Below are 65,219 nucleotides of genomic sequence, written 5' to 3' on the forward strand. Positions count from 1 at the left end.
TTTTGCTTCTTGCTTTATCTCAAGTAGACAATCACATTCTTATTTCTTTATTGCCCACAAGGGGCTAAACATAGAGTAGACAAACAAGGACAGACAAAGAGGTTAAGTCAATTACATCGAACCCAGTGCGTAACTGGTGCTTAATTTATCGACCCCGAAAGGATGAAAGGCAAAGTCGACCTCCGCAGAATTTGAACTCAGAATGTAGCAGCAGACGAAATACCGCTAAGCATTTCGCCCGGTGTGCTAACATTTCTGCCAGCTCGCCACCTTCTACTTGTTACCCTTTGCTCAAGGATATAATGCACTACCTTGTCCAGGAACTGAGCTGACAACCTTACGATCATGATCCTAACACCCTCACTACTAGGCCACACACACGTCTTCACATCCAGCATTATCATTAGCAAAGAGAATTTTTTTGTTTTTGATTTGTTAATGTCACTGCTAGCTCCACCCAACCATCTATCAATAACTTCCACAAAAGTATCAATAATGTATTTTTGACAAGCCAATTCTAAATAGTCTTTTTCACTAGTTTCAGTCATTGGACAGCAGCCATGATGGGGCACCAACTTGAAGGGTTGTAGTCAAACAGATCCACCTCCTCCCCAGGATTTAATTTTAAGTTTGGCACTTATTCTATCAGTTTCCTTTGCTGAACCACTAAGTTACAAGGACATAAACAAACCAACACCAGTTGTAAGGTGGTGGGGACACAAAGTCACACACAAACATTTATATAATTAAATGAATAGCTGTTAATGCTTATTTTATCATGGTGACACATAAAAAGCACCATCTGATCATGGCCGTTTGCCAGCCTCGTCTGGTCTCCATGCTGGTGGCACGTAAAAAGCACCATCCGATCGTGGCCATTTGCCAGCCTCGTCTGGCACCTGTGCCTGTGGCACATAAAAAGCACCCACTACACTCACGGAGTGATTGGCGTTAGGAAGGGCATCAAGCTGTAGAAACACTGCCAGATCAGACTGGGCCTGGTGCAGCTTTCGGGCTTCCCATACCCCAGTTGAACAGTCCAACCCATGCTAGCATGGAAAGCAGACATTAAACGATGATGATGATGATGACAACTGTAATGATACTACACATACAAAATATTGAGAATTCATGGATCAATAAGAAAATCTTAAATAATCAATAGAAGATACAGAACACCAACTTGTGTTTCTATACAACAAAACAATGAAGAATTTTGGACATTTGTTCATAAACAGGGCCTCATGAAAGTATTTACCTAGTCAAAAGTGGGTGTTTTCCAACACAAAATCATTAACCCTGCTAAATATAGTGCTTATTTAGTCATATTGTTTGTATTAGTTATGCATAGGCACAGGAGTGGCTGTGTGGTAAGTAGCTTGCTTACCAACCACATGGTTCCGGATTCAGTCCCACTGCATGGCATCTTGGACAAGTGTCTTCTACTATAGCCTCGGGCCGACCAAAGCCTTGCAAGTGGATTTGGTAGACGGAAACTGAAAGATATGTATATATGTGTGTGTGTGTGTCCGCCAACATCGCTTGACAACCGATGCTGCTGTGTTCACGTCCCGTAACTTAGCAGTTCAGCAAAAGAGACCGATAGAATAAGTACCATGCTTACAAAGAATAAGTCCCAGGGTCAATTTGCTCAACTAAAGGCGGTGTTCCAGCATGGCCGCAGTCAAATGACTGAAACAAGTAAAAGAGTATCTCATAGCTTTGATAAGGCAGTGAGCTGGCAGAATTGTTAGCATGCTGGACGAAACAGCGGTATTTTGTCCGTCGCTATGTTCTGAGTTCAAATTCCGCCGAGGTCAACTTTGCCTTTCATCCTTTTGGGGTCAATAAATTAAGTACCACCTGCATATTTTGGGGGGGAGGGGGGATAAAATCGACTAGCCCCCTCCCTAAAAGTTTCAGGCCTTGTGTCTATAGAAGAAAGGATTATCTCATAGCTTTGAGGTTTCAGTGAGGTGATTGTTTATTTTTAGAATGACATTGTAGGGTAGGTGTGAGAGGCTACACATGGCCATTTTAAATGCTAATGGGTTAAAAACCTAAAGTAAAACGGTGGAGCATAGCGGGTAGCTGGACCCACCAAATTAGATACCTAATTTACATGAGCAAAGCACACTATAAATTTATTTAATAGCAATAAGATGAAATTAGAATTAAAACTGGCACTCTGTCAATTACTATGATGAGGGATCCGGTTGATCCAAACCACAGAACAACCTCCTTGTGAAATTAATGTGCAAGTGACTGAACACTCCACAGACACACACACTCTTCATGTGACACAGAATGTGACAAGGCTGGCCCTTTGAAATACAGTATGACTCATTATTGCCAGCTGAGAAAACAGGAGCAATGTTAAATAAAGTAATGTTTTTTCAAGGGCACAATACACCACCTGGAATTGAACTCTTGACCTTGCGATTGTGAGCCAAATATCCTAACTGCTAAGCCACATACCTTCACAGAACTATTAAATGCATGAAACAATAACGTTTTTGCAAAATAAAAGCCTCTTTCATGACATGATTGTCCTGGTGCGAAGACCTGTTGAGGCAAGTGAAATCAAATTTGATGACTGGCATCTGTGCTAGTGGAGTGCTAAGAGTACCTTACGAGCGTGATCATTGCCAGAACAACAAGCTGGCCTCTGTGCCGATGGCACATAAAAGACACCATTCGAGCATGATCATTACCTGCGTCACCTTACTGGCACTTGTGCTGGTGGCACGTGAAAAAACATTCGAGCGAGGTCGTTGCCAGTGCCTCTGGACTGGCTCCTGTGCAGGTGGCACATAAAAAGCACCATTTGAGGATGGCTGTTGCCAGTACCGCCTGACTGGCCCTCGTGCCGGTGGCACATAAAAGCATCCACTACACTCTCGGAGTGGTTGGTGTTAAGAAGGGCAACCAGCTGTAGAAACTCTGCCAGATCAGATTGGAGTCTGGTGCAGCCATCTGGTTCGCCAGACCTCAGTCAAATCGTCCAACCCATGCTAGCATGGAAAGTGGACGTTAAACGATGATGATGATGAAGACTTGCATTGTACAAGTGGATGCTGATGGAGGTGTACCAAAGGAATCTGCTGCAAGAAAAGGAATTGCGAAAATTTTACAAAAAAACTATCTTTAGTGCAAGTCATCAATCTCAAGAATTACTTGGCCCCTATATATGACATGATGAATATGAAAGTAACAGCATTTGAGGCTCAGCTAATATCGCGTTAAAACATTATGTAATTGTGCGAAAACAAGACATAACACTCGTTGCTCATAACCAAGCTTATCTGGTGTTAAGCCTTGCCTAATAATGGATTTGCATAATTACTGAAAGTCTAAGACCTAGTCATATTAACGAAAATTCATACTGTTTTCACTTTTTGCCCTTAAAAATACCTATTTCTGACAAAATAGATACTTTCACTTTGATGGAGTCCTGGAAATGAAAATTTTGGTTAAAAAATATTGAGGAGTGGCTGTGTGGTAAGTAGCTTGCTAACCAACCACGTGGTTCCGGGTTCAGTTCCACTGCGTGGCACCTTGGGCAAATGTCTTCTACTATAGCCTCGGGCCGACCAAAGCCTTGTGAGTGGATTTGGTAGACGGAAACTGAAAGAAGCCCGTCGTATATATGTATGTGCGTGTGTTTGTGTCCCCCCTAGCATTGCTTGACAACCGATGCTGGTGTGTTTATGTCCCCGTCACTTAGCGGTTCGGCAAAAGAGACCGATAAAATAAGTACTGGGCTTACAAAAGAATAAGTCCCGGGGTCGAGTTGCTCGATTAAAGGCGGTGCTCCAGCATGGCCGCAGTCAAATGACTGAAACAAGTAAAAGAGTAAGTCATATGTGTAACACATCAAAGTGTCACTCGTTTAGATGATTTTTAAAAAAATTTACAGTTAAGCCTTATCTGTTTATGCCACCTCACGAACTTGCTGGCCATCATTTTACATTATTTTCTCTTTAAACCTTTATGTCTGCATGCACATGTGTTTATTATATCTGACAGTCTACTTAGATATATGTGTGTGACTGGATAGATAAACAACATAACCGCGCCATCATGAACTGCACAAATTAAATACCGTATACACCAGTGGTACTCAACCACATTTTTTTTTTACCCATGGACCCTTTAATTACTATTTTAGTCTAGTGAACCCCCATAGTCATTCGATGTTTAAAAACTAGTTTTAGAGAAAGTCCTTGCAAAATTCCTACTTTGTTTTTTCACACATTGTGTAAGTTGAACTACGTAAAATGTTAGAGAAAGAAACCAAGTTGTTTCTTGCAATACATACATCTAAAGCAAAAGTTTTTCAGGGGCCCTTAAAATATTATTGTGGATCCCCCTACCCAATTTACTATTCCGTTACGTTGACCCCACTCCTCAATCTTCGGTGGCCATATGGACCCCGGTTGAGAACTACTGGTATACACTGTATCTAGAAATAAAAAAAATAAAAAATTGGTGTTATTTCCTGTTTCAGCGGGTTATTGATTGAATGCAAGTAAACTTTTTAAAGTTGTGTTCTCTTACATTTAAGTCTAAATTTAACAATCTCAGACTTTTATTTTACAGAAACACGAAAAATCAAAATCGTAACGACGAAATTTATTTTTGTACATACGCTGTTACAAGAACTATCTACGTATATATGAAAATTGAATATACTTCATTTTATTACTTAAAATTTTCGTTTCCTTTCATTTTATTTCAATTGTACTCCAAAATACGATTTCAGATAAATACACATGGAATTTAGGCGATCGTTTCTTTAAATAATAGGAAGGGGGATATTAAAAAGTTCCTGGCTTTAAAGGTGTCGCGAAAAGCCTGGTTGGAGGCCCAACCGTCTGAATTCTTTTATGGGGCTTAGAAAAACCGAAGGACCACTGCAATAAGTGTGTGAATCTAAGAGGGAAATATATTGAATAAAATCATAATTCTCCTATATTTTCTTCTATTCAATGCCAGGAACTTTTCAGGACACCCTCGTATATATCTTTATCTTGGTAATAATGTATGTTGAAGGTTTCTTTTTAATATGGAGCAAAACGAATGAAGATAATGGTCTAAAGATTGGATAACAGATGAACTCAGTACCGTATTTCGTATATTACCACATGCATACACGCACAAACATTCAAAGTGAAAAATAATCATAAATATATTCACCGACATAAAACGAAACATTGCCCCAACTTTTGTTTAATTTCAATTAAAGTTTAATATTGCTTACAGAAGGATTATCTCAGAATGACAGTCAAGCTAGGCGTGGAAGATAAACGAAAATGAAAGTCTAAATATGACCCAAGACGGAAAACCAAAAGTGATTCCACGTAGTTTAACGTGGAACAAACGAAGATATTTCTATTCAAGAACAATATTAAATAAAAGGTTAAACGAAACCATAACTTTTGTAAATAACCTTACTTGTAAAAATAATTCATAAAGTAATTCTTCGGTAATTTTCTCTGGTAAATTACCAACATACAACGTTCTCTCTTGAGCATCCATGTTGAAATACGCTGGAAAAAGAGTCGCCACGGATATTTGAAGAGCGTGCGACAGGGGAGATCACTGTTGTGTGTTTCAAATCTTTACAAGATTAATTTAACTACATTTATAGGTTGTTAGTTGCAATTTGAGTTGATAGTATTTTTTTTTCCAGTACAAAAATGGATTTCTTCGAAATCAAATATAGAATATTATATTATAAAAGAATATGTATTTCATTGTTTTTATGCCTACAGCGAATTAAACTCGTTCAAAGTACATAATTCACAGAAATTTATATTTTTCCTTTTCATATTAAAAAATAGGTGATCAAAATTTTTCCTATTGTTTTAATGAAATTAATAATAATAATTCTTTTAAAGGGGCAAAATAGAGCGTATCTTCGGTATAGGTATCGGAAGTACCGGATACATTTCAAGAAAGTGTTTTTTTTTTATATATATGGGGGGGTTAGGATTAGGGGTGGGAGAAAAGGGTTTCTGTTATCTTCAGAAATGTAAACATCGCCCAAAATAGAATTAGTGAACGTGATCTTAAGAAGGTACAAATTAAATTTGTGTTTTCGCTCAATAAACACTCACAACACCCGGTCTGAGAATCGAAACCATGATCCTACGACTGCGAGTCCACTGGGCCATTGCACCTCCACACACACACATATATATATATATATTCCATGGGCTTCTTTCAGTTTCATTTCCATCTACCAAATACACTCACAAGGCTTTTGTTGGCCTGAAGCTGTAGTAGAAAATACTTGCCAAAGTGCTACACAGTGGGATTGAACCTAGATCCATGTGGTTGAGAAGAAAACTTCTTACCACACAGCCGCATCTGCACCTATTAGATGAATTTTTAAATTACTACAGAAACAGATCTATTCATTCCCAAATCCCAATATATTCTAGTAACAGGGCCGATTCAAGGTACCAACAATTCAGGCAGTTGCCCAGGACACCACGTACTAGGGAGTGCCAAGGAGAGCATGACAAAGACAAGGAAATTTCCTTGACCGTCAGCTTGTATATGCCAAAGCTCAGCTTGCCTGGGGCACCAGCAACCCTAGGGCCAGCTCTGTCTGACAGATTCGAACATGAATAACTGATTACTGTTGATTTTCATCATCAGAAAGCACCTCCTCTTTAAATGATGTTGGTTCATAGTACACACACAATTCGCTGATGTAAGAGGATTTTGAGACAATATTGTGTTTCGCCCTTATTGTATGTCTCCTCAGTCAAAGCTGTCCTGCTAAGCTGATGAATCAGACAATGAATCTAAAAGACATTGTCAAAAGGGTGGAGATATTATCTGATGAAACGAAAAATAAAAAAATTAAAAAATAAAAACCCAGCAGCAATCAAATATTCAGGTTCAAATCTGCCAGAGTATATTAAGAATGAACAAATACGTTTGCGTTTGAATTCATGCTGTTCTGCATGCACTTCATGAATTATTATATGTTTGGCAGACATCAGCAAATAATTTGTTTGCTGATTTTCATAAACAAAAGCCTATATCCATATTAGATTCCTCAGTCCAGTGCGGCAGTTTTGACAAAGAAGACCAACAATAAAGTTCAAAACATTGCAATGTATCCAAGTCCCCTTACACCGGTGTATTTCATGTTATGAACACATATCATCTAAAGGGGGAAGTTCTATGACAAAAAACAACAGCAATCAGATGTGTCCTAATAGTATTTCAGATGAATAGACATGTTATACCTTCGATACTCAATGTTCTTCATGCACTGCATAAAATAATAAGTGATTTATTGGAGGTGCATTTTTATTGATAGCAAAAAGATGAAAGGCAAAATTAGCTGACATATTGGAACTCAATACATAACTAAAGTGATGGATTGAATTTCACTAATATTCATAAAACTGCTCTGCAAAATTGGACAGCTCTTACCCAGTTTATGCCTTAGCTTCTACTTTACCAATCAACTGAACTGTAGTGTAAATAAATCTTATGCTAACATCTTTATATCTTGTCGTCTTCCAAGGCATCATCTCCGTGGTGTGCAGCACAAAAGAACTGGATATTTAATTCTACATTGTCTCAGTTCATCTAACTTTGGAGAGTAATAAGTACCTTCTTTTCTAGAAAAACATATATGCAAAATACTGTCCCAAGGGAGATTTACCTCAACCATTTAACATTATGAAAATTAGAGTTGTGCAAGAACATTATCAGTCCTAATGATTCATGAACGAATTACATTTTAAATAATAACAATGTTGCTTCACTTTATTAGAATTATTTCAATGAATGACCAGGCAATCCAGATTTTGTAGTCTTCATTTCATCCAGCTCTGTCTCAAACTGGTTGTTTTTACCTGTTTGGGGATCCAGCTCAATAAATACAGAATATCTTAAGTATACTGAAAATAGCTAGTACCTAGGGTTATAACTGCAACAACTTATAAACGGCTTTTATTACTATGTTTCTGGAATAACATTAGTTGACAGGGTGCATAGCTTGGAGATCATGAAGTCTCTCCCAGTTGAGTTCCTACATCTCTGCATTGAGAAGTCACAACTCCAGTACTATGAACATGAGATTAGAAAGTTGCAGGATAGAATCGCAGAATGGATCTTTCAAGCCAGGCCAACTGGCAGATGTATAGGTAGACCAAGAATTAGATGATTGGATAACATCCATTGTCTTAGTTAATCGCCCTTAGGCATCCAGTTGGAAAGTGCAATGATGATTGCATCTGATGTGACCTTATTGGTGTACCTGAAGACTCTACCCCCATGACACTCCTAGGAATAGTGGGTGGAGAAGATGGATGCATGATGAATGTAGTAAAATAACTGTCATTATTAATCTGATATTTGGAAAATTATGAAAGGTTTTAATTTAGTTTGTTTCATAAAGAAGGGGAGTCTCAGGCAGGTTTGTATCAAAGGGTTATATATTCCTTCCCTATTTACTAAGGGTTATAACTGCTACAACTTAGCAGTTATATGAATGTACTGTGAATGGCTTCAGCAATATTAATTTTGCATTTAATGCAGCAAGCTGGCAGAATCGTTAGCATGCCGGGCGAAATACTTAGCGGTATTTCGTCTGCAGTTACGTTCTGAGTTCAAATTCCGCTGAGGTCGACTTTGCCTTTCATCCGTTCAGGGTCGATTAAATAAGTACCAGTTATGCACTGGGATCGATATAATTGTTGACTTAATCCGTTTGTCTGTCCTCTGTGTTTAGTCCCTTGTGGGTAGTAAAGAAATAGGTATTTTGTCTGTCTTTATGTCCTGAGTTCAACTTTGCCTTTCATCCTTTCGGGATTGATAAGTACCAGTTGCATACTGTGGTCAATCTAATCGGCTGACCCCCTCTCCCAAAATTTCAGGCCTTGTGCCAAGTGTAGAAAAGTATATTAATTTTGCATTTGAATCTTACGATAACATCTTTATATCTCGTCATCTTCCAAGGCATCATCTCCATCGTGTGCAGCACAAAAGAACTGGATATTATTTAATTCTATATTGTCTCAGTTCATCTAACTTTGGAGAGTTCTGTCAGTCAACTCAATTTGAAAGAGAAAGTTAATCAATCCCTTTTATTTTGGTACTTGACTAAGTACTTTATTTTATTAGTATCAAAAGGATGAAAGGTAAAGGTGACCTCAGCTGTATTTGAACTCAGAATGTAAAAGAACTGGTGGTAACCTATTAATAATTGTTTCTGCTATAGACACAAGGCTAACAATTTTGATGGAAGAGAAAAGGGTTGGTCAATACCATCAACCCCAGTATGAAATTTACACTTTATTTTATCAAACTCAGAGGGATGAAAGGCAAAGTTGACCATGAGAGGATTTGAACTCAGAATGTAAAGGACTGGAAGAAATATTACAATGCTCTAATGATTCTACAAGCTTGCCACCCTGGTGACCTTAATAATGGTTTCAAATTTTAAACACAAGGTCAGCATTTCTGAAGGGTAAGGACTAGCTGATAAGTGACACTTGACTGGTACTCAATTTTATTGACCCAATGGAGATTAAATGCAAAGTTGACTTCAGTGGGATTTGAACTCAAAATGTGAAGAGTCAGAACAAATACTGCAAAGCAATTTTTCCAATGCTATGACAGCCTACACCTTTGCTGACCTATTAATAATGAAAGGTGTATTGTGAGAAAACGAGGTTCTCTATATCAATTACACAAAACAATCATGTGGTGTATATTGAAAAACCATGCTGCCATGGTGATATTTTTATTTTAAGGAAACAGCTTAACATTATTTATAATGATAAAATGAATCACCAGATGTCATAAATTAGATACTGTCTAATCCATAGCAGTGTGACGTCTTCATCTGAATAACATATCTATATATTAATATATACATAGAGACAACATAGGGTAAAGGAAACTTTTTAGCCTTACTGGAGGCAATTCATACTCTCTTGTGTATATTGATAAAATCCACTTAATACACTGTGCAGAGGTTGGCAAGATCTGGTCCCTAAGTGTCTAGGAAGGCAGTGACTGACTTGGACTGTGACAACTCATCCAACCCTTGCCAGCATAGAAAAGTGGATGTAAAATGATGACAATGACTGCTAGCTGTTTTAGAATGCAGTAGCTATGAGAACTGTAACTGGTTGACAATGACCAATATTTTGCATAAAGCAACAAGAAAAACAGATTTTTCTTTGCAAATATTTTATTCGAAATATATAGCAATTTAAGTACCATTGCTTAAGGTAGAACTTGTGACTTGTCTGAGAGAGCAGTAAGAAACGGTTGAATTAATACCAATTGACAGCAACAGGCTTTTGCAGCATATCATGGCAGTAATCATTCTCTTCTGTAATCTACAAGAGGGTGCTGAAAAGCTCCTGACTTTAAGGGTATTGCAAAAAGGCCTGGTTGGAGGCCCAACCTTCCAAGTTATTTTATAGGACTTAGAAAAACTGAAGGACCACTGCAATAAATGTGTGAATCTGAGAGGGGAATATGTTGAATAAAATCATAATTAACTGATCCTCCTACATTTTCTTTTACCTAAAGCCACGAACTTTTTAGTACACCATCACATATGACAGAATATCATGGTTGTAGAAAACACAGAAACCTTAGATGACAAATGCATTGAGTGAATTTCTTTTGTAAGGTAAACAGAAGCGGCAAGGCAATCTTACTAACTTTTGCTGGTTTTTAATGCAGATAATGTCCAGCTTCAACATCTATAGGTTGGTGTCAGTGGATAGATTACATGCAGATGGAGAACTTCAGAGATAGTTAGTTTGGGGAAAGACTACGAAAATATCTGATGCAATACCTAGGATGAGTAGAGATATGACAAAGGAGCTTGTGTAGACAAGATGTGCAGTTAGCAATTTTAGAGAAACAGATGTTATTGTAGTATTAACTGGCCTTTATTTTAATGTTATTGTAGTATTAACTGGCCTTTATTTTCAGGGCTGGAAGTTACCTCAGCTCCCAAAAATTGATACTCTACAAAGCACAAAACAAAGTATTGCTCACCTGTAACAAAGCTGTTGCTGTACATATGGACATCTTAGACTGCATCCAATAAAGGGCCACCCAACTGATTAATAAAGTCACTCAGAGACATGACGTCTCTTTTTTTACTACTACTACTACTACAATGGTCGCTGTTCTTCAGAGATGGCTGGGCTTAAGTATCTCCTACAAACCCATCTTTACACCTGTTGTGTCCAATCCTTTCTTCCAAAATATTGGTCCTTTGGCAGGGGTTGGACTTACAAAAGATTCATGAGGGACAGAAATGGCATTGACTTTACCAACATAAGAGGGTTATGAAGCTATAATCACTGCCAGATCAAGATTGGAGCCTGGTGCAGCCATCTGGTTTGCCAGTCCTCAGTCAAATCATCCAACCCATGTTAGCATGGAAAGCGGATGTTAAACGATGATGATAATACTATCCCAACTTGGCAAAGAAGAGAAAGAGAGAGAGCATGTCAATGATACTTGTTGATGACTGTATTTTTGCTAATCGAAATCGATCAAAAATCAATGGAAATTGTAGTTGTGATACCAGTGCCGGTGGCACATAAAAAGCACCCACTACACTCACAGAGTGGTTGGCGTTATGAAGGGCATCCAGCTGTAGAAACACTGCCAGATCAGACTGGGCCTGGTGCAGCCTCCTGGCTTCCCAGACCCGTCGAACCGTCTAACCCATGCTAGTATGGAAAGCGGACGTTAAACGATGATAATGAGTTGAATGGCCTTGTTTTAGTTGCATCCTCATATATTTGTGCATTACCAGTACAGTCTGATGAATGTGAACAGAATTCTTCCATTGTAGAAAGAGAAATATTGATTAAGGCTGAAGCATTTAACTCCTACTGTTAGTTTTGCAATGTTATTATATCAAAGATTGTGAAGAATATAATTTGTAACTAGCTGGCCCCATGCCACCAAATCTGATGGCTAACTGTAGTATTTTGTATATAAATAAGGTCCATAACAATCACAGATACAAACATTCACATACTTCCTTTGTACACACACACACATATTCACACAGAGTTGAAATGCTGTTTGATTTTTCTTTTCACCATTGAATGTTCACCATCCCACTTCCATTTCACACACACTAACATTCACACTCATATACTCACAGAGTTGAAACGCTGTTTGATTTTTTTTTCACCATAGAACTTCCACCATCTCACTACCAGGTTTGCCATCATTCATATGTTGTGACAGAGTAAACACATGAGTATTATTAAAGTAGATGACTGAGTGTTTTAATTGTGTTATGTTTAAAAGGTGAGGTACAAGGCAAGAGACTAGACCATTATATTTTCATTGAAGTGTGCTTGCAAGGTTTCCATTCATAGGTGGGCATGTACCTGGAAAGTTGTATTATAGGTTTTGTGTAGATGACATGTGCAAAAAGTTAAGACATGTTTCAAATAACGATAATTAAATTGTTAATACACACAATAAAGTGTGTAGAAGATATTACTGAACCTCCAGGTACACAACAATAAAGAGCTCTGTCAGCATGTTACAAAGGTGCAACCTCACCCATGTAATGGAAAACATGTAGACCCAAGGCAAACAGTCCTCAATAGTGAGTTACCACTGACAAGTGACAAAGAGGTGGTCACTGAGAAAGAGAGAGAGATTAAGGTTACGATGTAATTGTTAAATGATTCCATCTCCTTTGAGATGCTAAAAGTGAGAGAGTTAGATTTGTAGGTGAGTAGAGCAGAGACTGATGTTTAAGGGATGGGACACAACTGCTGCACATTTCAAAAAATTGGGGGTAGATTCCTGAAAAAAAAGACAGAAATCAACAAATTTGGTGCTGGAGTGCATTTTGAGAGTGGAAAGAAAACAACTGGCATCATTGGCCTTACGGCTGCAAAATGGTGGGGAGACAAAGAACATGAAAGAAATTTGAGAGATTTGTTATTTGTGAGGCTAGCAATGAAGCAAGCAACAAATGTGAAACCTTGAGATCTGAAAAAAGAAAATGCATGTAACTACCCGCTTACAACATAAATGTCATTTTAAAGCAATTAATAGATGCACTCTTTTATTTGTTTCAGTCATTTGACTGTGGCTATGCTGGTGCACCGCCTTTAGTTGAACAAATCGAACCTAGGACTTATTCTTTGTAAGCCTAGTACTTATTCTATCAGTCTCTTTTGCCGAACTGCTAGGTTATGGCGACATAAACACACCAAAATCAGTTGTCAAGCAATGGTGGAGGAACACACATATATCACAGGCTTCTTTCAGTTTCCATCTACCAAATTCACTCACAGGGCACTGACTGGACTGAGGTTATAGTAGAAGACACTCGCCCAAGATGCCACGCAGTGGGACTGAACCTAGAACCATGTGGCTGGTAAGCAAGCTACTTACCACACAGCCACTCCTGTGAACATTAAATCCTTTAATTTCTAACATGACTAAATTACCAGCTAAATAGCCAAGCAGATAACACATTTTGATTCAAGTTCTTAAACCCAGTTTTCATCCTACCATATGGGATGTTGACATCTATTTCCAGCAAGCTATAAAAAGGTTATACTTCATATCAATGCAACGTGTCCAGGGGATTAACACAATACACTTTAATGTTGTCAAAGACTAATTTCAGTTATGCAGTTTGTTTTTGTGCCAGGGAGAAGCACCACCGATACTATGTTTCTGGTAAGGAAGCTGCAGGAGAAATATCTAGCCAAAGATAAACCTTTTTACTTGGCTTTTGTTGACATGGAGAAAACCTTTGACAGGGTTCACTGATCCCTTACCTGGTGGTCAATACAGAAACTAGGGATAGACGTGTGGTTGGTAAGATCTGTACAAACCATGTACAGGGATGCTGTCAGTAAGGTGAAGGTTGGCAATGAGCATAGTGATGAATGCAGGATACAAGTAAGGGTTCACCAAGGGTCAGTCTTCAGACCCCTCCTGTTCTTCATAGCCCTCCAGGCAATAACAGTGGAATTTAAGATGGGCTGGCCCTGGGAGTTCCTTTATGTTGATGACCTTGTTCTCAAAGCCATATCACTTCCAGGACTAGACTAGAGAAGAAATTTCAGATGTGGAAGCAAAGAATAGAATCAAAGGGCCGTAGAATTAATCTAGCAAAATCCAAAGTCTTAGTAAGTAGGAAAGCGATCAAATCACAAATTCCATCAGGTAGATGGCCCTGCTTGATCTGTAGAAAAGACGTAGGTAGAAACTTCATTATATTTACCCAGTGTAAGCTATGGACATATAAGAGGTGTAGTAATATCAGAGGAAGGTTAACAAGGAAAATAGCTTTTGTGCACGGAAAATGCACAGGTACAATGAACACTACAAATGTACAGAAAATAGACTCCATCACATGCCAGCAGGGTAAGCTAGAGGTAGTTGATAGCTTCTGTTATCTATGTGACCAAGTCAGTAGCAGAGGTGGATGCTCTGAGAGTGTAGCTGCAAGAATAAAAATAGGTTGGGCAAAATTCAGAGAGCTCCTACCTCTGTTGCTAATGAAGGGCCTCTCCCTCAGAATGAAAGGCAGACTGTATGATGCTTGTGTGTGAATAGCTATGTTACATTGGAATAAAACATGGGCTGTGACTGCTGAGGGCATACATAGGCTTGAAAGAAATGAAACTAGTATGCTTTGCTGGATGTGCAATGTATAACAGAGTGTTAGTGTCTTGAGAGAAAAATTGAGCTTAAGAGGCTTCAGATGCGCTGTGCAAGAGAGACGACCATGCTGGTAGGGTCATGTGACGTGTATGGATGAAGACAGCCGTATAAAGAAGTGCCGATCTCAAACTGCGGAGGGAACCTGTGGAAGAGGTAGTCCCAGGAAGACATGGGATGAGATGGTGAGGCATGATCTTTGAATATAGGGCCTCAAGGAGGTGATGACAAGTGACCGAGAGCTCTGGTGATATGCTGTATGAGAAGACTCACCAGGCCAAGTGAAATTGTAGTTGTGGCCATGCTGGTGTCTTGTAAATGGCACCCATGAAAATTGGAGTCAAACTGTTGCTAGTGCCTTTTAAATGGCACCTGTGAATTGTAGTTGTGGTTGTTGTTGACAGTGCCATGTACATAAAACCTGTGAATTTTTGTGGTTGTTGCTAGTGCTATGTAAATGGCACCCATGAATAGTAGTCGTTGATGGTACCATATAAACGGAACATATAAATCATAGTCATAGTTGTTGCCAGTGTCATGTAAAAGCACCGATTACATTCCTGGAGTGGTTGACATTAGGAAGGACATCTAGCTGTAGAAACCAGGTCAAATGAGACTGGAACCTGGTGCAGCTCTCTCGCTCATCAGCTCCAGTCAAACTGTCTAACCCATACCACAATGGAGAGCAGACATTAAATGATGATGATGTTGTCAGATAAAGCATTTTTCTGAGACAAGCCATGTATTTATTATCAAATGTTTTTGAGGTGCCTTAAACCCTAGCATTCAGATTTCTTTGTTAAATGTATTGCTTATTTATTCACATTGTTTCAAATTTATCACATTATTTTGTAGCTTCAAGATTTCAATGGCATGTTAGTACATTTTTAGAATGACATTGTAGGGTAGGTACAAGAGGTCAGTTTTAACATAAAACAGCATATTTGGACTGGATATGGCTGGATTAAATGCTAAGGGGTTAAAACAGAAAAGTTTAACTAAACAGACATTGTTTTATCTCACAATATGTACCATATCCTAACAAAGAAATAACAAGGCTAAAGTGAACCATCAAAACATTCTATGAATTTGAGCAGAGGAGGACAATTGTTTCTGTTCTGAAGTTGTGTGTTTCAAGTATGTCAACCTATACAGTTGTGAATGGCTGTCAGCATTCCTAAGAAAACTTTATCTGAAACTAGCAGTATCGCCCAGCATTGCTCGGGTTTGTTTTGACCCTTTAGAATTGGAATTTTTGAAAAGTAAAAATTTTGTATTATGTAGCTTGTTATTCTCTTTAAGTGAACATTTTTCTGGTTGAAATACACCGAAAAATGGCAACACAGCAGTCAAAAAATCGTACAAAATAGGGATTTTCATAGAAAAAAGCACCTTTTTGATGTAAATAATTTTTGGTGTTAACATGGTTCGATTTGAATTTTATCTTCTACGGAATGAAGAGCAAGCCTTCTTCTATCATACTCTCAATTTTGGTCAACTTGCGCCACAGGGTCTCGAAGGAGATAGTGTTAGTTGAAGGCTACCAAACGTGCCACACACAGACAACTTCAGCTTTATATATATAGATTACAGCTGATTTTTTATTCTCCTCTTTTTAGACAGTCGATATGAAGTTGTTTTTATGAATTGATATATCAAACACATTACAGCTGACTGAACATTTGTATACATAAAATAAAAATCACAATAGCCAAATGAACATTTTTTTTTTTTATACATAAGATTATTAACAGATGAGAAATATATACATTTTAGATAAGGCAGAAGGTAATGTTCAAATTAGAAGCAGTGATATTTAAAGAATGCTAAAACATAAAACATCAGCATTCGCAAAGTTACATACTGCGATTTGAATAAAAGCGATATGAAAGTGGAAAAAGGTTTCACTGAGTGACCTTCTCCATTTCGATGTCGTCAGTGTTAATAAAACTATCTTTAGCCTTTACTCCATCCTCTTCAGTTACTTTTTCAGTGACAATATCCAGTTTACTAGGCGTATGAAGGGCTACATCTCCTAACATCTCTAGATTGTATGTTGTACTGACTAATTCTGTGGTAGGTGCTGGATCACAGCTTTCTGATGATGCCATCTCTTCAGAATTAGCGGTGGCATCAGCAACATTGACAATGACTTGTTCTATTAAATTGACACTTTCGTAACGTACAGTTTGCAGGCGCCAAAAACCATCTTGGCTCATAGTGTAACTGAAAAATATTAAGAAAAAAAAAATTGTCATATTAAAAATACTTAATTATTATAACAGATATTATCATAAAATAGTGATAGTTTCTTTTATCATCATCAATAATAACAAATTTGAATTAAAAATCAAGAAAGGTGGGTATATTTGAAATATATATTCTGATTATGGCAAAAGTTATACCAAAACAATTAACCCTTTTGTTACTGAATTTATTTTGAGATACTCAGTTTCTTTCAATCATTTTTAAATATAACAAAGAATTTAGTAAAATAACTAAGTTATCATTCAGCTAGTGTTAGGAACATAAATTGTGACTAAGGTTTGGTGAAAGATTTTAATTCAAAACTTATGAAAACAAGACATTTGTACTACAGAGCCAGAGTTGTTAACGAAAGGTTAAATCCTTCATTATTTTGTACTGGGTAAATCAACAACAACGTTTTAGCAGGCTAAGACAACAAACTATCATAGGAAGAGCCAGTAGGTTACATCTTGATAATTTGCCTATATCTCAATGCCTCAGTATACTTAGCTATAAAATAAGCATTATGAGAGGTACTGGTCATAGGTGCAGACATGACTGTGGGGTTAAGAAGTTCACTTCCCAACCATATGGTTTTGAGTTCAATCTCACAGTGTGGCACTTTGAGCTGGTGTCTTTCACTATAGCCCCAGGCCAACCAAAGCCTTATGAGTAGATTCAGCAGACAGAAACTGAAGGAAGCCCATTTTGTGTGTGCGTGCGTGTGTCTTTTTGTGTGAGTTTATATTTCCTCATTTACATATGCATTCATTTGCTGATTGTAAACAACAGTTTTACGGATGGTTGCATTTGCTTGCAATCCACCATGAAAGCATATTCAGGCTATTCACATGTTGCATAATCTTTGTAAACATAGTGTTGTTTGTTTTCAATCCTCCATGAAAACACACCAGGGTTGTTTGTAGCTTGATACACTGGGAGATTTTCATCTCGCTTGGAAACGTGGGGGTTGGCAACTGGAAAGGTATCCAGCCATAGAAAATTCTACATTAACATACACTTTGTTTAATCCATACAAGCATGAAAAAGCTGACATCAAAACACTGATGATGGTGACTGGTCATCACTGGTAGTAGCAATAGCAATGTATAAGTGAGGATTCAGTAGCCTACAGTGCTACAAAAGTGCTTTCATGGATCTAAAAGACAAAGGATCCAGAAGTTGCACCAGTGTCTTCTTTCTCAAGAGGATTGATTGACTGATTGATTGATTGATTCTAGTTTCAGCTCATGAGCTGTGGCCATGCTGGGGCACCGCCATTTGGTGTTGCTACATGGTTTTACTTCACGAATGCTTTTTAGCAACTGCCATTTGGTGCATGAGAGAGTTCGATGCAGCTGCCCTCATCTGCACCTCCTGCCGTGAAGTTGGTTCATCTGGGATACCTGACAAGAAGAGATCCAGTTTCATTTTAAAGACATCTGCATCCACCCCATGCAGGTCTCTTAGGTTCTTCGGGAGGATATTGAAGAGCTGTGGGCCTCGGAAGCCCAGGCTATCACAGTATCTTGTCCTACATTTTGATGGCAAATTTGGAGTCCTAGGCACCACGTAGTGGCGCCCAGTTCTGGCATTTGTGTAACCCTCGATGCCAAAGTTTGGGACAAGTCCCTCCAAGATCTTCCAGATGTATATTATGGCCGCCTACGCTCCAAAGAATAGAGTTTTAATTTCTTGAGTCTTTCCCAGTAGCTTATATTCTGCATAGAGGCTATCTTCTTCGTGTAGCTACGTTGGATCGCCTCAAGTTCTGTGATCAACTTGACACTGGATGGTGACCATAGCTGAGAGCAATAGTCAAAGTGGCTTAGGACAAGTGTCCTCCAGAGGACCACCATGGTTTCTTGTTCTCTTGTTCTAAAGGTTCTGAGAATCCATCCGGCCAGTCGTCTACATTTCATTGCCAATTTAGCAACATGTACACGAAAGTTGCGTCATCACTCATGTAAATACCCAGGTCACGCACTGATTGTGCCTTTGGGATTGCAATTCCTCCGGGTCCAGTGTATTCATTGGGTATTGCATTTAGTTTTGCATGCTGATAGTATAAAGCTTGAAACTTTTCAGCATTGAACTGCATGCTATTCTTTTCAGCCCATTTGTTTATTTTGTCCAGCTCACATTGCAGGCGTTTAGTGTCCTCAGGGTTCTGTATTGCCTGTGAAACTTTTGTATCATCTGCATAACTTGTGATCGTGGCTCTCTGCGTGGCTGAGGGCATGTCTGAGAGGGCCATTATGAACAGTAGTGGTCCCAAAACAGTGCCCTGCGGAACACCGCTCACTATTTGTGTGTTAATGGAAGTGGCCCCATTGGCTACTACCACCTGACTTCTATCTTTCAGAAAGTCATGAAGCCATTCTCCCAGTTTTCCAACTATGCTAAGATCACGCAGTTTGTGACATATCATTCCATGATCGACTTTATCAAAGACCTTTGCAAAGTTGAGATATATCACTTCCACATTTGAGTGGTTGAGCAGTCGTTTCAGCACCCAGTCATAGTGTTGTAGGAGCTGAGTTAAGCAGCTTCTTCCTGGTCGGAAACCATGTTGGGTGTCAGGCAGCAAGTCATTTTCTTCAAGGAAGGTGATCAGTTTCCTTCTGACTATTCGTTCCATGACCTTGCTGATGTGTGAGGTCAGAGAGATAGGTCTGTAGTTCTTGGCCTCCGCTCTGCTACCTCCTTTATGAATAGGGCATATTTTACCTTCCTTCAGTTTTCTTGGAAGTTTGCCAGCTGCAAGGAAGCTCTGAAAGAGGAACTGCAGTGGTCTTGCTAGGACTCTCTTACATACTTTTAGGAGGATTGCCGGGAATCCATCGGGGCCAGTAGCTGAGTCTGTTTTCATTTCATCTATAGCCTTTATTACATCGATATTTCTTAACTTGAAATATGGATATTTCTTAACTTGAATTTATTAAGGCAAAGAATAAATTAGAGAGGGTAAAAAAACAAAAAAACAAAAAAAAAACAATTAAAGAATATACTTTGTCTTACTCTCATATTGAACAAAAAATGAAATGTTAGTGAATATGTTTAACCCTTTTGTTACCAACCCGGCTCTGGTTTTGTAGTACAAATGTCTTTTTTTTGAAAATTCTGAATTAAAATCTTCCACCAAACCTTTAGTCACAATTTAGGTTCCTAACATTAGCTTAATTATAACTAAGTTATTTTACTAAATACTTTGTTATACTTAAAATAATTGAAAGAAACACAGAGCATCTCAAAATAAATACAGTAACAAAAGGGTTAACATATAATTCTGCTGTGGATGTATTTTTTGGCTGTTCATGAAATCATCTTTCAATTTAATCTGCTGGTTTAACATTACCACTCAATCTTTCAATAATCTAGCTGAAGAGATCACTTTGTCCATACCTCAGTTCTTACCCTATTCATCTTCACACAAATATTTTGAAATGGTCTAACAACAGCTTTCAGTAAAAACAGATGCACTGGTCAAAATCTTGCATGAAATAATTAGCTTAGCAAAGCTAGGTTTTCAAAGCCCTTGAATTACTTACTTTTTGCATTACAGTTATAAAACAGCACAAATCAAAAGTGTAGTTTATAACAACAAAATTATGAATTATATCTAGTATTTCTCACTCCAAAGCAAGATGCATTATCTCCTTCAACCTGGAAGCAGACATTACTCAACATGTTTACTTCAGGAATTTATATTTAAATATCTAAATTGATAAATGAGATAGAGTAAAAATGCAAAATTATATTTTAAAAATATAATTACCGAAATCTTGAATAACCAGATGGAAGTTTGTATTTGTGTGTCTTTTTAAGATGCTTCGTAAGTAGAGACCCTCTTGTGAAAAAAGCTTCACAAATATGACAAGCAAAGCGATGAGTGTCAATACCCTGAAATAAAAAAATGAAACCATTAAGATCTTCAAAATTAATAAGTTATCATTGCAGTTCCCTTTTTACTGGCAAGGGGTTGTAGTGATTACTTCATGCTTATGGTAAATGATTCATTATAAATTATGCTACATCATTATTTTGTTACATGTTCTTGGATGTGTAATGTCAGTGTGCATACTCGACAAAGTGTTAGTACCTTGAGAAAAAAGTTGGGCCTAAGAAGCATCAGATGTGGTGTGCAAGAGAGACGACTGTGGCGAGAATGGATGTGGATAGCTGTGTGAAAAAAGTGCCACACCCTAGTGGTTGAGGGAACCTGTGGAAGAGGTAGACCCAGGAAGACCTGGGATGAGGTGGTGAAGCATGACCTTCGAACATTGATCCTCACCGAGGCAATGACTAGTGACTGGGACCTTTGGAAATATGCTGTGCTTGAGAAGACTCGGCATGCTCAAGTGAGACCATAACCTTGTGGCCTATGCCAGGGGTTTAACTACCCCACTTATGCATACCTTCCCTTCATTGGACACTAAACTCTGCTTGCGAAGACCTGTTGAGGCAAGTGATATCGAAATCGTAATCAAATTCGATGACTGGCATCCGTGCTAGTGGAGCGCTAAGAGTACCATATGAGTGTGAGCAATGACAGAGCAACAAGCTGGCCATCGTGCCGATGTCATGTAAAAAGCACCATTCGAGTGTGATCGTTACCTGTGTCGCCTTACTGGTATGTGAAAAAAAACATTCGAGCGAGGTCGTTGCCAGTGCCGCTGGACTGGCTCCTGTGCAGGTGGCACATAAAAGCACCCACTACACTGTCGGAGTGGTTGGCATTAGGAAGGGCATCCAGCTGTAGAAACTCTGTCGGATCAGATTGGCGTCTGGTACAGCCATCTGGTTTGCCAGACCTCAGTCAAATCGTGCAACCCATGCTAGCATGGAAAGCGGACATTAAACGATGATAATGACAGGTAATGATTTAATTACCAACCAATGAGTGATAAGTGTTCCTTTACCTTCTCTGGCATTCTCAACCATACAATTGATTTCTTTCATTTTCTAACTTGTTTTCAAAATGGATATATATAAAACTCGCTGCAAGGCAAGTGCACAGTAAGAGAGATCTTCAGAGGAAGAACTCCTATCTAACAAGTGTTTCAACCCTTATACCTGACATTCTATGGGAGAAGAGCCCATCCAGGTCATGACTCTTAGGTGTTCTCCTGCTGCTCTCCAGCAGGATTTGAACCTGGGTCGTTCTTTTGTTCCTAGGACTGTGTTTCCGCTCACTAAGGCACTCTGATGAAGGAACCAGTTCCCTTCTCTGTTCTAATCATGTAAATAACCAATGAGCTAATATATGTTTTCAAAATGAAATATATTAGCTCAGTCATGACTTCATAAATATATGAACACACACAGAGTTTATTCAGACTCACTTGTGTGGATACAAAGTCTATATAGTATCACTTGTAAAGATGTGCACACAAAGTTCTAACTTTATACTTTTAATTGAACAGTTCATTACAACATTCTAATAGGGTTTTGTGGGGAGACAGTAGATGCATATGTACAGTGTTTTTTCTTGTTTCAGTTTGTCTCCTATTTAAATATTAACTTTAAAAATGAAATGTAATATGATAGACTGCTTGACAACCACAACCATGACAATAAGAACAACAACAATAACAGACTTCAAAATGTAAATAACAAAACTGTTAGGAAGGACATCTAGCCATAGGAATCATGCCAAAGAAGACATTGGGGGATGATGTCCTCCAGTATGGAAGATGGTCATTAAGATGATGAATATATTCCACTTATGATTATAGTAGGGTGATGCTGCGATGGCTATGCTATACTGCTGCTGAGACCCCCTTCGGTCATGACTGACCATGGGATTGCACCTAGAAACTTACCCTCCCAGGCATAAGTCCGGGCAAGGTTGTTTATGGAAGACCAGCAGTCGCCCATGCATACTGGCCTCCCTTCTCCATGCCACCAGTGTTATCCAAGAGAAAAGCAAAGGCTGATGGAGCTTAGCACCTGTAATGTTGCAACTGATTTCTACAGCTGAGTAAACTGGAGCAACGTGAAATAAAGCGTCTTGCTCAAGAACACAACATGCAGCCTGGTCCAGGATTTGAACTCACAACCTCGCGATCATAAGCTCGATGCTTTAACCACTGAACCATGCCTCTTCACTGTGATGGCTAGTTACTTACATTAAACTAATACTCAGAACTAAATTACTCTGGCCTGACATTACATACATATATATTATGACATGGTAGGGGTAAATCATTGTAAAACTTAGAGTAAAATATTTCAGAAGTACTTCTCTAATAGAACAGTTTTCACTAAGACTATCTTCTACGAGTCATTTCATGAACACAGAATAACCTTTTTTGAGTACATTGGCTTGCTAAGGCAAAATTTATCATTTAATCTGAAACAACATTTTGTAATGTTGAAGTAAGTCTTTTTTCTACCACCTACATTTTTTTTTCCCAGTCACACAGGTCACAGTCAATGCAAGGTGCAACTACAGAATATATTTTCTCCTGCTTTTATCACAAACTGGTTCTTTAGCAGTCTGGTTTCATAATTAGAGAAAGTTACAGATAAAATGATGTTGGATGAATAGAAATACATACAAATACACACTCAGTTCCCTCATGTTAACAGTGGAATAAAAAAAAATCTCAAACTAATGATCAGAGAAGATATATCTGACATTGAATTAACTTCATATTCTGGACAGAATGAGATCCAGTGTAAAAACTTGTTTAAATCTGCCTTGGCAAGGCCTGGACATCGATTATCAGAAAATAAAAGGTGTTCAGGAGTGGCTGTGTGGTAAGTAGCTTGCTTACGAATCACATGGTTCCGGGTTCAGTCCCACTGCGTGGCACCTTGCGCAAGTGTCTTCTACTATAGCCTCAGGATGACCAAAGCCTTGTGAGTGGATTTGGTAGACGGAAACTGAGAGACGCCTGTCGTACATGTGTGTGTGTGTGTATATATATATATATATATTTATATATATATATATGTGTGTGTGTGTCTGTGTTTGTCCCCCCCCAACATTGCTTGACAACCGATGTTGGTGTGTCTACATCCCCGTAACTTAGTGGTTCGGCAAATGAGACTGATAGAATAAGTACTAGGCTTACAAAGAACAAGTCCTGGGGTCGATTTGCTCGACTAAAGGCAGTGCTTCAGCATGGCCATAGTCAAATGACTGAAACCAGTAAAAGAGCATAGTTTTCATAAATTGTACCTAATACTTTGTTTCGGCAAGCAAAATAAAAAAAAACAGGAGACTGACCTGATGTGTTTTTTGGTAATGAGAAGCCAAGCACTGGTAAAGACGAGTCACAAAACAACATCCTTTTACATGGCACATAATGGTGTTTTCTGAATGAGTCTCCATGTGGCGCCGTAGATCTGAAGGTGTTTTACTCCTAAAAGTCAAACAAAATATAATCATTAAATGTGTTTTCATTTTAAATCAAAATATTACAAGTGATTACAAAATATTACAAATGGCACATAAAAAGCACCATTTGGGTGTGGTCGTTGTCAGTACCACCAAACTGGCCCTCATGCCGGTGGCACTTAAAAGCACCCACTACACTCTCGGAGTGGTTGGTGTTAGGAAGGGCATCCGGCGGTAGAAACTCTGCCAGATCAGATTGGAGTCTGCTTCGCCAGACCTCAGTCAAATCGTCCAACCCATGCTAGCATGGAAAGCGGACATTAAATGATAATGATGTGCTCTTAGCACAGAATTAGTCTAGAAGGAAGAAAATACAATAAAGAATTTGAATTTGTTGAACTTGATGCAATAAATTACTATAAGTAATATGAATGATCTTATTGATGACAAGAAATAGTTTTGAGAAGAAATTTCAACTTTTGTTCAGTTTAGATATAAAATACAGAAAGAGAATTAGTTGCTTGTAAATATAAAATCTGTTTTACTATAAAGTAGATTTGCAGTTAATGCATAAGTGAAATATAGACAAAAATTAAGTGAAAGATATGTTGAGAGACAACATGAGAACCTAAGTAGGTTGTAATAACAGACAAGATCAACATAAAATTTGCTTTACTGTGAAGTAAATTTATAACAACTGTATATGTGAGATTTAGAAAAACAAAGATATTAAAACACATTCTTTGTCCTCCATCCATCCATCTTTATCATCCACTTATTCCAGTGAAGATTGTGGAGCATACTCTGTAGAAAATCATATCAGAAATAACTGTCAACAAATGATCTGGCTGGGTCCCCAAGTAAGACCAACCATGGCTATGGATATTATCAAATCATCTTGCTTGTAGTCTACCTCAAGGTCACCTTTGCCTGTAAAATCTGTCCTGTGACCCCACACTGCAGAGAATCAGTGGCATAGATCACTTGCTATGGAAAAGAGTGATTGACGCAAATAGTAACCATCCCTCAGTATACATGGCATAAATACTTTGGAAGAGAAATCAGTTATCAAAATTTTCATCATCTCTGATTGCCTTTCTTAATCCCTTGACTGGCTCCTGTGTCGGTGGCACATTAAAAGCACCATCCGAACATGATTGTTGCCAGGCCCACCTTACTGGCTCCTGTGCCTGTAGAATGTAAAAAGCACCCACTACACTCTTGGAGTGGCTGGCGTTAGGAAGGGCATCAAGCTGTAGAAATTCTGCCAGACCAGATTGGAACCTGGTAGGGCCGCTGGCTCTCCAGACCTCAATCAAACCGTCCAGCCCATGCCAGCATAGAAAACGGACATTAATCAATGATGATGATTGACTTCACAAATTTTACCAAAAGAAAAGAAACAGAAAAGAAAAAGAAATGACAAAATTGCTCACCTGTAGTCACATTCAAGGCAGTTATACTGCCGTTCACTTGTATGCTTGTATCGAAGATGATTTCTAAGACCATGTGGGTTTGGGCATGTCATATCACATAATGGGCACTTGTAACAGTTCACTAACAGAAGAAAACATCAGATGATTATTTTCATATTAAAAAGAAAGGATGATTTTTTTCAAGAATATGTGCTTTTTTTATGTTAATTGAGCCAGTAAACAAATGCTCCTACATAGTCAGCAAATGGTGAGACATCATGACTAGTATTTGGTGGATTAGATGTCACAGCATGTAAGATTTATATGATTTCATTGAAACACCAAAAATTAAAAATTTTTGTTGTAATTTTACTAACTTAGGTTTTATTACAATTTGCCTGTGATACCTATGCCGGTAGCACATAAAAGAACCATCCGAAGATGGCCGATGCCAGCGCCGCCTTGACTGGCTTCCATGCTGGTGGCATGTAAAAAGCACCAGCCAATCGTGGCCATTGCCAGCCTCCCCTGGCACCTGTGCCAGTGGCATGTAAAAAGCACCCACTACACTCACAGAGTGGTTGGCGTTAGGAAGGGGATCCAGCTGTAGAAACACTGCCAGATCAGACTGGAGCCTGGTGCAGCCTTCTGGCTTCCCAGACCCCAGTCGAACCGTCCAACCTATGCTAGCATGGCAGGACATTAAACGATGATGATGATGAAAACCTTTGAAGTATTGGACACCAACTGAGATGCAGATACAGTTTTACAAGATTTTAAACACTTATATTCATATCATAGCTCTTAAAATTGGTGTTGAAATATCAGTAAACTTTGTCTTCAAAGAGTTAAATAAACAACATTTCACATTTCAATACATTAAAAAACAAATTCATTTTGTATTTTTAAAAATTCAGAATAACTGTTCTCTTATAGGTTGCCAGGACAACAGCATGTGGAGTCTGATCCATCATTGTTTATTAATCCCTTGCCTAGCACGTTTTTAAAAGCTGGGTGCCATCCTATCAGCAACAAATCATCATGAGCTGAGTGCATTTTATCTTGCCAGAGGCACTAAAGATGTTGTCTGCTGTAAGACTACAAGATCTTCCCTACCCTGTAGAGTTTTTATTCAGAGATATTGTTCAGCCAGACAGAGTTATTGACCTCTTATAGCTTACAGAGTCCACACAATTCCATGCATTCTAGATAAATCTTGGTAAGAAATTCGAGTTTATTGTTTTAGTTTCAGCTCTCTGTAAATAGTCATGACAATTCAGCTATACTACCAATCAATAAAATTATGAATGACATATATATATATATATATTTGCATCCCTATAAATATCAAGTCTTCAAACTAAATAAAAAAAACAACATTTTATGCACAATTAATAATTTTAATAGGAAGGGCATCCAGCTGTAGAAACTCTGCCAGATCAAGATTGGAGCCTGGTGCAGCCATCTGGTTCGCCAGCCCTCAGTCAAAATCGTCCAACCCATGCTAGCATGGAAAGCGGATGTTAAACGATGATGATAATGATTATGACTGTAGGCACAGGCATGGCTGTGTGGTAAGAAGTTAGTTTTCCAACCACATGCTTTTGGGTTCAATCCTACTACTTGACCACAGGTGATGGTTTGTTTACGCCCCCATAACTTAGCAGTTTGGCAAAAGAGTGCAACAGAATAAGTACCAGGTTCAATTCATGTGACTAAAGACTTTAAAATGGTGCCCCAGCATGGCCACAGTCTAATGACAGAAACAAGTAAATGATAAAAGTTTTAAACTATAAATAAAGCAGTTAAAGGTTAAAAAAATCCAAAATTTAAAAACCTCTTACCATGGATCCGAACATGATCTCGCATTAATCTTTCGGTTTGGAATTTCTTGTTACAATATGAACACTGGTAACACTGAACTGAAAAAAGACAACAGAAAGATTGCAGAAATAAAGTGAAATTTCAAAATTTACATCTTTTTAAGTAACTATTTAAAAATCAATCATGATGTAAGATGATTTCTGAAATAAAAACGACAAGGAGAGTATTACACCTGTGGTAATAGCCATAGGTGTGACTGTCTGCTAAAAAGTTTGCTTCCCAACTACAGGGTTCAGAGTTCAGTTCCACTGTATGGCACATTGGACAAGTGCCTTCTACTCTCCTACTATAGTCCCGAGCTGATCAAAGCCTTATGATTAGATTTCATAGATAGAAACCAAAAAGAGCTTATACAGTTCTATATTTAAGAGATGAGGAATTATGTACATTATTTACATTTGACAGATATTTGTCAACTTGTTTGTTGTTAACACGTTTCAGCTGATATACCTTCCAGCCTTTTTCAGGTGTCTTGGGGAAATTTTGAACCTCGGTTCTCATTCCTAAGGTATTTTTCAAAGTTATTATTATTATTATTATTGTTATTATTGCAATTGTTCAGGTCACTGCTTGGAATCGAACTTGGAATCTTGGGGTTAGTAGCCCGTGCTCTTAACCACTATGCCACATGGCATAGTGGTTCAGAGCGTGGGCATACAGCATAGTGGTTAAGAGTGCGGGCTACTAACCCCAAGATTCCGAGTTCGGTTCCAAGCAGTGACCTGAACTATAATAATAATAACATCGAAAAATACCTTAGGAATGAGAACCCAGGTTCAAAATTTCCTCAAGACACCTGTAGAAGGCTGGAGGGTATATCAGCCGAAACGTTGTGTTAGCAACAAACAAGATGAGGACAAATATCCGTCGAATGTAAATAATGAGAAAAGCTTGTCTATATATAGAGGTGTGCATGTGTTACTGTCTCCTTGACTTAATATTGCGTGCTAGTTGTAAACAAGTATTAACGTCTTGCAAGCAGTGTCCTTTGTTTCCAATCTTCTGTGAAAACATGGTTGGTCATGGGTAATATTACCATGCTTGAAAACAGTTGGGGTTGGCAATAGGAAGGGGCTCTGGCCATAGAAAACTCTGCCTCAGCAAAATTCTGTCTGACCCATGCAAGCATAGGAAACTGGATGTAAAAAGAATGATGATGATGTGTAAAGTGTTGCTATGTTGAATCACCAACGTGGAAATATTTAGAAGGACTAGTGCTACCATATATAACATCTATGCCAGTAATATTTATCATTATAACGGACTAATGGAAATGCTGAGAAAGTTGAGGTAGCTAGGTCTAATACTGAAAATGAATAATCTTTTCTATTCTAGGCACAAGGCTTGAAATTTTGGAGGGGGGGGGGGCAGTTAATTAGACCGACCCCAGTATGCAACTGGTACTTAATTTATCGATCCTGAAAAGATGAAAGGCAAAAATTGACCTCGGCGGAATTTGAACTCAGAACGTAAAGACAGATGAAATACCACTAAGCATTTCACCCGGTGTGCTAACATTTCTGCCAGCTTGCTGCCTTTCTGAGAATGAATAATGTAAGGATACCTAAAGAGATAGTGGAGTAGGAATCTTCTCGTGGAAAAACAAGTGGTGGGATGTTCTAAGCTGACAAGATAAAAATTTATTTTAAAAAATTGTAAGATAGAAGCCTGGAGTAATACGAAACAGAAAATAAACACACAGGATGGACCAATATGCAGCACAGCACAGGACAGATTAAGGCAGGGATCAGCAACCTATGGCTCGTGAGAACTGATGTCCAATGAGATGTTTTTGAATACAATAAAAGGCCTGCTGTTACATTCTTCCATAAATCTTCTGATTCAGTCTACCTAATGTCCACCACCAATCGGATGTGAACACTCTGACAGCAAAAGCACAATTAAAAGTTCGTCATGTACACAGGACTCTGCACATCATTTCTGCTCACACAACACAAAAATAATAACAATATAATTCTGAAACATTTCTACCCAATCACCACCACTCCTGTGCAAAAAATAGAGAGTCAACGTGAGCCTGCCGACAGACATAAAAAGAGTGCATTGAAGGGACAATTGTCTCAGTTGGTGTTCTGCCTTCACTCTGTCAATGGCACTCCACCCCACCCATCTCTGATTTGTGAAACCAACAATAGCTTACCCCCCACCCACCATCGGTAACTTTCTTGTGCTTGAATTCTTCATTGGGTTCTGTTATATTATTACACATCTCCTCTTCTCCAACAAGAGACTTTTACTGATTTATTTCATTATTTTCCAAATTGAAGCAAAATAAAAACAATTTGAGAACAAGATTAACTGATAATCACCTTGATAATATCTTGCTCTTGGCATCAACAAGTTTGAAGCCTAATATTGAGAAGCTTTCAAGGAACAAAAAACATCCAAGTTTTCCATTAATTTTTTGGCTGCTATGTATTTTAAAGATTTTTTTAAAACAAATGATTCTAATGATGTCTTAAATTGAATAAATAATATTTTTCCATTACTACATTCATCTGTGGTTTATACAAATCATTTTTAAGTATAGTCAGCACTCGTGATTAAATTTTAGCTTGTGTAATTTTCCATAATTATTCTTTTATGGCCTTTGTCCAGCCTGCTATCCATCATTAATATTCAATCTGGCCCATGGAGGCAAAGAAGTTGCCAACCCTAGCACAAAAAATAGACTATGTAAAAAAAAAGTTAAAAATCTGACTAATTTATACAACATACAACTGTTTCTTCTTGAGTCACGCCTGGCTCATAAGGGCCAGTTTCTTTGGCGTATAAGTTGCCCACTGGGACGGGGCACCGGTCCATCGCAGGTAAGCTGCAAGATGCAGGAGGAAAGAGTGAGAGAAAGTTGTGGCGAAAGAGTCAGCAGAAGTTCGCCATTACTTTCTGCCGGAGCCGCGTGGAGCTTAGGTGTTTCGCTCATAAACACACACATCGCCCGGTCTGAGATTTGAACCCACGATCCCACCGCTCTAACCACAAGGCCATGTGCCTCCACTACATACAACTGTGATTTATTCTAACTAAAATAATTCATTTCCAGTTGAAGATGATTAAGACAGCAAACATGAAAGATGCAATATGAAAATGGATTTGAAAACTTTTGAATACATAGTCTGTAATTCACAGGATTTGATAACTGACAGTAATCCATTAAATAATTTCTTCAATATCAACAGCTGCTGGTATTACACAAATTCTCAGTTTAACATGAAGGTCAAGACATTAAACATCAATAATCCACTTTAACAGCAAAAAAAAGGTTTATATGCCAACTTCTTAAAATATCAAATAACGTTTAAGTCGGTTTGAGAAACCATTCAACATAATAGTTTTATTAGAGACATGAATCAGTCTTGGGAAGAATAGAGTCACTCAGCTGAATGAATATGAACTGAATAAAGTAAACAGAAAGTAGAAGAATGGAAAACTTTGTATATGGACAAAGACTTCAGTTACAAGATAGAAAACATGACAACAGCTGTTGATGACATGCTTTAAAATATTAGAATATAAATCTATATAGAAAAACTTAATTGTGTGCTCTCTCCCTCTATCATATATATATATTATCATCATTAGTAAGCTTCCATATCTTACGCTGGCCTAAGTTGAACAGGATGACAAGATGCAACAGGTCAGAGGACTGCGGTGAGATCCAATGTATTTTGACATGGTTTCTACAGTTGGAGGGCCAACCATTTTACAAAGTCTACTGGCTACTTTTTCATGTCACTATCACAAGTGAGGTTGCCAAGTAGCTTGCAAGACAAGACTCCCTGATTGAGGGGGAAAGGGGGGATTTGGTAGAGAGAAGTGGCTTATGGAAAAAGTCCATCATGCGTTTGTGTGTTCCTCTTGTCTGGATGTGTGAGCTGATTGTTAACAAAGAATGAACATTCTTGCAGTGTTATTTGTTTGCAATTCTACATGAAATTAACAGGATGTTCATTGTTCATTAGATGAGGGAAAAATACTGCTTTACCTGGAAAAACAGGTGAGGGTTGGATACAGAAGGGGCATCCACTCGTAAAAATAAATATTTGCTTCAAGAAAGATATTATCTGACCAATGCAAGCATGGAAAAGTGGATGTTAAAATGATGTTGATGATTATGTTACTTGTAGTTATTTCAACGCAAACCTATTACATTCACGTAAGCACAAACTGCTTGAAGAGTTTAAGGATACAATGCATTGCATGGGTTTATATACAAAAGCCACTCGACCAAGCAGAATTATTGTACTCTGCTATTTTAATAGGTAATCATCATCATTGTATAATATCCGCTTTCCATGCTAGCATGGGTTGGATGATTTCATAGAGGACTGGTGAACCAGATGGCTGCACCAGGCTCCAATCTTGATCTGGCAGACTTTCTACAGCTGGATGCCCTTCCTAATGCCAACAACTCCGAGAGTATAGTGAGTGCTTTTACATGCCACCAGCACGAGGGCCAGTCAGGCAGTACTGGCAATGGCAACAACCTCACTTGAATGTTTTTTCCCGTGCCACCGGCACAAATGCCAGTAATGCAACACTGGTAACAATCATGCTTGAATGGTGCTTTTTACGTGCCACCGGCACGAGGGCCGGTCAGGTGGTACTGGCAATGGCCATGCTCAAATGGTGTTTTTTACGTGCCACCTGCACAGGAGCCAGTCCAGCAGCACAGGCAACGACCTCACTCGAATGTTTTTTTCACGTGCCACCAGCACAAATGCCAGTGAGGCGACGCTGGTAACAATCACGCTCGAATGGTGCTTTTTATGTGCCACCAGCATGGAAGCCAGTTAGCCGCTTGGATGGTGCTCTTAGCACTCCACTAGCACGGAAGTCATTGAAACCATATGAAAGACAGTGAGTAGACTATGATTATGCATGTTTCTGTGGCATGTGGTTGTAATTATAGGCAAGTTAAGGATACCAATAATTTGAAATATAAACGAAAGAGAACAGAAAAATCCATGAATATTTTCAGAAATGAAATAGTATCACAAAAGGGGAGAATAGCATACACAGAGAAAATACTGACAAAGTATATAAATATGCTTAAACTATTGTAGGACAAATTGTCTGATAAGACAATGCAGAAGAAAACAAAAACATATAGATAGTCCTTAGATCAACAACAGGATTAGAAAATGTCTATTGAAAAAAATTCACTACATAGAGAATTTGCTAAGTATAGAACTACAAAGGCAAGGAAGAAGTCTATAAAAATAAGTTGGCTAAAACTTGAAAAGGACTCTCCGGCTCATCAGCTCCAGTCAAACTGTCTAACCTATGCCAGCATGGAGAGTGAATGTTAAATAATGATGAATGAAAACATAAAAGATATTATGGAACAAGTGCAGCATTATTAGAAATTGGAAATGTCAGAATCATTAGCAAGCTGGACAAAATACTTAGTTGGTATTTCTTCCAGCTTTAGATTCTGAGTTCAAATTCTACCAAGGCCAACTTTGCATTTCATCTTTTTGGGGTTGATAAAAAAAAGTACCAGCTGCCAAAATTTGAAACCATTTCTAGAAACTCAAGTTAACCTCAATATTTTACTGAAGAGATCACAAATATGGGAGGTAATGTTTCAATATTATATTAAATTCTTTGTAAGTGTGGGACCAAAATTAGCAGAGGAAGTCAATGGCCCAGAAACCAAACAGGGGACTGATGAGGATTATGGGGAAAGAAAAGAAAATTACAACTGATGTTGTGTATCTTTCTGAGCAGGTTGGTATATGTTCCATCTAGTTGTTTTTCTATGAGAACCAATAAGGTCCAAGTCTCTGATTGATAGAGAAGGACCGGCTCCTTCAGTGTTCTAAATATTTTAACTTTTAATGAAGGTGGAAGGGTTGAGTGTCAGATCTTATCAAGTCTGTTACATGCATCCCAAGCATGACAGTATTAGTAAATGGAGGAACAAAAGGTATGGGACCAGACGGGTTGAATTTCACTAGATGAGTTTAAGAAACCAACAACAAATTAAGTTAGGTGAGCAAAAGTCAACATGTATTACTTTAAAATACCTCAAGGATCAGTATTAGACCCCAATGGTTCATTTAACTTTGTATGTTAACCCTTTAGCATTTAAACCAGTCATATTTGGCCTAAATATTCCACTTATTTTATGTTCAAACGGGCCAGATCCAGCCTCTCACACCTACCATACAATGTCATTCTAAAAATAAGTAATCACATCATTGAAATCTCAAAGTTACAAGATAATGCATGATTAATTCAAAGCAATGTGAATAAATAAGCATTACATTTGATAGAGAAATCTGAATGCTAAAAGATTAAATTTACAAAGTTAAAAAAACATCACCATCAGGCGCAGGAGTGGCTGTGTGGTAAGTAGCTTGTTTACCAACCTCATGGGTCCGGGTTCAGTCCCACTGCGTGGCACCTTGGGCAAGTGTCTTCTACTATAGCCTTGGGCCGACCAAAGCCTTGTGAGTGGATTTGGTAGACGGAAACTGAAAGAAGCCCGTCGTATATATGTATGTGTGTGTGTGTTTGTGTGTCTGTGTTTGTCCCCCTAGCATTGCTTGACAACCGATGCTGGTGTGTATATGTCCCCGTTACTTAGCAGTTCGGCAAAAGAGACCGATAGAATAAGTACTAGGCTTACAAAAGAATAAGTCCTGGGGTCAAGTTGCTCGATTAAAGGCGGTGCTCCAGCATGGCCGCAGTCAAATGACTGAAACAAGTAAAAGAAAAAAGAGTATCTATTGTCAGGATTTCTGTCAAAAACACCAATATGGTCTTGCTAATCTTAACAGCTGATAGTGGTGTGAAAATGTGGAATACACTTTATGGCAATGAAGATACAGGTGATAGAAGAGTGAAGGCATGAATAAACAGCAAATTAAAGGTATGGTTAGTTACTGGATAGCTTAAACAGAAATTTAAGCTATAGAAGGTGTGTTGCTTGAACTAACCTGTCAGTTGTTCAATTGTAGCAAGAAAACTGAGTAAACACCAGCTTACCATCCTTTTGCCGTTCAAGATGGTCAAAGAATTTTGTTCGACTTGAAAACAGCCCACCGCAATTCGGACAAGCAACTAACTTTTGTTGAGTGTGACTCCTGAGGTGTTCACGTAGCTTATGCTTGCTTTTAACGTTAACATCACATCCTATAAAAAGAGAGAAAAAAAAAATTATTTTCAGAAACTACAACTTCAAAAGAAAAAAAAGGAAATTACAAAGGTTAACATTGATTTAACCAGCATAAACACAGGCTGATCTATTATAAATGTGTGTGTGTCTGTGTGAATGAATTTTAATTTAGTGTTTTTAAAGTAGCTTCGAGTGTGGCTGGTATTGTAGGGCAAGAAACATGTAACTAGCAAACATATGAAAAAAATTGTTTTCAATTCCCAAATTAAGGCAGTTTAATTTATTCACATCGCTAATATCTTTGAGAATGGCATGAACAACAGTCATTAAGCTGTTCTTAATAAATTTCTTGCATGTGTTCAAGAAAGAAATCAAAAATGGTTTTGAACATAACATATTTCAAATGAAATTTTTTGTCATTTTGAGATTAAAAAAAAAATCTAAATATTGATGGACTTAATCAGATAAAATAATCAATATTACCTTCCCACTGGCAAGCACAGCCTCCTTTTAAATTGTTCCCATTTGGAAAGCTATCAGCATGAAAATCTACATGTCGATAAAAGAATTCTGGATTATCATATACAGCCTACAAAAAAAAAAAGGTTAATAATGTAAAAAATATTCATGTTGTAATCATTATGACCTAATTTTGCAATAGTAAGAAGAAAAAAAAACAAACAATTTTCATATAATGTATCTAGGTCAAGTCCACATCTTCCTCCAAACTATACTCATGAAACATTTCTCAATTTTACAGTGCAACTGATGCTTACAGCAGGATATGTTTTCTGTTTTGCAATATGAGTGGACTAAGTCATTTGAGCCATAAATGATCACAATTACAAAATAGGATATGAATTGTCGACTTTTCAAGTAATAGTCAACCAAAAAGGCTACACTTTTGTTGGCACTAACCTAATAGTATTTTAGCTGCTGTCTACTCAAAAATATTTTTATAGTACATCCATAGCATTAAAATGAGAATACAGTTTAATGTAGGGAAACAAATAGACATATGTATTGGTAACAAATCTCTATATTCTCCATAATCATCATCATCCTTCGACACCACTATGGTTGGTTGGAACTCCATTGACAATACCTTTCTACACTACATGGTCCTGCATTGCTGTGTTCAGATCTCTAATATCCAGTCCTGAATGCCAATATATAGTATCTGGAAATGTCAGTTTCCTGGAGAAAACACTTCCAGAGCGATGCCATAGGAGCAGAGATGAGAAAGCTTCTTTCTTTGTTAGATGACAGTGACCAGCAAATTGCAGCCGTTTCTGCTCTAGCTTGAAGGATATTGGTATCAGATTTCCAAAGATGTCAATAAGTGCTGGGTGTGATCTCCAACTGATGTTGTGTATCTTTCTGAGCAGGTTGGTATATGTTCCATCTAGTTGTTTTTCTAAGAGAACCAATAAGGTCCAGGTCTATGATCCATAGAGAAGGACCAATTCAATCAATGTCCTAAATATTCTAACTTTTAACATGGGTGGAAGGTTCAAGTATCAGATCTTATCAAGTCTGTTACATGCACCCCAAGCAAGAACTTTGCGGATGCGAAAGTCCTTTTGAGAGTCTATTATGTGTGATATAAGATATTTGAAGTCGTCAATGTTTTAAATATATTATTGAGCAATTTAAGTTCAGTTAACTTGAAGGAGGTCGTGATAAACTGTCTTACTCTCATTGCAGTAAAGGCTGACCTGGTTTGCTGCTTTCTCCAGTGCTTGTAACAAAGATTCTGCATCTTTAATACAATGGGATATCAAGGCAAGATGGTCAGCAAAGTCAAGATCAGTTAAATATTGTGCACAACAATGCTAACTGCTCTGGTGGAGTTTCAAAAGGAGTCCCTTTCCCTCAATAACTCTAGGAGTGGGAGGGAAACAAGCACAGACACAAAGACAGGCTTCTTTCAGTTACCATTTATTAAATCCACACAGAAGGGTTTGGCCTGCCTGAAGCTATAGAAGACACCTCCCTAAGGTATCACACTATAGGACTGAGCCCAGAACCTCGTGATTTGGAAGCTAACTTCTTACCACACAGCCATACTTGCACATTTATATTTTACCTATATTTTCCAATAAAAATGAGTGTTTTCATTTCATATTTAAAATGTGTTTGAATTAGCCATCTCATGTACAAATCAATTTTTTAAGCCACATAAATATTCCACTCTTTTTAATGAATTTGGGGAGCATTTGAATAAATAAATCGACATCATAAAAAGAAAATGACATAACTACACCAAACAATAACTTTGATTACATTAAAATATAAAATGCTTCAATTTATTAAAATATGAACAATATTGAGAGCTTACCCCACAATGAGTCCATCCACATTGTAGGCATTCAGGTAAATCTGGTATTAAGTTACAGCTCTGGCCATCTAGTGTGCATGCATGTAATTCAAGGTTTTTTACTAACATGCTACCAATACATTTAATCTTTGTGTGGAATGCATGGAAGAAAACATGTCGTGTGTAGTCTGATATATGTCCAATAACAGCAACATCACAGTTTCGCCATTTACAGTTGAAGCAGCCAAGCACTAGAAAGAGAGAAAAATTTATTTAAAAAAAAAAACTGGAATTTATTTACATCAACATATGAAAAACTTTTGAGCAAGAATGCAAGCTGTTTATTTAGTCGATGTCAACAGTATGTGCTGCTTCAGATTTCTCTTATTTTTACCCTGTTCATTAACCAAACCTCTTTCTTTTTAGGTAATTACTTACTTGTACTTGTGAAGGCGTTCACCCAGGGCGGGTTGAGCCGGCTTCTACTCTGGTCCGGATGGCATCACGAACCATGGCGGCCCACGCTCGACGATCCTGTGCGAGGTCACTGGAGATAGCGAGCCATTCGCGGTTCCATCTGCGCAGACTGACCACCTGCGGACCTGAGAGTTCGGAGAGGCCCTCCTATTTTTAGGTAATACTGAGAATCAACTGTCTTATTCACATAAAAACATTCAATTTCAGCATATGAAACACAAGTGTAAACATCCCTCATCATCTGGATTAGCAGCAGTAATAATTCATAACACTAGCCTAAACTATTTAATCATATTTCCAATTCTAGGAAAGCCTTAAAAACTACTGCGACACTCAGAATAACAGCAAAAATGTTTATTACTTGGTTAACAAAGGGAAGAATAAAACCAAAGAGGATCAAATGCATGTATCCATTTCCTTTCTAACCATTGTTTTATTAGCACTAGTACTCTTTTACTGGTTTCATCATTTGACTGCGGCCATGCTGGAGCACCGCCTTTAGTCGAGCAAATCGACCCCAGGACTTATTCTTTGTAAGCCTAGTACTTATTCTATCGGTCTCTTTAGCCGAACCGCTAAGTTACGGGGACGTAAACACACCAGCATCGGTTGTCAAGCGATGTTGGGAGGGACAAACACAGACACAAACATATATGTGTATACATAAATACGACGGGCTTCTTTCAGTTTCCGTCTACCAAATCCACTCACAAGACTTTGGTCGGCCTGAGACTATAGTAGAAGACACTTGCCCAGAACCCAGAACCATGTGGTTCATAAGCAAGCTACTTACCACACAGCCACTCCTAGTATTAACTTCTTTTCACTAAACAGTGCTAATATAGTCAAGAGGCACATTTAACAGAATCAGCCAAAGTACATTACTAGTACTGCATTATTCACCTTGAAAGATGAACAGCAACTTGCACAGGATAAAAATAATTTCAAGACTAAATACTGTGAAGACATCTGTAGAGTGCTCTGCTATTTCTACAAGTTTATTAATTAGAATCTACTCTATACTGACCTTGTTCTGGAGGAGTTACACTACTTAGTAAAGTGGTGAGGTGTTCAGAGAGGTGTTTGATGAATTTCTCCATCTCGTTAGTGACAAACTGGCACTCTTGCCATTCACATGGCAGATCAAGAAACCGAGGGTTAACCGGAACGATGCTGGAGGTTTTTTTGGGTGGCATTTTGATAAATCTGCAATTTCAAAAATATTTTTAATAAGATATAATATTTCATAGCAATGAGGTTATAAATGTAATCATAAACATTGGTACAATAGAATACAGACAAAAAAAAAGGTAAAAAATAATTATTTGATGTTTATGCTCAATATATAGAAATTAATTAGCCAACCATTTTCATTTAATCATCAATGCAATTTTTGTCTTCAGAAACAAAAATGTTTCTTTTTTTAAGCCATTCTTGTAATTTTCCCCATGTAAAGGCAATATGAAAGTTGTGAATTTGCAGAATTGCTACAACATTAGACAAAAGGATACCTTGCAATATTTGTTCTGGCCCATTGAGTTCAAATCCTGCCAAAATCAATTTTGATTTTCATCCTTTCAGGAGTGATGAAATGAAGTAGCAATCCAATTGGCAACATTGTTCTAGCCCTTTGAATTCTTAGCAGTCAAGCAGGGGGTTTGGGCTAAACTTGACAATTTGTATAAAAGGAAAAGAAAACACAATATCCCATCCAATAATAGGAGGTTTTTTTCTTTTTAAATCAAAAAATATCAACTAGATTATGACTGGAAGATAACAGTACTCAAAGTAGCCACTCTTAGTTTGCACCACAGCTTCAAGATGGCTCTGGAACCTGGCACATGAATTCCTCATTGCATCCCTGGGAAGATCTTCAAACATCTTGATCTTGGTACCCAGCTTGGTGTGTGGGGTATGGTTATACCACGCACACAGCTCCACATAGCCATTTGAACTGAGCCTGGAGCCCTGGTCAAAGCTGAAGATCTTCAAACATCTTGATCTTGGTACCCAGCTTGGTGTGTGGGGTATGGTTATACCACGCACACAGCTCCACATAGCCATTTGAACTGAGCCTGAACCCCTGGTCAAAGATGAAGATCTTCAAACATCTTGATCTTGGTACCCAGCTTGGTGTGTGGGGTATGGTTATACCACGCACACAGCTCCACATAGCCATTTGAACTGAGCCTGAACCCCTGGTCAAAGATGAAGATCTTCAAACATCTTGATCTTGGTACCCAGCTTGGTGTGTGGGGTATGGTTATACCACGCACACAGCTCCACATAGCCATTTGAACTGAGCCTGAACCCCTGGTCAAAGATGTGGGGATGAATTCTGGCATGTGGATGCAATCAGAACACACCTGCATGGTATGTCCCTTCCTGCTGGCCACGGCTTTGTAGACTCAGTTGCTGCAGTCCATGTCACATCTTACAGCCTTTACAGTATTCACAAAGCAGTGAGCAGCAGCCATTTCAATACCTGGAGCAAATTATCATGATACAGATAACTATTTTTCCAATATTTAGACAGCTTCCAGTCCTCCATGTCAGCTAACTGTTCCTCAACTACAACTTTAATCTTTATGCTCTCCAAGATCATTAAATGTTCACCAATACTTCAAATTTGTTTCTGAAACAGCTGACAAATTAGTATCTTATATAAAAAAAACCCCACCAAAGTGAGGTGGTGCTCCAGCATGGCCGCAGTCAAATGACTGAAACAAATAAAAGGGAGACAATAAGATGTTATCTTTATATTCTACTAGGAAAATTCCATGACAAGCATGTAGGACTTGTGAAGGAAGTCACCAGAAATCTTTGTCAACCTGAATGCACAAAAGGAACAGCAAATTCTCAATCTTAAACCTACTACAATGTTCAATTAAGCCCACAATAGAGTACTGTCCCTACACCCAAGACAGTGCTGTTGCTACACATACAGACATCATTGACTATATCTTGACAAGGGCCACTCAACTAATTTGATTTTAATCATAATGGACACACTCCAGCCTCTGGCTCACAAGTGTGCTGTCTACTCTGTTCTACCACTATTACATTAGCCTCTGTTCCTTAGAACTAGCAGGTCTCATACCTTCACTGATCATCTTTCTGTCTTTCAACATTCCTGATGTGTTCAACCCTTTCAGTCCTGTACTAACCATTTATGCCCAAAACATCAACCCTCTGCAATCTTCACCTGCTCATGTCTAGCTTCTATAATGTGAAGTAAGGAGACTAGGGAGAATTTATCCAAATTAAAACATGCCAGATCAAATTCACTCCAGAACAATTTATTTTACATTGCCTTGCGTCACCTAGCTGTCAGGAATGGGTACTGTTCGAGGACATACACACGCTTGTGTGCATGGGTACTACGTAGATGATTTCAGTTCCTAAAAAATGTTTTTCAAATCAAGACTTAGGCGATCATTCGGTATAGATACCGTAAGTACCGGGTGTGGCTTTGTTTACATTTCTGAAGATAACAGAAACCCTTTTCTCCCACCCTTAACCCCCCATATATATATATTTAAAAAAAACACTTTCTTGAAATGTATCCGGAACTTGCGGTACCTATACCGAAGTTACGCCCAAGACTTATTTTCTAAAACAATTTTACTAGGCTTAGCAAGCACGACAGAATAAAAACGATTTAAAGTACAGCACAATTTGACCGATTTCTTGGAGTTATATTTGTCAACATTTTTTATGCGAACCTGCCTTAGATCGACTCTGAACTCTAAACTTGCGTTTAAAGTGTTTCCATTTCAACCAAAACACTCCATCATAATGAAAATAGATATTGTACAAAATCTTTTCAAATTTGATCAAAATACAGACTACTTCGCTGGAAATAGTTACGAAAGGCAGAGATGTCACACATTCCCGCTAGAAAAAATACACAGAAAAAAAATGTATTGTGTCCATATAAGAAACGAGATTATAAAGTGTAGTTTGTTGACAACTTGTAAATGCGATATGGTCATGAAGAAGCTTAGAAAACGAAAGGAAAAACCAGAGTTCAAATCTTTTTTTTTTTATATTAAAGAAAAGATATCGAAGTTTTATGTCAAGTGATCGTCCAAATTCCTCTTTTATCGTGATTTATATCTAGATATGTCACAGAGCAAAGACAGAAAACTTCCTTCTAATTTGATCTGGATAAAGCAGCTGTTTATGAAAATAGTATCATAAGAAATGCGAAACTGGTGCGCGTGTGTCGACACGCATTCAAATTAAGTGAGCAATAAATAAACAGGCGGGCAGATATATTATGTGTGTAAATAGAGGTTTCCCCTGGTACAAGCAGAGCTTGTGATTTGAACCATTGTGGCGGGCAACGCTAGTGGTTTCGTCCTCCTACAGGAACAACCTACGCCATTAGTATTCTGCGGGAAATCATGTATTTCACAACTTCACATCTATCTATTTTCCTTTATACCTAAAGCGTAAAAATTTGTGATTTCTAAAACCTGCAAAATCTAAAATATTTCAGATTTTTAATTTATCATTATTTTTACTGTCGGAGTATAAAGAAAATATAAATACCAAAGTAAGACAGAAGCAAGTCCAAAATTAGTACAGCCTAGATATTTCGGTTAAGAAAGGATGTAAGTAAGGGAAGTGTTGTGTGATAACATGAGACAGGGAACAAGGTGTCTAAATTAGGGAATGATGAATATAGGACGAATATCACATCGGGTGGGTGAATGTGAAGGTATGACAACTTGTGGAACATGGGATATCTGAAACGAAAAAGTTTCGTCGATGATTACAGAATTCAAGGCCTCTTTTAGTTAAAAAAAAACAAAACGTGTAGCTATTTTCGAAGAAAATCTATTCTGAAAAATAAAGCACGCACACAGATTATATATAAGCGACCCACACACCATATATATATATACATACATATATGTTAGAAGTATTGGGGGTGATGTACAGATTTAATACATATGAAAGAAAAAAGGTGTTCAGAATGCTGGATGGTTGTAAAAATATATATTTATTTACATATCACATATTATTTCTTCATATTAGCGCTTGTAAGTAAATATATATATTTTACAACCATCTAGCATTCTGAACACCTTTCTTCTTTCATATATATATGGGAAAGGAAGAGAGATTGGTGTACTCTTGAGCTAGATAAACAAGAGAAAAGAGAAGAAATAAATTCCAAGATCAACAGAAGCAGGTTGTTGCGAAAAACCTGTCTACCAATATCACTAGTCTACTCTGTTGTTAGCATGATCGAGAGGGATAACACTAGTTTTAAACCATTGTGGTGTCCGAGGCATATCGTACGGCTTGCTATTTTACCCAGGAGCTACCTATAAAGTAAATATATTGTGAGCTACAAGACTGGTTCAGATATTCTAGATGGAAGTCAAATGAAAGTAAAGATATGCAAGTAATGGCGTTAACTAGTGAAATACGTTATTCTAAGATCGCACGTAAAAGGAAATATTATAAAAGATACGAGGCGCTGTTTCACGTCTACATCTCGAAATATAATGAAATGAGAAATAAAATGTAAAAGAACGCTTCTAAAATTGTATAACTACAGATGTATACAAAGAAAATTAGAGAAAATACATTGCGAATATGAACACCATATGAACAAAAGCTTCGACTATAAAGCTTCAGGATGAATACATAACAAATATATTTAGGACAGTGAATCGCAAGGATGATGTCGAAGATTCTGCTTATAAATAAAGAGTTAACGAAGTAGAATTTAAAGTGTGTACAGCATAATAATAGGAAGGTTGTGAAAAATACTCACAAAAGAAATTATGGTGCTTGTTGTCAGGAGACGATGTGATGATACAGGGAGATAACCCGGGACTTTTGACTTTAGCGCGAAATACTTAAATGACAAGGTGGCGGTTTCTTAGAAAAATCTTAATTACTGATTTAGTCTTCCGTTTATTTACTGTGTGTGAGAGTTTATACTAAACGACAGTTGATTGGTTTGATATTATTAATTTAAGCAATTATATTTACATGTAATTTTGCTATTAGTCACGTTACATCTAAACTATTTGTTAGAAATTAAAGTCTGGGGAATGATGGGTAGCCAAGCGAATAGAAACTACTTAGGTTTGTAATTTGGCAAATTTGGACAACGAAGCGAAATAACTTAATTTTGTTGTATTAAAGAATGGTTATTTATTTTATATGTTAATTTCCAGTTTTGAAAAGTTTTTCGAAAATATACTTGTCTTCTTAAAATATGACTGGCATGTTGCACGTTTGATTCTTCCAACGATTTTTCGTTATCCAATAACGTATACGTTTTAAAATGTAATCTTAGAAAAAATACTTTTATTTCTGATTTGAGAATGCATAATATTGCAGTATCATTCACACAAATGTTGAAATCCGATAAAGTTCTCTAGTTTTCTTACTGAAATGGCGGGAAATTCAATAAGAAAATATTGAGCTTGTAGCTTCATATATTTGTAGCTATGACTTAGTCCGTATTTAGCGGCACATAATGTGGATATTTCCAGAGAAAATAATGTTTTTAAATATATCAGACATACTTTACTAATGTCATAGACAATTTATTTTATAAGTAAACCGATCAAATAAAAGGAAATCGTTCGATTTAACGAATACCGGAGAAAATGCTACAGTAAATGCCCGGGTCGAAATTAAGCTTTCGGTTCCGAAAGTTTTCCGATGATACATGCAAAAATTCGGGTGGTGCTGCACGTCAGTCATAAAGATGCAGAGTCGGGAAAATGGTAGAAACAATTCTTAACCACTCCGAAATGTGCGAACGGTATTACTTAAAATACACACACACACACCTGCCATATTTAAATCCTTTGACAATAACCACACTCTATTTAACACGTGGTATTTTTTCCGTAGCATATTAAACCTGTAGCATTTTTTCCGCTCATCGGTTTAACGCCATCACCTGATCCTTGGGCGCTTTTAGTAATGTCCTTACAGGTCAGGTCTTCGCGGATAAAACCACTAGCGTCAGTAACTTCGAGAAAGATCATGAACATCGATGTTTCTCTTCTAACAGAGCCATTAAAATAAATAGGTATAAACTTGAAAAAAAATTCTACTGATGGTCTATCATCTTCAAATACTAAATTCAAAAAGTTTACTAAGTGGAATATATTAATTTGCTGTGATGGACCCTTCCTTCCCCGGAGAGAGTTAACTTACAAATTCTCTAAAAAACAAAAAAAAAAAAAACAGATCTATCTGGAATGTTAAACTTTTCTTCCGCGCGGCAAAATAATTCATTCCACTTTGGTAATTTTTATTTAAGCATCTCATAAGGTTTAGAAACATAATGTGATCTGTTGTTGCTGTCGTTTTATACACACACAAAAGGAAGAACTTATAATACTACTGTGTTTATGTTAGACGTGGAAGAAATAGCTATATGCAAATTATCTACACAATTGATATATAGCTTAATTAGTGCCTTCATTCAATTCTTCGACTATGAAATCTGTATTTTGGGAAGGGAAGTGTGGAAATATGTTTCTAGTTCCACACGGCATTTACCACATTCAAATAGCGAAATGCTAGCGTAGATGTCTGAAAATTTATCCAATAAAGCAGAGCTACTTACTTCACCGCCACCTCTATAAACCTGCCTGCCATACAGGTCTACGAGTGCACATGCAGTAACTTTCGGAACAATGCCTTTCGCTTATTTTCTTACATTCGATGCTTAGATCCTAACTTCATCAAATCTAGAAGTTATGACAAAGTCATCTAAAGGAGACTGAGTTTGATTATTTACCTATGTAACTTAAAATTACTGCATCAGATTAACTTTCTGTTAGGGAAGATTTATAACAACCATTAAAAACAGAATAATACATAATTTCAGTACAAGATTCTTTTAATTAAAAAAAAAACCACAAGGGTTTTTTAATAATCTAAATGGCAAAACTTTGTATGATCCACATCAACAGTTGATTTCTATTTCACACTAGTATTCACTAAAATATATATCTAGCCAAACAATTTTTTTTGTAAATGTTTGCGCAAACCACTAATGATTCCGTACGTGGATGTGAAGATTCAAATATAATGAGAAGAGAAAATGGTAAGTAGGTAATTGACCGTTTAAGAACATAAGTGTTAGAAAAGGAAGCAGCCAGAAAATCGGTTTACCGTGGCCTTATAAGGCGTCCTCTTTAGTAGCACAGATAAATTTTAAAAACTAAGTTCAGGGAATGATGGAGCCCTTAGAAAATGTTAGACCCAATATGATGTATGTGTGTGTGTGTAAAGGGGGAGGTTACTTTGCCAATGGCAGTTATATAGGTCTCAGAACCCCTTCTGACTTCAGTAATCTACTCTAAGAATGTTGCACAACTACGCGTAGAATCATTAAAGAGTCAGACAAAATGCCTTGCGATGTTTTCCTTTGGGTCTTCACTTTCTGAGTTCAAATCTTGCAGGGCTCAACTTCGTCTTGCACCCTTTCGGGGGTCAATAAAATAGAATACTAATCAAGTACTGAGGTTAGTGGTGTAGACTCCCTCCCCTCAAAATTATAACAACTACTACTACTACTACTACATGGGTTATTCCAATGTTAGAACGTTATTAGGAAAGTAGTATCGGAATAATTGCTAGCAGAATCGTTAGCACACCGAACAAATGCTTAGCGGTATTTCAACCGTTTTGAGTTCAAATTCTGCCGGAGTCGACTTTGCCTTTCATCCTTTTGGGGTCGATAAAATAAGTGCTAGTTGAGTAGTGGAGTCGATGTGATCGACTATCCCACTTCCCACAAATTTCGGGCCTTGTGCTTGTAGTAGATTTTTGAGCTTGTACCATATTCATAGCAAAAGAAATTCTGTTCTTAGATTCGGATAGAATATACTAAAGACATTGTGAATGAGTAATAATAATAATGAAATTATTGTATACAGTGCTCAGGTGCATCACAACTTGTCAAAAAGTGCGTATAAAGTATATGCAGTAATGTACAAATGTCTGGAAAGCGAACAGTGTATGGGTCAGATACATGCTTGCGTGTGTATGGAGGGGAGAAAATCAGGTGTAGTGTTGGTGAATCTCAGAAAGCATGGAAGTTTTGAAGGATGTGGTGCTCCAATAACTAACGACTGATGCCGGCAGTTTGTTCCATGCTTCAGCAACTCTCAGCGTGAAAAAATGTTTCCGAAAGTCATGGGAGCTGTGCTGTTTTCTGACTTTGTAAATATCTCCATGGCATGAACCGTCGCAACTAAACAAAAATATTTTCTAAACTCTCGTGATCGACTAATATTTTGGCAGTAAATTCGAGTTGGTTTTATCTAACCTAGCATGAAACGCTTTGGCACAGTCGTTTTGACGCCGCTGATACGACGTTGACTTATTTGACATCGGGCGTTTTAACGTTTCCATCTTTCTCCTTTCCCCTTTCTCTCTCCTTATTTATGTGTGTCAGTATATTTCTCTGTATGTGTATGAGATGGCGCGTGGCCGATGGCAAGGGTATTCAGTTAACGGTCGTAAGGTCGTGAGTTCGACTCCCGGCGGCGAGTGGTATCCTTGAGCAAGATGGTTTATTTCACGTTGCTCCAGTCCACTCAGCTGGCAAAAATGAGTTGTACCTGTAATTCAAAGGGACCGGCCTTCTCACATTTTGTGTCCCACTGAATCTCCATGAAAACTACGTTAAGGTTACCCGTGTCTGTAGAGTGGTCAGTCACTTGATCAACTGGAACACTCATCGTCGTAACCGACAGAGTGCCAGTTAATGCGTATGAGAAGATGTTCAGTGTTTATGTCAATCATGTTCTATTAATAAACTGTAATTTTTTTCTCTCTCCTTTTATTTGTCTGTCTGTCTATCTATCTATCTAGGCTTTTCTATCTACAGACAAACCTAATCTGTTTTTCCCTTTTTACATTGACATTTCTGTGATACACGATCTCTTTTGATTGGCCCCACTTCTTTTTCTTTTTCTTTTCACGATCCCTTTTGATCGGAATTCGACCTTTTTTTTCTTCTCTTCTTCCCAAAAAGAAAAGCTCTACTTTGTATTTTGTCCCTTCTGTGTTCAGCCCTGCGTGGCTAATAAAAAAATATATTCCTCTATCTGTCTGTCTGTCTATCTGAATGTGTATAATTCAGTGCGTTTCCCTCCAATGCTAAAAATAAATGTCACCTAAATAGGTTCACTGTCCAGTCAGCCAATGGCCAAACCGCCGCACCCAACCATCACGCTTCGCATTTACACGTACACTTCAAATGTTGTGAACCGTCGTCGAACAAGTGATCTAATGCCGGTGTAGAACGTTTGTGTTGGTGCTTTACGACGTTTCTGGATCTTACTCTTTTACTTGTTTCAGTCATTTGACTGTGGCCATGCTGGAGCACCGCCTTTAGTCGAGCAAATCGACCCCAGGACTTATTCTTTGTCAGCCTAGTACTTACTCTATCGGTGTCTTTTGCCGAACCGTTAAGTTACGGGGACGTAAACGCACCAGCATTGGTTGTCAAGCGATGTTGGGGGGACAAACATAGATACACAAACACACACATATATATATATACACAAACACACACATATACACATATATACGACGGGCTTCTTTCAGTTTCTGTCTACCAAATCCACTCACAAGGCTTTGGTCGGCCCGACCTATAGTAGAAGGCACTTGCCCAAGGTTCCACGCAGTGGGACTGAACCCGGAACCATGTGGTTCATAAGCAAGCTACTTACCGACTTTTGAGAAAAGAAGTGGCTGAGTTTGAGTTAGAGACAAATCTCTAATTCTAACTCTAACAAAGTCGTACAACTTGCACGCACTCTGTTCGTCTTTTATCTGGTTACACCTTTGCAAATATATATTGAGTATTCAAACTAACAAATGTTATTCGTTTCTTGCTCATTTAAAACAGTTTATCAGGTGATGGAGACAATCAAGTAGATTTTTAATCTTAACTTTCTGGGTCGGGAAAGAAAGCGCAATGCCAATGAATTTCGCAGTTTCAGCGAGCTTTATGTTCCGTTACAAGTTAACACGTTCAGGTAAGGTATGAATGAACAAGGAGGGAATAACAGAGAATCGACTTTCTGGAAAGGAAACACTTATGTAGGATCTGAGCGTGGAGCGTTGGACACAACTCGAGTGGTGAGAGGAAGAGAGATGAGTGGGACCAGCCAGCTCCAAGAAGCAGATGCCATTATGTTGTTACGGTAGGAAAGGCAGAGAGAGAGAGAGAGAGAGAGAGAGAGAGAGAGAGAGAGAGAGAGAGAGAGAGAGAGAGAGAGAGAGAGAGAGAGAGAGAGAGCCGAAATATCACCTGGTTTATAAACCCTGTTTTATTTATCCTCCTTCAAAATCAGTCGGCAGTTGTTTTCTGATAAAAAGTTCTGCCTGAAACCTCAGAGTTGTCTTCATGAAATAAAGCTGTTTCCATTGTTTGAATTGACTTCAGAACCTTATCGCAGAGAACTCGACGCTAAGATCTATGTTAAAGATGAAAGAAGTTCCATATCAACTAGAATTTGTAGTCTATAGTGCAGTAACTAAATACCGCTGACATTTTGTCTGCTATTCTAACGATTCCATCAATTCAGCACGTTAACTGTTTGAAGATAGATTAATATATTTGTTATAATATTCTTTTCACAGTATTTTCGGAATCTTTTTTTTTTTAAGCTTTGACTTTAAATGCATCTCTTGTATGAAATATTGTCATTTATTGCAAAAACGATGTTTAAGCTACCACTTCTCCTTTTACGGGTTACGAGGGTTTGTTCCAGATTCAACAGCAAATGAAATATTATTTGCGTTCCAACCGGATGAAATGTGTATCTACCATACTTAGTTGTATGGTTAAGATCGTTCTACGATCGAATTGTTCCTAGATCGATCTCATTGCATGGTCACTTTGGACAAATTTCCTCCCATTGCCTCAAGTAGACGGAAAATTTGCGGGAGCCTTTTGTGTGGATTGTATCTGCTCATTATCCGACATCCAGTATAACATCACCACCTTGATCATTTTACAGGGCTTGCCCTATTTCACGCATTCGGACGAGGTCTCTAGCAAACGTAAGAGTAGTGCCTCCGCCATCCAAATACCAAAAGATTTCCCAAAAGGTCATGAGACGCTGATCTTCCTCCAATGATTAAACCACTTGTCGTCTGCTCTCTCGATAACCTAAGATAAACAGAACTAAGAGTTCTGCCTCCGACAACCACAGCTATATATCTGCAACGTTAGTGAACTTACAATCCGGGAGTTGAGTCTAATGATTTATCCAGTCTGTCTTTTTCTCCTGTACATGTCGGAATAAACTAATATTGAATATAGGTAACATGGTCAAATTTGGATGCATTTGTACGACTTTGAACTCCGGTACAAAATGGAAGAGTCGTAATCAAGTTAGTTTAAATAATCTTAGTCGACAACACGTGTAAACAATGCCAGAACTTTCGAGTTCCAATATTTAGTGCTTTATGTTTATGAAATTTACAATAAGATGGAAATTAAGACAACTCAATTAATTTTAGTGGTCATCACGTGTAAACAAAGCTAGAATCCTCGAATTCTTAGATGCATATATCAATTGTATTAAGTGTCGGCTGTTGTTTCCATTCTAGGTTGCTACGTTACCTATGTTCTGTACTGGAAGTGAAGGTCCGGTGAATACTTCCAAATTCAGCTAGGTTACTCAAAATACAAAATCTTAGAAGTCATGTGTTGGTCACAACCTGAATGTCAATGGATGAATGTTTTTTTTTCATCATACAGAAGGATACAAACTCCACCAGAGAACGACCAAAGGCACGAATCTGCAAGCTATGGCCATAAAACTTTCACTAAAAAAGTCTACAAAGTATAAACAAAGACACACTCAAAGAACACCATTTACAAATATTTAAGAATACATGACACTAAGGAAACAATAACATAGACGACTCAAAATACGGTTGTTATACCTCTTTGCAACACCATAGATCAGCACCGAATAAATTTATACAAACATACATCAACCATTTGCATCATAACCTTCAAAAGGTTAAAAAAAAACCCTTCCTTTATAGGACAAATATTTTCTTATTACATACGACATTCACGTAACAATTCCAGAATTAGTTTTACTTTCTCTGCATAGAACACCCAATATTCTCTATTTCATTCAAATTATAATAGACAGTTCCTTTTACTGCAAAGGTAGTCGGTTTAGTATACGTGTATATGAATCTTGCATTCATTACATTGATATCACAACTGACACCATCAACTTAACAGGAGACGACACTATAGAAATGTAAAGTTTCTAAATAGAAACCACCACCAATCTCACTAACCGTCTCACCATGTCATTTGCCATGCATGGACAACCATGGACAAAAATAAAGTGTCTTGCTAAAAGACAACGCGCCACCGGGAATCGAAATCACGACTTTACGATCGTGAGCGGAATACTGTAACCACTAAGCCACGCGCATTCACAGAAGAACAAGAACACCATTTTGACTGAACCTGCTTTGTCCACCAACAGTTTCTAAAGGTTTGCACAAATAACCTGGACAGTAAGGAAGTTCAGCATGTCCCGAGTGTCTCGCTGTACCCCATTCGTTTCATTGCCGCATGTCGGTGTGTGCATTATGGTCTTCAACTAGGCTTTGATATAGCAGAACAGCAAAGATGGATTCGCGGGTCGCACCTCTTCGTTCGACTGAATTCATGCAAGCCATAAGACTACTCGAGTAGAGCTAACGTTTGAACTACATGGAGTCAACAACTGGGAACCTCTTCGCCGCCATGTTACAAAATTACACCCTACCGTTTTAGAGAAGGCACACTGAAAATGTAATCCTAGATATAGTTTGAAAGACGGGATGTGAAATTATTTCCCACGAGAGTTCCGGACCCCAGTAATGAACTCTTTTGCATACAGCCAATCAGAGCTCACCTTGACCGTGTCAAGTTAACAAACATACTCTACCAAGTAAACTCAAGACGAAGAACGGTGTTGTAAGCCGACCGATCATCAAGTTATGCCTGATATTAGGTGACAAGTAATTAGATAGATTTGCATCTATACCTATTATCGGATTTTGTTAGGGCCCCATATGGGGAAAATGTGGGTAGAAGGTGATGTGCTAGTAACTCTCTCTCCTTACTGCTTTACAAAGTAAACAACAACACACGCAGAGGCAGCAATGGTTGAAACAAGAACAACAAACATTCTAAAAAGAGAAAAGGAGCATGGTCATTCCTTATCCAAGTGACCTTACCTTATTGCCCATACTTATGTGATCATAAATTAGGTTGATAGTTGAGCTCTGATTGATTGTATGCAAAAGAGTTCATAACTGGGGCCCGGAACTCTCGTGAGAAAAAGAAGTTTCGCGGACGGGACAGTCACAGATAGAATCTAGAATGTCTATTGATCATAGGTCTGATCGGTTAGGACTGTCTCTATTCTATGTCAATTACAGACGGAAATGATAACTGATAGACAATAAAACAATATCTAAATGAAAAGAATAATATAGATATATAAAGTAGAATTCAAAATTGAATAGAATCGACCGATCTATCTATCCACGAAGTGGACACACACACGTATGTACATAGAGTTTGAGGTAAAGGGAGATAACTCTAATGATCAAGATGGTGGGACATCATCGATATTTGGCACGCTAGGCGGACGGTGGGACATTTTAGGGTACTTAATTAAATTTATTCTTAAGGTGAGTGAATCCACTCCATATCAACCTAGATAAACAAATTAAATTTCTCTCAATTTTCAGGTCACCAATTCAATCTGACACAAACTAAGTTTCTGTGACATTTTTTGTGCTAAATTGGTTCAATGGATTTTGTGTATATAACCTGAAAACAAAATCCATTATATTAACTCATTAAAACATTATTAAATGAGTAACTACACAATTAAAACGAGTGTCATTTTTATGTGAACGGCAATATCAAGTAACTTTTGCAGGCGCATTTCTCCGCCAACACTTTTAAAAACAACTATTCCGGGTCAAAAATTCAATGCAGTCATTCGATCAGCTAGAAAGAGAACCTAAATCTCTTCATAATAATCCCCATCACCCAAATTCTAGATAATGGATTTTTTAGTCTTTAATGCATTAATCATAGGTGTGCTCGTTCTGTGCTCTCTCTCTCTCTCTATTCTTTTACTTGTTTCAGTCATGTGACCGCGACCATACTGGAGTACCTCAGGAGTTATTCTTCGTAAGCTTAGAACTTATTTTATCAGTTCCTTTTGCCGAACCACTAAATTTCGGGGATGTAAACACACCAGCATCAGTTGTCAAGCGATGGCAGGTGGACACAGACACACACATATAAATATATACGACGGGCTTCTTTCAGTTTGCGTCAACTAAATCCACGTTCTGGGTTGACTTGGGATAAACATTACAAATTAACCGCTTCTTACGGAGACACCAAATCAAAGTTATTTCTCCTCTAACCAATATGTCAGTATCCTTTCATCTACAGCATACGCCCTAGCAGTGGGGGACCTGGGAAAATTGTGGAGCGCGGGATTCATTAAAAAAAATTTAGTGGGACATGGAATCTTTTTTTCACAGCAGATTTTCTACACCAATACTTTTCCCCCAATCACCGAGGTGGAGGCATACGTTTCTCTGGAAAGTTATAGTGCGGTCTTAGCTAAGAAATTCTTTTGTTCCCACCCCTTTTATATATCATCTACTGTTCTAGTGCATCCTCCTCTATGTCCAAATAAAATCACAACTACGCCTCGAACGTTATTGATACGATCATAGTCTGTTCGATCCGGCCGACATTTTCCCTCCACAAAACTTGCAGAGAGAAGCAATACGAGTTGTTTCCCTTGATATGCCACATTGTGCTCTCTCTCTCTCCCCCTCCCTCTCTATTCTATTACTTGTTTCTGTCATGTGACCGCGACCATACTGGAGTACCACCTTTGGTCGAACAAATCAACCCCAGGACTTATTCTTTGTAAGTCTAGTACTTATTCTATCAGTTTCTCTTGCTGAACCACTAAGTTTCGGGGATGTAAACACACCAACATCCGTTGTCAAGCGATGGAAGGTGGACACAGACATACACATGAATATATACGACGGGCTTCTTTCAGTTTCCGTCAACTAAATCCACTCAAATGGCTTTGGTCGGCCAGAGGCTGCCACGCAGCAGAACTAAACCCAGAACCATGTGGTTAGGAAGCAAGCTCCTTACCACACAGCCACACTTGCGTCTCTCTCTCTCTATATATATTAAATGCAATTGTGGAAGCGCAATGGCCCAGTGGTTAGGGCGGCGGACACGCGGTTTCGATTCCCAGACCGGGCTTTGTCAGTGTTTATTGAGCGAAAACACCTAAAGCTCCACGAGGCTCCGACAGGGGGTGGTGGCGATCCCTGCTGTACTCTTTCATCTGCTGGCCTGCTTGCTTAGCCAGAGGGGTGGCGTCGTTTGAAGGCTAAAACAATGCGAAGTGCATTGTGACTAGCGATGTGTAGGAACATCTGATAGCCTGGTCGGTCACTGTCACGGTGATTAAATGACTATTTAATTATAATTTTCATTCAGATCCATTAAAAGAAGGCAGTGTTAAGTATGCTGTTTGAAAACGAAGTATGTAGATTTGAAATGAGTCAATAATGAATAAACTATTTTAGCTACCAGGACGAGGAAGGGCTTTACTTCAGATTTATCGTGATTGTCATTAACCATTTTTCATAACCTAAAATAAATGAATCTACAATTGCTACTACCTTGACTCTATACGTACATGGCAATATTATGTTGAAGTCAGACTTTCTCATTACATGCACAAAATACTAGTTTCTTTCACTGGAATGAAGTAAAAAAATCCGAGGAGAATGAGATTTTAAAACGTTATACCTTTTCCCAAAGCAATAATGGTGCTAATTAGTTTCAGCTGATAATCAAAAGCAGTGCATTGTGTGGCTTGATCTTAGCCTAACTCTTGTCCAAGAGCATTTAGCATACAATAGGAATAAAATATTCTTTTCTTCTCAAGGCACAAGGCCCGAAATTTTTGGGGAGGGGGCCAGTCAATTAGATTGACATCAGTATGCAACTGGTACTTAATTTATTAACCCTAAAAGGATGAAAGGCAAAGTTGACCTTCGCGTAATTTGAACTCAGAACGTTAAGACTGATGAAATACCTATTTCTATTTCTTTACTACCCACAAGGGGCTAAACACGGAACAAACGGATTAAGTCGATTATATCGACCCCAGTGTGTAACTGGTACTTATTTAATCGACCCCCGAAAGGATTAAAGGCAAAGTCAACCACGGCGGAATTTGAACTCAGACGAAAGACAGACGAAATACCGCTAAGTATTTCACCCGGTGTGCTAACGTTTCTGCCAGCTCGCTGCCTTACAATAGGAATAAAATATTGAATTAATTTGACTGAGCTACATGGCTATACTTTAGAAGGAAAAGGGTGAGACATTGTGGTGATCAAACTATTTCTAGATCAAGGCAGCAAATTGGCAGAACTCTTAATATGTTGAATAAAATGCTCGGTGATATTTCTTCCATCTCTTTTTGTTCTGTTTTCAAATCCTCCCAAATTGACTTTGCCTTTCATCATTAATAAAATAAATACCAGTTGAGCCCTTGGGTTGATGTAATAAACTTAACCATTCCCTAAAACAGCTGGTCTAGTGCCAGCAATTTTAGGGAATTTGAAACACACTATTCCTAGGTCATTAGCAGGCTAAGTGAAGTGTAATAGCTTTCAGAAATTAAAACTATTATGGCATAAATTAAAGCTAACACTCCATTTATTCAGAGAGTTAGGTTGGCCACATTAATAAACTGAAATATTGGCAATTCAAACCAAGTCACTGATATAGCATTGTGTCTGTGGCCAACTCTCTGTAGATCAGCTCATCTAGCTGTGAAAAGGCAATGATTACAACCTGATATATGGTGGCTCTTTCTCAAAGACCAAATGTTTTGTTATCTTGTGTGGAATTAAGAAAAAGAAAAAAATTCAGTACTGTTTTAAGAACAGGTGAGTTATAGGATTGACAAACATATTCCTTCAGAGAAAAATAATACAAGATCAACATATACTAAGAGGTTCAGGGTATTTAACAAACAGAAGTGTTATTGTTTGTATTCTTTAATCAACATTGTGTCTGACTACCACAAGGTCCAGTTCTTGTTGTAGTGTGGTAGCCTGTGTACTTCAATGACCCTGAGAGCTATGTAAGCGAAGCACAACCTTCTGGTAGTACTTCCCATTTTAGACAGGTCAAAGGATAGAGGCCTGACTAATATGGATCACTTCTTTTCAGAGATAAAAATAAATTTGTGTAGGGCCAATACTCCAACCTAGAGAAAGCAAAATTACAGAAGCATTGATAGCAATTCAAAACTTAGAAGAATAGTGGAGAAAATGACCTAAGCTCCATAAAGATTGAAAGGGCTTAATGAATGAACAAAGTATTGTCTGTGGTTGAGACATTTCAGTATCATATACCACATTGTTTATGAACTTAACAGCTACAGTAAAGTAGAAAGAACATTCTTTTTGAAAACAGCAGTAGCCCTATAGTATTTTACAGTGCTTCAGTAGCCTACAGTACTTGAGTTTATCATTGCAAGAAGACTGTTTAGAGGAAGCTGGATTCCACACTGCTGACACACACTAGAGATACAAAAAGTCTTCAATGGTAACCTTATGACCAAATACATTATGGGAATTACCAAATACAGTTCGTGTAATACTTAGCACCTATTCCAAAACAGATTCAAGGTATATTGGTCATGGGTCCTAACAGATTTTAAGGCGCAGGAGTGGCTATGTGGTAAGTAGCTTGCTTACCAGCCACATGGTTCCAGTTCAGTCCCACTGTGTGGCACCTTGGGCAAGTGTCTTCTACTATAGCCTCGGGCCGACCAGTCTTGTGAATAGATTTGGTAGATGGAAACTGAAAGAAGCCAGTCGTATATATGTATATATATATATGTATATATATACATATATATGTATATATATGTGTGTGTGTCTGTTTGTCCCCCCAACATCGCTTGACAACCGATGCTGGTGTGTTTACATCCTCATAACTTAGTGGTTTGGCAAAAAGGGACCAATAGAATAAGTACTAGGCTTACAAAGAATAAGTCCTGGGATCGATTTGCTCGACTAAAGGTGGTGCTTCAGCATGGCCACAGTCAAATGACTGAAACAAGTAAAAGAGTAAAGCCTATTAATGTTTCAGTTTGTCCAACTGGAGAATAAAGCCAAAATTAATAGTAGTCTATAATGATAATAATAATAATAATCATCCTTTCTATTTTTAATAGAAGGTCTGAAGGCACAAGGTCTGAAATTCGATTACATCAACCCCAGTATTTCACTGGTACTTAATTTATCAACCTTAAAAATATGAAAGGCAAAGACGGATGAAATGCTGCTAAGCAGTTTGCATGGTGTGCAAATGATTCTGCCAGCTCACTGGTTCAATAATAATAATAATAGCAGCAATAATAATAATGGTTTCAAATTTTGGCACAAGGGCAAACTGACCCCAGTGCTCAACTGGTACTTATCTTATTGACCCTAAAAGGATGAAAGGTAATGTTAACCATGGTGGCATTTGAATTTGGAATGTAAAGATGGATGTGAAATGCAGCTAAGCATTTTACCTGGTATTATTCTTTTATTTGTTTCAGTCATTTGACTGCGGCCATGCTGGAGCACAGCCTTTAGTTGAACAAATGGAACCCAAGACTTATTCTTTGTAAGCCTAGCAATTATTCTATCAATCTCTTTTGCTGAATTGGTAGGTTACGAGGAAGTAAACACACCAGCATCAGTTTTCAAATGATGGCGGGGACAAACAGACACACGAACACACACACACACAGATATATATATATATACACACCAACAAGCTTCTTTCAGTTTCCGTCTACCAAATCCACTCACAAGGCTTTGGTTGGCCTGAGGCTATAGTAGAAGACATTTGTCCTGAACCTCGAACCATGTGGTTTGTAAGCAAGCTACTTACCACACAGCCACTCCTGCACCTATATAGTAACAATTTTGCCATACTTTAATAATGATAGGGAGTGGGGAACCCTACACTTTGAATATTTTGTGAATATGTTGAAATCTGAAGATTTAACTCATGTAAAACATGGAAAGATATAGACTGGGGGGAGGGGGAAGAATTGTAACTGAAACAATTAGAAATTGTGATGATTTGACAAATTCAAGAATTTAAGCATACAGTATACTCCATGGAAAGAAAAAATACCTGAAAAAAAAAAATCAAAAACCTCGAAAGTATTAAGTGTACTTATTTATCAAATTGGCTGTTATAATTTGCAAACCCAGTGATCACTACCCCTAAAGCAGAAAAGAGAAAAATAAATACATACAGGGGCCTGATTGGCTTTCAGTTTTTGCCATTGAAACCTCAGGTGTTCTCTGACCCCATACTACAGATTTCCTCCACAGCCCTGCAAGGTGAGTGACTGCCACAGCAAAGTGTTGCTGGCCATTCTCTGTGGCAATGCCATTTGTTTTGAGGTGTGTTGACCCCTTGCTCCTTTCCCCTCCACCTTCTGCTACTTACCCCCACTCTCTTTTTTCTGTTTCTTTGTAATTAAATCATAATAAATGGAGTTTATTATACAAAAAAAAATTATTAATGGGATTTGTCATGAGAACACTTTTACTTGTTTCAGTCATTTGACTGTGGCCATACTGGAGCACAGCCTTTAGCGGAGCAAATCGACCCCAGAACTTATTCTTTGTAAGCCTAGTACTTAGTCTATCAGTCTCTTTTGCTGAACTGCCAAGTTACGGGGACGTAAACACACCAGTATTGGTTGTCAAGCAATGTTGGAGGGACAAATAGACACACAAACACACACACATATATTCCATCTACCAAATCCACTCACAAGGCTTTGGTTGGCCTGAGGCTACAGTAGAAGACACTTGCCCAATGTGCCACACAATGGGACTGAACCTGGAACCATGTGGTTCGTAAGCAAGCTACTTACCACACAGCCACTCCTACGCCTATGTATATTTTAAATAGTCTTCATATTCAATATTTTTTTTCACTTTTGATTTCTAACGAAGAAAAACCTTCCTATGTATTGGATAAATGAAGAATTATATGCAATCAAAGTAAACTCTCTAATTTTTCAAATGTTTAACAAAAATCCCATTTCTTAGAATACTGATAAAAAACAGAAAAAAGTAGATATTGTTGGTATTGATTAAACCCTTGCCCCCAACAACCCTGATTGAGCAGATATAATCAAAGCTATTTGAGGTATAAGTATTCTGCCTTTTTAGGGATATGCAACTCTCTATTATTCAATGTCATTTCTATATTTGAGAAAGTAGATTGTGATTTGGTTGTTATCTTAAATAGACTGACCAATTGCAGAGAGGCTGCCTTGCAAGTTCATTGTTAAGATACTAGTAAAGCTATAAAATGTTGACATTCTTATTTATTTTATTTTATTTAGTTTCAGCTCACGAGCTGTGGCCATGCTGGGACACTGCCATTTGGTGTTGCTACATAATTTTACTTCATGAATGCTTTTTAGGAATTGACATTCAGTGCATGAGAGAGTTTGATGCAGCAACCTTCATCTGCACCTCCTGCCGCGAAGTTGGTTCGTCTGGGACACCTGACAGGAAGAGGTCCAGCTTTATTTTGAAGACACCTACATCCACCCCATGCAGGTCTCTCAGGTCCTTTGGGAGGATATTGAAGAGCTGTGGACCTCTGATTATTATAACAATAATATATTTCGTGTGTCCATTTAATAGCTATTTTCTTCTATTTCTAGTGAGAATTGGGTGAATATATATTACTGAGACATTACTTTACAGCTAGTTGTCTTCTGTCACCAACCCTTGCATGTTTTTCGAGAAGTGAATTTTTATTATTCCACCCATATTTAAAAATGCAGAGCCAGGGAAGAACTTTTTTTTATATATATATGGAATATGAAGAAACAGCACCAATTTTTAGTTCAATGCTTTCATGCAAAATGTGGAATATATGAGTATTGTAGTTTGCTTGAAGCATTGTGTATTGTTTGTAAAGATAGGCACAGGAGTGGCTGTGTGGTAAGTAGCTTGCTTACCAACCACATGGTTCTGGGTTCAGTCCCACTGCGTGGCACCTTGGGCAAGTATCTTCTACTATAGCTTCGGGCTGACCAAAGCCTTGTGAGTGGATTTGGTAGATGGAAACTGAAAGAAGCCCATCATAAATATGTATATATATATGTGTGTGTGTATGTATGTATGAGTGTGTGTGTGTGTTTGTCCCCCCAACATTGCTTGACAACTGATGCTAGTGTGTTTGCGTCCCTTTAACTTAGTGGTTCGGCAAAAGAGACTGATAGACTAAGTACTAGGCTTACAAAGAATAAGTCCTGGGGTCGATTTGCTCGACTAAAGGCGGTGCTCCAGCATGACCGCTGTCAAATGACTGAAACAAGTAAAAGAGTAATAAAAAGTTTCGAATTGATAACACTGCACTATAATACAGACAATGGGCTATATACCTGTTGTAATTTAGTCATCCATTGTCTGATATGATATTTCGGAATAATATTCCTTCTCCAGATATTCTTAGATGGAGTCGCTGCTATATATATAGCACACGGAATATAAACATTCATACAGACACACACATTTCTATAACAAAAAGTAAGTTTGTTAAAATTTTTCTAATATTCGTAGAAAGGCCAGTGTATCAGAAAACTTTCTAAATGAAAAACTGAGTAATGATTATGTGATATTTTGAAATTTTAAGAACTCTATTATCTTGGTATTGCATGTTCTATTATTTTTACAAGCCTTAGTAGTGGCCATAACTCTCTTATTGACTTAATATAGTAATAGTATTTAGGCAAGGTTTCAAAGATGGAAGAACATATTTTGAAGGATTTCTAGCTACCTGTATAGGCATCAAGGTTCTCCACATTATTTTAGACTTTATAAGCCATGCATAAGACATGTGACACTAGTGTTGTGTAATAGTAATTGTAGAAAATCAACAACAGAGGTTAATGAGTTCAGTATGGTATATTAGATGTACCTTATCAAATTAAATGAATTGAGAAAGCAACTGAGCATCAAGAAGTTGATTGATGTAGGCAGGTGATACAGCTGTACCAACATTCAATTTTTATCCTTTTGTTTCAGTCACCCAACTGTGGTCATGCTGGGGCATTGCCTTGAAAGGTTCAGTTGAACAAATTGACCCCAGGAACTTTTTTTAAAGTTTGGTACTTATTCTGTCAGTCTCTTTTACCAAACTACTAGGTTACAAGGTAAACAAGCCAGCGAGACAAACAAAAACATAAACATACACAGGGTTCATGTCTCCCAGCATCACTTCCAAGGCACTGGTTGGTCCAGGGTTAGAGTAGAAAACACTTGCTCAAGGTGTCATGCAGTGGGACTGAACTAAAATCTACTGGGATACAAGGCATGCTTCTTAATCATACAACTGTGCCAACAGAATAAACTTTCCTAGATCAGAGGAGTTGACACAGTTGGATTTAACTTGATCTACTAATTGATTGCTTTGAATTTAAAAGGAAGGAACAAGTTTTGAAAGTTGATAGAGGATGGAGCAAAAAAAAAAGGTATTTACTATGGGATCTGGGTTAGAATGACACAAAATTCACAAATTCAGACAAACACCGCTGTAATATCAATAAATGAAACAGCAGGATGACATACAGCATCAACGAGATAATAGTATGTTAGTAAACAGAAGCTTACCTATTGATAGGGTTTTGTTTTTAATGTATGTTAGGAAGTTTGTGTTTGTGCATGTGTGCAGGATAACTACACAGTTCTAGAAATGAATGGAGACTACATGCTGGTGACAAACTGCCGTGACTAGTGAAACCGAACAAAGAATTGTGGAGATTGAGACGTAACTGTATTAGAAACACATCCTATTTAAGCAGCAAAATAGAACAATTTCTTAAACTGAATCCATAATCTAGTTTTAATTTATGTCTCACAAAAATCTTAGGTAGTTAAGCATGAATATCACTTTTATCCTTATTCATAAATTTGAAACTTGATTCCAAAATAAATCATACAGTCACAATTTTTGGTAAATGTACAGTAAACTCTCTGTGAGGCTTCAGTTCTCATTTAAGCCACTGGCTCCATGAATTCTTGTGCCTGCAATTTCTGGCTATTGTCAGTATGGAGCAGGATATCTCCAAGATGTACTGCTAAGAGTTACAAGACATTTTTCATGCAAATCATCATTGTTATCAAGAACATAATGTATTTCTGTGGATGATATATTTTAGAAGAATATATATCTCAATATTTTAGCATTCTTCTTGATTCTGAATTGGCTTGTTTATGAAAAAACTTTCTCAAACTGAAGACTTTGGTTTTCATCTACCACAGGTACATAGATCTTATACCCTGCTAGCATCAACTGTATTTAAAACCTTACCACTGCACCTGCTTTTCTCAGTCTACACTGAAAGGGATTGATAAGAATCATTCAGTCTTAAAAACTACAGTATAACAGATCATACACTCATATATATTGGAGAAGTGCCATCTGTGTAGTCAAGATAGGCTGTACTTAACCAAACTAAAACTATATCAATTACTAAATATAAAAAGTAAATGATTTCCAGTACATTATAAAAATTCTCAAAAAGTGTAAAGAAAGCAGTGAATAACTCAGTAAAGAGCTACTATTTTGATTTTAGACAAGCAATTTTTCACTACCTTTCAATGCCTATGTGAAGCATAAACCTACGAAACCCAAATACTGTGAGTTCAGCTCTATCATCATCATCATCATCATCATTTAGCGTCCGTTCTCCATGCTAGCATGGGTTGGACGGTTCAACTGGGGTCTGGGGAGCCCGAAGGCTGCACCAGGCCAGTCAGATCTGGCAGTGTTTCTACAGCTGGATGCCCTTCCTAACGCCAACCACTCCGAGAGTGTAGTGGGTGATTTTATGTGCCACCGACACAGGTGCCAGACGAGGCTGGCGAACGGCCACGCTCGGATGGTGTTTTTATGTGCCACCGACACAGGTGCCAGACGAGGCTGGCAGACGGCCACGCTCGGATGGTGTTTTTATGTGCCACCGACACAGGTGCCAGATGAGGCTGGCAGGTGCCAGACGAGGCTGGCAGACGGCCACGCTCGGATGGTGTTTTTATGTGCCACCGACACAGGTGCCAGATGAGGCTGGCGGACGGCCACGATCGATGGTGTTTGTTACGTCCCCAAAGCACGGAGGCCAGTCTATGCGGTACTGGCTACGGCCACGTTCGGATGATTTTCTTGTGTGCCACCGCACTGGTACCACAAAGATACAAATTCCATTTATGTTCATCTATTTTGATTTGTTTTGATTTGATTTGATTTTCACTTGCCTCAACAGGTCTTCACAAGTGTCACTTGCCTCAACAGTCTTCACAAGTGTCACAAGAAGGAAGGTATGCACAGGTGGACTGTCTGCGTCGCCGGGTCTTCGGATGGTGTCTTTATGTGCCACCGACACAGGTGCCAGATGTGGCTGGCGAACGGCCACGATCGGATGTTTTCTTGTGTGCCACCGGTACTGGAACCACAAAGATACAAATTCCATTGATGTTCATCTTTTTGATTTGGTTTGATTTTCACTTGCCTCAACAGGTCTTCACAAGTGTCACGCGTGTCACACACTTGCCTCAACAGTCTCCACAAGTGTCACACACTTGCCTCTGCCTCAACAGGTCTTCACAAAGTGTCACACACTTGCCTCTGCCTCAACAGGTCTTCACAAGTGTCATAAGAGGGAAGGTATGCACGGTGGACTGACTACGTCGCCGGGTCTTTGGATGGTGTTTTTATGTGCCACCGACACAGGTGCCAGGTGAGGCTGGCGAACGGCCACGATCAGATGGTGTTTGTTGTGCCCACAGCACGGAGGCCAGTCGATGCGGTACCAGCTACGGCCACTTCGGATGGTTTTCTTGTGTGCCACCGGTACTGGAACCACAAAGATACAAATTCCATTGATATTCATCTATTTTGATTTGGTTTGATTTTCACTTGCCTCAACAGGTCTTCACAAGTGTCACACACTTGCCTCAACAGGTCTTCACAAGTGTCATAAGAGGGAAGGTATGCACAGGTGGACTGACTACGTCCCGGTCTCTTCGGATGGGGTCTTTATGTGCCACCGGCACAGGTGCCAGATGAGGCTGGCGAACGGCCACGATCGGATGGTGTTTGTTGTGCCCACAACGGAGGCCAGAATACATTAAATATAGTTATCATCAACACAAACTGAAGTCTACCTCTATTCACTGTAATTATAGAGTAAGGTGGTTGTGCTTGTGTGTTTAACTGTTGATTAAGCTAATTTTTAGAGATAAGTTTTATGTATAAAAATGGCAATATTAGATATATATGTAAGTACAGCTGAGAAATAAAAAAGTGTATTTACTATTTTGTATACATGTTTTATGTCTACATGTATAGGTAAAATTCACTCAATTTTTATTTTTTCCTTGAGATGTTATAATACCTGAACGTAAATATTTGTGTTTATATCATAGTAAAATGGCTTTTGTTGTCAGTTTGCTTTATTAATGCTTACAGCTTACCCTGCACTTTGATTTGGAGCACATGCCTTGTGTGTGTGTGTGTATTGATACAAAACACCTACTGAGGAGAAAGTAAACTAAATTTGACTGCAACAGAAAAATTCTACCAGTATGTCTGTTTAATGACGCTGAAATAACTAACTGGTGGTAAGAACTTCCCTTTTCATATTTCAGTAATATATCAGCATTCATTAAAAACAAAAACAAATGAAGAAACCCCATTAAAATGACCATACGTTTCACATAATTTCAGATATGGTTGTTGATATTGACTGTTCATTATCACATCATGCAGAAGTTATATCAAAATGAATTAGAGAATATCATATTTCTCTCTCTCTCTCTCTCACACTCCCCCACTAACATGACAAACATTAAAAAAAAAAAAAAAATGGAATATTAGAGAAAAAAAATGTGCATTTTCTTGGGATTTTTTTCCCCAGATTTTATTTATAATTGCTTATTTAAAAAAAAAAAATCATAACAGTGCAGACATATCTGAATTTATAAAACCCAGAGTAGAAATCTGCAAGATGACAGCCAAAAATGAATGTATTGACATCGTGTTTCTTTTTCTCGTTTGGGGGGAAGCGGGGTTTTTCTTTGCTATTTCGTACCTCTCCCCCCAACTTAGAAAAAAAATTTTTTTTTTCCTTTTTTGTTTTTTTAAATCTTTATTTCAATTTCATTTGATTTTTCTCCTTTCTCCCTTTATCTATTTGGAAAGAGACCTGGAACATGAGAGATGAACCATCTGTATACAGAGACATTTTTTTTTTTTTTTTCAAAATTACCTTTCTTCCTCTCTTCTCCAAGTCAAGTTCTAGTAATGTTAAAGAGTAGTTGAGTAGGCATTAAGCTTGTTTCTGTATATTATTATTATTATTATTATTATCATCATTATTATTATTATTATTATTATTATTGAATGACTTTTTTCCAATGAATTTTCCTTTAGATTACAATATAAAA

General features: G+C 38.0%; 2 protein-coding genes across 3 annotated transcripts in view; both read right to left on the minus strand.

Annotated features, from left to right (window-relative positions):
* The window catches only part of LOC115211763 (RNA-binding protein 7-like), a 7,855-nt gene extending 2,250 nt beyond the window's left edge, over window positions 1–5,605 (minus strand). The window contains exon 1 of the mRNA XM_029780436.2: window positions 5,458–5,605. Coding sequence (XP_029636296.1) covers window positions 5,458–5,541 — 84 coding nt within the window. The 5' untranslated portion in view covers window positions 5,542–5,605. The remainder of the gene's footprint in view (window positions 1–5,457) is intronic.
* Window positions 5,606–16,455: 10,850 nt separating this feature from the next.
* Window positions 16,456–45,221, minus strand: LOC115211762 (histone H4 transcription factor). 2 transcript variants are annotated; one of them, XM_036503302.1, is made up of 10 exons: window positions 45,175–45,221; window positions 38,587–38,765; window positions 37,104–37,333; window positions 35,246–35,351; window positions 34,633–34,779; window positions 27,576–27,653; window positions 25,753–25,873; window positions 24,206–24,341; window positions 20,747–20,871; window positions 16,456–16,947 (listed from the first exon to the last, which is right to left on the minus strand). In XM_036503302.1, exons 1-10 carry the CDS (start codon window positions 45,204–45,206, stop codon window positions 16,626–16,628), a joined length of 1,476 nt encoding a protein of 491 aa, XP_036359195.1. In that variant the 5' UTR covers window positions 45,207–45,221; the 3' UTR covers window positions 16,456–16,625. The 2 variants fall into 2 exon arrangements, with proteins under 2 accessions (XP_036359195.1, XP_029636294.1); XM_029780434.2 differs by lacking the exon at window positions 45,175–45,221 and adding an exon at window positions 43,354–43,510 and having other exon boundaries at window positions 16,457–16,947.
* Between the last annotated feature and the right edge of the window lie 19,998 nt (window positions 45,222–65,219).

This window comes from Octopus sinensis, linkage group LG5 (genome assembly GCF_006345805.1).
Source record: "Octopus sinensis linkage group LG5, ASM634580v1, whole genome shotgun sequence".
NCBI lineage: Eukaryota > Metazoa > Mollusca > Cephalopoda > Octopoda > Octopodidae > Octopus > Octopus sinensis.

What these genes read in the sequence shown, in the direction of transcription:
- LOC115211762 (XM_036503302.1), bottom strand. Translation starts at nt 45,206, where the DNA reads ATGGCAGGCAGGTTTATAGAGGTGGCGGTGAA. An exon ending in TGTAACTCCTCCAGAACAAG is followed by an intron (nt 37,334 to 38,586) that starts GTCAGTATAGAG and finishes CTCTCTTTCTAG; the next exon opens with TGCTTGGCTGCTTCAACTGT. An exon ending in AGATCATGTTCGGATCCATG is followed by an intron (nt 25,874 to 27,575) that starts GTAAGAGGTTTT and finishes TTCTTCTGTTAG; the next exon opens with TGAACTGTTACAAGTGCCCA.